A 72,089-nucleotide genomic window follows, 5' to 3' on the forward strand; every position below is an offset into this window, starting at 1 on the left:
ACAACGTGATGATCCATGTTTATTTTGGAAGAAGTGAAGAAGAAGAAGTTTCCCGCTGTCTTTAATGTACTTCACCTGACAACATTCACCCTTTGATTCTTTTGATCTGTGGACTCTTATGAACTAAAAGGATATGAATAATTGAGGAATAGATAGACAATAGGACTTCACGCCTGCTTGAAAGTTGGGAGTTATTATTTTATCAGTCAGCCTTTATTTATTAGAGGACTTTATTAGAGGACAACAGTTACCATGGCCAAATTACATGACTGTCCCCTTTTTTATTTCATATTTCGTGAAGAAGAAGTTTTCCTACAATGGATATTTTAATGACATATTGACTGCTGAACTGGTTAGTCCCTGGTTTTCATTTCAGATATCTGGTCACCTTATTGTGATCAGATCTCAATATGCAAATGAGTTAGGCTTGACTTGTCAACAACCACAGTGTGTGGTATGTCAGGGACAGCAGTGCCATGGACAGGCATCATTCATTTCTACATCACTTTAGCAAGGGAAGTCTTGCTAGCTGCAGCTGCTACATGTAGCTTCCACCAGGCAGCTTAAGCTAGCAGGAAGAATTTTCACCCCAAACCCTGAAGAGGTTTCAAAGAGCCCTTTGAATAAATGACCTCAATCCAGCCGAATATCAGCACAAACACTCCTGTCTAATTTTAGATGCCAAAAACACTGAATGTTTGTCATTGGGTATTAGTGCACGCTGCTAGCTGCTGAGCAAACAAATGATCTCGCTGGTTTGCCGACGGAAATGTCAAACGAAGGAAAGAGGTTGAGTGTTGCCAGGCCTGTTTTTATTCACAGATACAATACCTGCTGTGCTGTCACCTCTCGATCAAAAATGAGTTCATTTCCATTTACTGTATACTGGTTTTCCAGCCGTCTCAGACACAGTGAGCTTTATGTGTTTGTGTCCCAGTTCCCTCGGGGAAGCCCTGGAACGTTTTCTGTTTATGGCTTCACTGTGATAACATTTTCCCCTCTGAATCACAGGCGGCTCTGTGTAGTGGTGCTACCTTTCCCCTGCCCACTAACAGGACACTCTCTGTCAGTTGGCTACACCAGAAGCTCCCACACTAAAGGCCCTTTGAAATACCAGTTTGTTTATTCTAGTGGACTAAATGTGCAGTGTGCAGTTTAAGACACCTCAGATTCACTGGAGGGAGAGGCAGAGTCTGTGTTGATGCTCTGGCCTCTGTTTCTTCATTTGTGCTCACTGTGTTTTCATGTATTCTCACAGTGTCGGTACAGTGTCTCTAACACTGTGCTTTATCTGTCTACTTGTCTTTATGTATCGGAGGGAAACTCCACCCACTGCCCACCTTCATATTTACAGAACTAAGTTTACCTCCTTTTTTGTTTTTCAAAATAAACTCAGAGGACACATTGTTCTCCACTGCAGCACAGATTGATTTTGTTAAAATCCACACACACTAATCAACAAACTATCAGGCTCAACTCCAAGTGCTGTTATCATTTCTGTTCAAGGGACACTCTACAACTCAGTAGCCACATTAAGGGAAAAATAATCTGAAATTGCAAGAATAAAATCATAATATTTTAAGAATAAAGTCGTGATTTTACAATAATAAAGTCATAATATAATGAGGATAAAGACGTAATTTTAGGTTCCGTGTTGTTTTAGAGCGGAAATATCAGAAGCTTTAAAATGAGGAACGTGGAGCATCCTGTGAAGTTATACTGCAGCAGAGGTTCCACAACAAAAAAAACCTTCCCCTTTTGGCTCATTATCATCATCATCATCATCATCATCATCATCATCAGCATCATCATCATCAGCGTCATCATCATCAGCACCAGGACATTGAAAAGACTGTGAAGAAACTTAGTCAATTCTATTGTTAGAGATACAAACAGCAGCTGCCAGAAGCAGTTTAGACTGCTACCGACTGTCCTTTCAGCTGTTTGATTGGTTGATGAAATATCCATAAAAAATTTTGTTTTTTTTCTCTTGAAATTTAACATTTTTAATTCTTTCTCATAATATTATAATTTAATTCTCAAAATATTACAACTTTGTTCTTGTAATGTTACAACTTTATTCTCAAAAATATTATGACTTTATTCTTTAAATATTATGACTTTATTTTTGTAATATTATGACTTTTTTTGCGCAATATTATGACTTTATTCTCAAAATTTCAGATTGGCCCTAATACTCTGTCACAACATTCCAGTTGTAGTCTATGTAGCTGCGTGTCCATGGGCCTGGTGGAAAAAATGACTGTGTATTATGGCTGGATGATATGACTTCAGAACAGTATCACATTTATTTCAAACTTTTACCTGGATCATGATTAATGACTGATTACTTTGGCCATGCACTCTCATATTCAAATTTAATTTAATATTTAACACTCATATTCAGCAGTGGGACTGTGTTCCAAGTGGTTACACAATTGATGGTGTTACCTTTGGTTGCTATCCACATTGCATTCACCACTGTCAGGTAGTTGTGACCAAGCATCAAAAACTGCAGTCATTTGACGAACTGCAGAACTGCACTCCTGATGCCAGTGGTGCTTTGTGTGAGATATGATGAAAAGCAACTGTTTGCCAAAATATTCTCAATATAAAATGTATAATCTGATCATACACTCATTGTCACTTTATTAGGTACACCTAATACAGCTTTCTGCATGCTTGGTTTTCTTTTAAGCTGTTTCAGAGCACCGTTGATTCACCTGTATAATCAGTGTGCAGGATGTAATGTGTGGTGCTGTTGCACTGTATTGACATATACAACGTTTTTCTGTTTTTCAGTATACCCTCATTGATGTAAATCAACTGCAGGCTAACCCCTTTGAAACAGCTTCAACACAAACTGAACATCACAATCACCATGAAAGGATAGTTAGGTATGTGAACAATAGGTTTAGCTAGGTGTACCTAATAAACTGCCAACTGAGTGTATGTAACTGTTGAATTTACCACTTGCTGAACTGCCCCAAACTGACCAAAAACAATAATAAATGCAGGCTTAATGGTCTTTTTTGTGTGTTTGTCAGATAGTTGCCATTTTAAAAAACAACTAATGACTCTTTTAATAATTCATCACCATTGGTAACTAGTACAACTGGACTGTCACAGAGAATTTTCATGTCATTTGATCCAATTTAAATGTAAAAACAGTGAGTTTGTTTCTGTAGCTACAGTTAAAGTAAAGGCAGAGACAGTAACTTAAGAATGGCTTTGCTCTATACCTCCACCTCTCAGTAGAGGAGTGTCCATCAGCACCTGCAGCACACCTGCTCATGCCAGACACACAATGGCCAGGTTATTGCCAGTGTTGCCAGCACCATGGCCAGTTATTGCTGCTCTGTGCTCCCTGCTGTCATCACTCCTATTAGATGCTGTGGAGGAATGTGCAGGCTGAGCTTCCTCTGCCCCGCTGCCTGCAGCTGCCGGTCAGATCAGAACATGCAGCACGAGCCCACGCTTTCATTAACTTTTACTTGTCCTGGAACTTTAAGAGTTTGTGAAAAAATGAAAAGCTGTCCAAGCAAACCCTTTTAAAAGAACTGAGAATAGAGTTTTGCGACAAGTTCCTGTAAATGAGTATCTTTAATACACTGTACTCTTTTAAACTGCAGCGCCCTAAAATAGAATTAGCTGAAATTGATCAGCCACTTTAACTCATTAACTCATTTCCTCATGTCCTCATTTTATACCTCCATGCCGGCGACAGTCAGAGCAGGAGACATATTGTTTTCGGGTTTTCTGTCTGTCCCATTCTCGTGGACACAATATCTCAAAAACGCCTTGATCGAACTTCTTCAAATTTGGCACAAACATTCACTAGGACTCAAGGATCAACTAATTAGATTTTGGGGGTCAAGGGTCAAAGGTCACAGGTGTGGTGACCTCACAAAACACAGTTTTGGCCTTGTGAACGCAATATCTCAGTAACACCTTGAAGGAACTTCTAATTTGGTACAAACATTCACTTGGACTCAAGGATCAAGGTATTAAATTTAGTGGTCTAAGGTCAAAGGTCAAGGTTGGCGTGACCTCACAAAACACTTTTAAGCCATTACTAAAGACTTCACACAGAAATTATGACAAAATTTCACACAATTGGTTCATATTTTATATGACTGGATAAACAAGGCTGTAACCTGAACTAGCTAACTAACTGTCGAGTAGAGGAGGGATACAACCATGAGGAGATGTTTTCCCTGTTGAAGGTTGTGTGGAGAGATTTCCACATTCAAGTGGATCTAAGTTTAGACGGTGTCATACTCTGTACTGATTGTAAATCCCTTTATGGCAAACCTATGATTTGTGATATTGGGCTGTAGAAATAAAACTGAGTGGATTGGGCTATGATAAATCAATGGCCCTCTATTGCTAATTTATAATTATAATTATTTTTATTTGTATAGCACTTGCAAAAACAAAAGATTTACAAAGTGCTGAAGAAAAGGGAAAAACACTGACAGAGATTAAATGACTAGAGGTTTAGAATTAGGTTTGAAAATGTGACTCAGCTGAAACATTCAATCTGCTTCTTTGATAAAAAGTAGAGGTACAATTTTGTGTGCATACAATTTTCGGGGGTTAATGTAACTCCAACTCCAAAGGTGCAACTTGACAAGAAACATCCAATCTCTGAGCTTCAAATTCAGGTCAGTCACAGTCCTGTTTTATTTTTAATTTGTTGCTTATATATCAGAGGTCAGTAATATGTGGATTGCAGTCTGGACCTAGATGCTGTCCTATCTGCATCCGGAGCTGGACCTATGTGCTATAAATGATTGAGAATTATTCAATTTTGATGGAGCATTTCTATTTTTATTGGTGCAGCTTTTCTAGCCTTTACAGTACTGGTCATGTGATGCTACTCAGCCAGTCATTGCGACTAATTGATCTAACTTGATTAACCCTTTGCCCATATTTGGACAAAAATAAACAAGTTAAAATTCGACTAAACTGCTGTTTGTGTTGGTGCTGCAGGTTTCAGATTTTCTATTAGTCAAGGTGTGATGTTAAGATTCTGTTAGCAGAATATTTTTGAGTATTTTTTTTTGATTTTCATTCATGTTTATTTTTGACATGTTTTGAGTGAAATGAAAACCCTTATTTTCAAAAGCCTTTTGACTGCTTGGTCCCTGACACAAAGAAACGTTTGTAACATTGCCAGTTCAAATGATACTGTGATACCAAGCAGAAATTCTAAATTTCATGTTAAACTGTCATGAGTGTCAATATGTAGGAAAGACATCGATATTAAAAAATGACTAACGTGAAGAAAAGCTGTACTCCAAGCACCAGAGGGCTAAGGTGCAGATGTTCACTGCCAGTCATGCTCCGAATGCACCACAACTATGACATAATCTGCTCACACTCATCTACGAAATCTAATGTTCAGCTGGTGATCAGCTGCTCGGTATCAGTGTGTACAGTAAAGAAAATATGTGTATGGAGGGAAAATGGAGCCTGTTCAGGAGAACAATGGGATGAGTGATGACAGCTGTTACCAGGAGCTTCTTAAAGACACTAGTATGAGGAATGCAGCAGAGACATAACCTGTGGAGACGATGTCATGACTCACACTGTATACACACACACACACACACACACACACACACACACACACACACACACACACACACACACACACACACAGCTGACAGTAATTGCTTGTTGCCAATATATGTGCCACATGTGTTGAGGCCAGAAGAGGAACATCGATGATGTTGAAGCCTGTTGAGGCTGCAGTGTTCTTTACATCCAGCAGTACGACAATGCTGGACAGTGCAGACAACAGACTGATTATTTATAAACTGTACTGCCTCGTCACGTTGAGCCTGCTCTGTTATGTTCTCAGCAGATGTAACAGCAATCTGTCCATTAGACATTAAAATATTTACCTGCTACGAAAAAGTGTCAGAGGTGCAAAGTTTTGCATTGCTTTACTTTTTCATTTAATGCCAACCACTTTGAAAAGTCTGACACCCTCATTTCTAAAGACACTGTGTCATAAGTCACAGAGTTTTTAGTCTGTGACTGTGAGACTTAGTAAAGACTGGGGATCCTGCAGAATCATTATTTGCAAGATTAGATTCCTTTGTGATTTTTATTATCATTATTATTATTATTATTAGATAGATAGCTAGATAGATAGATAGATAGATAGATAGATAGATAGATAGACAGACAGACAGATAGATAGATAGATAGATAGATAGATAGATCAGCTCATTGTTGATAATAACAACAATAATAATAATAATAATAATAATAATAAAAACATTGTTGATAATAACAACAATAATAATAATATTAGTCCACTTCCTTTGGCTGATGTGTTGTATAGCCTGATGGCAGTGGGAACAAAGGATCTCCTGAACCTCTCTGTTCTGCAGCGCAGTGAGATGTGTCTGACATGCTGCTGCCCCAGCAGACTGCAGCACTAAAGAGTACACTGGCCACCACTGACTGATAAAGCATGTGCAGCATTTCACTGCAGACGTCAAAGGACCTGAGCTTCCTGAGGAAAAACAGCAGGCTCTGCCCCTTCAGGTAGATGGTATCTGTGTTCAGGGACCAGTCCAGTTTACTGTCCAGGTGCACACCTAGGTATTTATAAGTATGCACCACCTCAATGTCCTTTCATTGAATGTTGACTGGCTGAAGGGAGGGCCTAGACCTGCGAAAGTCCATGACCATCTCCTTGGTCTTGAGGTGTTCAGAAGGAGGCAGTTCTTGTTGCTCCATTCACTGAAGGCCATCGTCAGATCCCTGTACTCCTCTTCCTGCCTGTTCCTGATACGCACAACAATAGCTGTGTCATCCGAGTATTTCTGGATGTGGCAGGACTCAGAGTTGTATTTAAAGTCCGCCGTATACAGGGGGAACAGGAACGGAGCCAGAACAGGCTGCTCATCACTGTCCCCTCAGGGACAAAGGAGTTTCCCACACAACAGCAGGACACCTGCACACACTTCCTGTTTGTCCTGTGGGTTGCTATGATAGTTTGATGAGCTGTTCACTGAAGAGTGGAGATGGTTGCTGGTTTGTAAGGAGCATTTACATAGAGAAAAGTTTCCTTGTTAGAAGTTTTAAAGACTTTTATAAACACATGAATTGCGGACAACTCTTGACCTCCATGTATTTGGAAATGTTTGCCTGGCTGACAAACAATGGTTGGCACATGGCCAGGCAAGAGGCTGCCAACTGGCAACCCCCCCCCCCCCCCAAACCCCTCCCCCCCACCCTTCCATCAGTGTCTTACGCAGTGTGGCCAGTACACACATCCTGCCTTTGTGAGCCAGGAATGCTAAGAATCCAGACTCCTGCCCTCCTCCCTGCTGCTGCCCAACAAGGTGCTCTCACCCCACCTCCGCCTCATGCCCCATCTCACCCCAGTGACCCCCCACTCTGGCTTCCCAGTGGTTTTACAGCTAGGCCGGCTGGGTGTCTGGGTGGCTGCTTGCGTAAGTCAGTGCACTGTGTGTGGTGTGAGGTTGTGCTCTGTGTGCACACAGTAACATCACTGCGTCAGTCTGGAGCAACAACACCTGCTCTGAGGAAGTTAGACCAACGTTCTCTAGTTTGGTTTCAGCAACATGTTCAACTTAGATGAAGTTTTCAGGGTGGGCTTTTTGACCACTAGTGGTGCTATGGAGCCATGTTTTTGTGTTGTATGGATGCATGAAAGTCTACCCATTTAAATCTCTCTACAGCAGTGAAATAGTAAAATAGCATCATAAAAATATAAAAAATAACACAAATATGTACAAACAAATAAAGATAAAAGTACTGACAAAATTTAATTCCATATTACAAGATGTTAAAGCTCAAATTAGGTGTTTAATGTAACATGCCAGAGGCAACATGTTACAAAAGAACATACATGAAGCGCTACGTCCTGCCCTGCTGACGGCTTCATGCTAATCTGCTCATCAACAGTAGGTGGCAGTAATGTGCCAAGAAATGTATCAATCCAAAAACAGAGACAAAGAAGACGGCTGATTCACACTAAAAAATGCTGTGTTACTTCAATCGGGTAGGTTGACCTAACACTGAGTTAAATATAGTGAACTAGCTTTGAAGATGCACCCTGAAATCAGGCTCATCACTCTTCACAGTGCTTGCTTCCAAAAGAAAGAGTGGTATGAGGAACATGAATTTGAAATGAATATCATAAATTTTTATACAATTTTATACATTTTAAATGTATTGGCTAACTTGATATTTTTGGGTTGTAGCAGTAACAGAACAGGTGGGACATCTTGTGCTTGTATAGGAGGCCGATTAGGGTGAAACACAATGGAAATGTGCACATGCATCACATTAACCACATACACAATGAAAGTGTGTACATACACATTGAAAACTTCACATACACACCAAAAACATACATATACACACTGCATATTTACACATTATCTTAACACACCGTGATATAGGCTGATACTCAAATACTACTGCGTCTTCATCTTTTAAAAAACAACACCGTAGATGTACATTTCCTACGTTTCATGGCAGCGCGAGCCAAAGCTTAATGCGAGGACTTTCCTGCTCTCCAGCAAAACACTTTTTATGTGCCCCTGGGATGACAATGGGAATACAGAGGTTTTCCTACCAATCATGGGAACCTGAAGATAGGTCTGTGTTTCCTGGACTGCAGCCCATTAGGAAAGAGATGGAAGGAACACAGGATGTCCTGAGCACAGTCCCACAGCTCTGTGCGGTGGAAAGGACTGAGCCTGGTGGGTTGGACAAGCTGTTCACAGGGATTTTCTCCACATCACCACTCAACTAAGATGGAGTGGGATTCCCTACTCAGGTTTTCCATGACACCTGTCCTGCCTGTGCTTTCTCTTTTCTTCTGTGTAATACCTCTGGGTATGTGTGGCCTGAACTACAACATATTTTAATCACCTTTTGGTTGCCAGGATACACCAGTCACTATTAATTGTTAAAGATTTGCTTCCTGCATATATTTTGACACCTTGACGTTTCTCATCGAGGTCACATGACACAGTGATTGGTCAATGTTTGTCTGTTAGTATTTCACACCAGTGTATCTGCCACTTCATCCCTCTGGACCCCCTCCATCTGTCTGGAGAGGAGAGTCAGTGATGTCACTGCGGGGGCGGGGGCATTTGTGTATATAAGTACAGGGCCTGCACAGGGAGACCTCTCTGTGAGGCAGAGCTGAGCTGACACCAGGATACTGTAGATGAGCCAGCGACCTCTCAGACCTCTCTGGACTGTGGATACGCTTTCATCCTGCAGCTGATGATTGATGCTTCTTTCTTCTCAGGACTCTGGACAGTTCATCTGAGCGCCGTCTTCTTTATTCCTGTTTTTGTTGATCTGCTGCATCAGGATGTTTAACCCTGTCACTTTACAACAGCTCATCTCCACCCTGTTTGTGCTCTGCAGTGCTGCAGTTATGGTGAGTCTCTGACCTGCTGCTTTTAAAGCTTCTCTGTGTTCATGTGTGTTTGTGAAGGTTCATTGTTTTCAATCTTTATGGCTAATGTTGGATGAGCTGTCCTCCATCCTGAACTGACCTCTGACCCTGACCCAGTCTGCAGAGGGTGAGTGTCCATCTGAGTGCTCCTGTGCCCCCTCACCTCTGCTCTGCCCGCTGGGCGTCAGCTGGGTGACCGACCACTGCGGCTGCTGTAAAGTGTGTGCGAGGCAGTTCAACGACGACTGCAGCGCCACCGAGCCCTGTGATCACATCAAGGGGCTACGCTGCCATCTTGGGGCTGGAGGAGATCCCAAGAGAGGACTGTGTCGAGGTGAGGGTGACACTGAGCAGGAACACACGATTCAACTTAACTAAGATGATAGAACAAAACAGCTCTGGGTTTAAACCACAAAACATATCAGTAGTAAGGAAACTGTGCATCTTCTGAAAGTAAAACCTGCTTGTATGAAAAATAAAAAGTGAATAAAAGTGATAAGTATTAATATAATTATAATGATAATGAAATAGCAAAATATAATATATTCACATATTTACATGTACATGTATATACAACAGACAGTATAATATAATATAATATAAAGGTAGTTATTATAACATCAATTATTAGATATTAAAATCAAAATCCCTCAATAAATCTGAAAATCAAGAAAAAAAATCCCTCATTGAACAGTTCATAACTGAAGCCAAACTGTTTGTGACCACTTCTTATAAGGAGGAAAAATATGGCTACCAGTCTAAATAAATCACAAGACAAATGACCAGTGTAAACAAAGATTTATATATTAAAGGAGTACTGATTTTCTTCCTGCTGCTCAGCCTGTGGAGAAATTTGTATAAAGTCTGGAGGAGAAAATAACCTGGTGATGTCATCAGGGTTATTTTGCAGAATACAAATATTCGTCATAAACTGGAGTTTTAAAGATGTGGACAGGGAGGATCAAATAAAGAGTGCATTATGGGAACTGTAGGATACAGGGCTTTTGTAGGTTGACATATAATAGGGACTGAAAGACATGACAGCATGTTTCTGCCTCTGTTGCACAAGTTTGGACCATCCTTTCTTTATTCCTCAGTAACACATCCTTTTAATTTAAAAAGCATGAAATCATGAACTATTCCCTTTAGAAAATGTATTCCTTCCCCAGTTTGATCCTACAGGCTGTGAGGTGTTAGATGTGTTTTCTAAAGCGTCCTCAGCTCTGTTTCCTGTTTTGTGTGTTCGTGTTGACAGCTGAGGCCCAGGGTTTGCCCTGCGAGTTAAGTGGGCGGATGTACCAGCACGGCGAGGACTTTCAGCCCAACTGCGAGCACCAGTGCACCTGTATGGACGGGGTGGTGGGCTGCATGCCCCTCTGTCCCCACAAAGTGCCTCTACCCGACTGGCGCTGCTCGTGGCCCCGGCTGGCGCGGCCTGAGGGCGGCTGCTGCGAGGAGTGGTTGTGTGACGATGACAACCACATCAGTGAGGAGCCAGAGGAGCTGACACACACCTCCCTACCAGACGGCCAGCCCCTTCTCAACCACATCAGTGCCCTGGTGCCGGCCCCGCCTCAGCCCCCAGCTCTGACCAGAGGGGCCACGTTCAGAGGTAAACATTGCAGCATATCCCAGCAGAATACACTTTGTTGTGGTTTCAGAAAGGTTTTTAATTTCTGACTTCAAATAACAATAACTTGCATTGAAGGGGAATTCTGTAATATTTGTTCCACACTGGTGCTCTAATGTCATGAAGTGAAGTTTCATCAGAAACAGAGATCAGATTCAATTTCTGAGGTAGTTTCTACTTCTTAGCTTTCTCTTTTAAAAAAAAATATCAAAAAAAAATATTTAGCCTAAATATGTTTCTTGTTTTAAATAAAATTTAAAGATTTAACCCTGAGAGAGAAAAGGTGAGGGGCAGAGTTTTTTTGCCAGTTAGATATACAGTTTTTGTTATACAGTTTATTATGTTGTAGACTAAATTGTAAATGGATGAAATTGCCATTTTGCAAATGTATAAAAAATCTGAAACTTAAAGCTCCATCCAGTCCAACTTTGTGATATCACAACAAAGCAGTCACTAAGCCTCGCCCACCTGGACCCACCATTCAACTTGCAGGATTTGGTTTCTCTGAGTGTTTACCTGATATCTGCTATATTTTTATTGGATCACTCAGAAAAAAGTAAGCCAATCAGAAGAGAGGCTCAGAGCCTCCTCTCTTCTGATTGGTTCACTGACCTGTTGTTACTAGAGCTCCAGAGAGAAGCCTGAGAGGAGAAAACTACACTGAGGTTTTGTGGTTCTTAGAACCACAAATATATCTTCTTATAGATCAACACTTCAAATAAAACACAGAAGAAGAGGAAAACATGGAACTTTAAATTCCTCCTTAATTCAGTATTTTGTAGAAGCCCCTTTTGGCAGTAAAAAGACCTCTGAGTCTTCTAGGGTAAGTCTCTTCAAGCTTAGTACACCTGGATTGGGCAGTTCATCCTCAGAACCTTGCTCATGGAGGTTATGAGCTCATGCACTGGCTGAGAAGGAGCATATCCCGAATTAATGAGTTCAAGTAGATGGTGGAGACAAAGAATCTCTCTGAGAGGTGAAACGTCTCCAAGCATCTACAACCAAGTTCAGTTTCCCTCAGTTCAGCTCGTCTTGGATAAAATTGAAACGGCTTCTCCTCAGGGGATCATGAATGTGCTCAGTGCATAAAACTGCTACCTTCACATCAGAGTTTGCGATTTATTTTGATCTGGCATTAACAGCAGAATCTTTATGATTCATCCTGGGGACCATAAATGTCCACAGCTAATTGCATGAAATTGCATGTGTTGTGGCCTTGTAAACATATCATCAAAACAACTGACTGACATCTCTAATCCCAGCTTTTTCGAGGCCATGAATGTATGGATAGAATGAATGAATCTTTACAAATATCAATGTTTGATTGTCTTTCTTTGTCTCTGTCACAGAGATGGTGTCCTTCCCCATGTCTGAGTTATTGCTCAAATCCAGCTGTTTCCCACAAACCACTGCATGGACTGAGTGCTCCACCACATGTGGGATGGGCATTTCAAGTCGCGTGACCAATGACAACCAAGACTGTCGGCTGGTCCGAGAAACCAGACTGTGCCAGGTCCAACAATGTGAGCTGCGGCTTCCTGTAGCTAGCAAGGTATGCTAAGAATCAGGCCCATTAGGAAATGAAAGAATATTGGAGATAAACAGAGCAGTAGGATTTAAAGGGTATTATATTACAAAGCAGTCCAGTACTGGTAGTGAACTGGCTTTGAGATGATGTGTTTGTCAGTTAAAGTCCTATGTTGAAGTTAATATGATTTTCACTCATGTATAAAGAATAAATAAATTAGTAAACACTGACAAAAATCTGTTTGTCGTCCAGAAAGGGAAGAAGTGTCAGCGAACTGTCCGACCACAGCAACCAGTAAGTATCACCTTCGCTGGATGCTCAACAGCACCGCGGTACCGCCCTCGCACCTGTGGGACTTGCACTGATGACCGCTGTTGTACACCCTCCCTCTCCCGTACCGTGCGCCTTCATTTCCACTGTCCTGACGGGGAGAGTTTCTACAGGAACGTCATGTGGATACAGCGCTGCAGCTGCAGCTCGGGCTGTCGCACGCACAGCGAGGCCTCCAGCCCTTCAGTCAGCCTCCACAACGACATCCACACCTTCAGGCACTGAGGTGACTCATCGTGCCCTGCCCCTGCCCGGCACACTGGCCGCAGACTCTGCACCTATCCACAGCCTATCCCATGCTTCCCTGTCAGTTAGATGGGTGGGGACCTCTGAGTTCCTGCCACCACACTCCCTTCCCCACAACCAGGCAACACAATTTCTAGCACTTTAAGCATCCTGCCATGATAATGTCAGTTTGCCCACACTAGAGGGGTGTTACCTCTCTAGTACCAGGGCAGCACTGAGGACGACATACAGCATTTTGCTGTGTCAGACTGCTGGCGGAGACTTCTAACTTTTATTTATTTGTCACTTTGTGTAATCTTCATTATTTTGAATCAGGGTGGAAGAACGAGATGATATGAGACATTCATCAGTGAATATAGGGACTGTGTGTGTGTGTGTGTGTGTGTGTGTGTGTGTGTGTGTGTGTGTGTGTGTGTGTGTGTGTGTGTGTTTCGCTCATTATCCTACCACAGCATATAGTTAAAAACATTCAGTGTACAGTATATAGATATAGACTTCACTGTCAATGGTGGAGTGGTAAATTCTAGGATCACCTCATTTTTCGGGGTGTGATTTTATTTTAGTTGATTGGTGGGTTGGGGGGGGTCCTAGTGCCCCTCCCAGCATGTTGTTCAGGTGAGTCCTTCAGATTGTACATACGACGCTTTATTTCAAGGGCGCAAATGATGCTATGAGACATATACTGTAAACTCCTGTACATCTAATAAAAACATATCAACCTGTGATCCGTCTTATTTTTTGGCTAATGTTTGAATGAAATGAGGTTTTGTAGGTGCACCCTAAGAATTTTTTGATTCTCTATCTCCATTATGTTCCTACTACAGTGCAGCTGCTACAATGGTTAAAACATTTTTTTTCATGTCTGATCATATTCAAATTCAGTCTAGACATAGAATCTATAGTGAAAGTTCATGTTGCTGGCATGATGTCACTATGACATCATCAGGTCTTTTCTGTGTCTGTTTTTGCTGTGAGACTTGTCATATGTGAAAAATAGGTGAGACACAGAATCTCTAGATCATGTGATGCAGCTGTGAGGCATGAGATGCACGTGTCACGCAGGCAGTGTGCCACTGTATCCCATTAACATGTGCGCCGTAATGAAAACCAAGACGTTCTGTAGCTGCCACAAATCCAGTGTGTTCCTGGCCGTAGTTCTGCTAATATTTGTTTATAAAGTAAAGTATTGGACAAATTGAAATTTTGGCCCAATGGTCTTGCTGGAGTAAAGGTCAGAGGATCACAAAAGTTATTACAGGGAGACATCAACGTCTGAATGAAATTTCATGGCAATACATCCAATGGTTGTGGAAACATTTAACCAAAAATGTCAACTTCATGGCTGTACTATGGAAAAGTCATTTGCCTTCATCCTCTGGGGAACATGAATGTCTGTACAGAATTTCACTGTAATCCATCCAGTAGTTGTGGAGATATTTCAGTTTGGACCAAAGTTTTGGACAGACTGACACAGCAGCTAATGAGGCTGAAGTAAGTGACTTTCTCTCACTCATTCATTCACTCATTCACACACGATGCACTCGCTTGTTATGGGATTCATCGCAGTGAATTCGTCACATTACAGTATACAATTTTGCAACGGCACTTTTTCAAGGTATTTATCAAGTTTCCTTCCTGTCTCTAGGCCTCCTCACAGGACCCCTGGACATGACTGGATAATGGTAGTTGATGGTAGTTTTCTACCTGTTGAGTTACACTGGGAATCTACTAACAAAACAACAAAGGTTGGTTGCTGAATGCTGAATGTCTAAAAGAAAATAAAGTATTTTATTCCACATTGAAACTGTGGTTCTGTCAGCCATGATACATGCTTCATATACCACTGTCATTGCCTCACAACTTTTTGTGGATCATCAGTGACTCTCTTACCACTGAGCTCCTCACTCCACCTTTTCAGAGCTCTGGGTCCACGTTGCCTCGCAGCCTTACACAATGATCCGGCTGCCTCTGTAGCACAAACATTACGGTGGACTCCTAAATTCCTCACCCTGGCCTCTGCCTCCCTCTGAGAGGAGGAAGGAACACTCTGACCTCCTGTCTGCCCCATCAGACCCCAGTCAGTGGTGTGAGCTGCTGCTCTACTAATTCTTCAGTCTCCACTTTTAATTGGACATAGATATTTAGTGTTTGGGATCATAATTGAAGCAGTGTATTAACTGCTTGGTGGGTACTACATTATGTATCAGAGGGGGGTGCTGGAGGAACACTGTTGAACTGTTAAAAATTGAAAAGATTCATTCTTTGCGGAGTGTAAAGGTGTTCGGTGTTCAGGTGTTTCAAATTTTCACCTTATGGTGCCAGTAGAAGTGGCTCATCAGGGCACCATGACTATGTGTAGATAATGTCATGGTAATGTCGTAATCCTCTGGACCGAGGTCCGATGTCATTTGGCCACAACCTTAAGTGGTGTAAAAATATTTAAAGTCTGTCTTAGATACTCAAATAATAAAACATAAGGCAGGAATTGCCCCATGGTCCCACCAAATGCTCTGCCCCTCCAAATCGTTCCACTTCATCCCAAAATTCAAACAGTAACTGAAAAGTATTTTATTTTGTCCTTGTCAATTTGACTAATCATAAACATGCCACATTAAAATACTCAACATTTATTTATATCTGATTGGTTGGTGTGGCCATATAAAAACTGCATACAGTAGGGAGAACAGTTACTTCTCTATCATTTCACTTCATCTCTCTGGTCACCAGCCTACTGTCACACTCAGTGACTTGATGAGAATAGCCTGGTTTTAGTTTTAGTTAATCCATGAGATTTAGTCTCTAGCTCTGATTTGTGGTTTTTGGGATTATTCATCGTCAATCATTTCAATCACCTTCTCATACCATTACTGTAAGAATCCATCTGAAATTCACTGACCCCCCCCCCCTTTCTGCAACACACTACTCCAAAACTCCATGACAACCCAGTACCTGAGGACTCAGAAGGCAGAGAAAATAGAGCCTCAGGTTAAAGGATTGCTCCACATTATAATGACGGGGCTTCCTAAGTGACTGTCTTGGAAGCTTGTGGTGCTGTGATCCTCCACGGTAGTTTGCTTTGGCTGGGAAACCAGACTCGAAGTTACAGGTGTCGTCCAGCCTCACAGAGAGCTGTAACTTTCAGCATGGGCTTGACCTTTTTATATACAGTCCATGGGCATTACGGAGGATCAGGAAATATGTCAGAAATCAACAGGGCCTCACAGAGTAGTGTAAGTTTGCCCGGGCTTCCACACTGACCACAGCAGAGGAAACTCCACCCCCACCCCAGCCCCCCCTGCGCTCTGAAAAAGGATGTATCAAAGCTGTTCCTCTTCAACACAATGTGGGACAATAACACGTCTTCATTGGCTTGTTGTTCTGAAAATGAACGTGATGAACATGACTCACAGCTAACATGGTTTATGGAACTAAAGTCAGCATTTAAACAAAGGATCCTGTTTAAATTAAGGGTTCATAGTTGATTAATCACCATGACATCAACACTCATTCAAATGACTACAACTAAAATTACAGCTGAGGCTGATGGGAACGTCAATAGTTTTGCAGGTATTTGGTCAAATTTAATTTTTGAAGTCAGAAAAATTTTCATAGTTATGATATTTAAGTCAGGAGGAAAGTATCAGATAGACAGACTGACATTGGTATCATACAAAATTATTACTTGACATTACTTGACATTATTCACAGCACATGTGTGTGTGTGTGTGTGTGTGTGGGGGGGGGGTTGTGAATGAAAATATGGGACAAATTGCATTCAGACTTTTATACATTGCAGGTGAAATAAGATGCAGTGAGCACTCGATCAGTCAGAAATGTTCAGCACTGCAGACCACACCCCCAAATGTCCTGAACCATTGGAAAGTACTACCGCCCGACCAGGTACCTTTTTGGGTTTCGATCATTTATCTTGGAACTAAATTAAGACCCTGGTTCCTGCGGTTAAAATGAGTATAGTTCCTCAAAAAGGTTCCTGGTTCCTGGGGAAAATTCCTATGGTGGAAATGCGACTTAAATGAATATGTGCTTTTGCTTTTGATTAACCTTATTCAAACAAAACTGTTATAAATGTATTTTCATAATTCTGAAATAATGACTTTTCAGGTGCGTATCTATCTATATTTTACACATTGTATGTTTCTCTGTTGATATTTCAGCTACTACCACTACTGCACTATTGGCACTGCCAGCACTGCTGCTAATCAGAACTGCAACTACTATTTAATCTGTTATGTAATCAATTTAAAGGTCCCATGTGTAAGACTTGAAATGGATGAACTTTGGAGACTCCCTGTGGTGGTATCAAGAACTACACAGGGGCAGCGTCTCAGTGTCTCTGGATCAAATCTGTGGGACAATGACCCGGCAAAAGATCAGAAATTACAGACTACATCAGTTTTCATGGAGATAGATAGATAGATAGATAGATAGATAGATAGATAGATAGATAGATAGATACTTTATTTGTCCCCTAGGGGAAATTCATGTGTATTGTTGTTTTGTACACACATCACATTGAAAATTTAATTTTAAAAATGAAATGTTGCTATAGTCACGTATTTGTTTTATCTTGACAGAATGAGGATGTTTATGATGTTTTAAGTTTTCTGTCTCTAGACTCGTCTAACCTTTCAGTTCACACCTGTGTTAATGCAGACATGACAGCTGCTAACTGAGTTTCTGTCAAAAACTTCCAAAATAAAAAAGGTTATGAAATAATCACTATTGTTCTTTAGTAGTCACAGTTTGAAACCACAACTCCACAACCTTCAGTGGAAATGATACAGTAATTTATACCAATTCATATTATTTCTTAGAGTCAATGTAATAATAATTGTGGTAGAGTTAATGTCATAAACATGTGAGTGCTTCAGAAAACAACAAAAGAAGAAATAAAACAGACAAAAACTTCATCAAAGAGTTTACACATATTAATTTGTTGAAAAAAATATTACATTTTTAACATATTTCTGCAACACAAAATTTAAGAGGTTAATTTGAAGGTGCAACTCAGTTGTAAAACCTAATATAGGTCTATTAATCTATGTAAAAAATGAAAAATAAACCCAACCACTGAACATTTGAGGACAAGAATTTCAGCACTGTTCCTGCTGTTTTGTTTTTCACTAATTCTGTCTTCTCTAACCTCATGTACCAGAGTGTACAGTGGAAACCATATCTGCTCTTAATATTATAGGATGCTGTCCTCTACTGGAACTTAGCTGGATGTGCAGCAATGTGGCAGTTTAATGTAATGAGACCTACAACCTACAGAGACTGGTCTGTTGATGAAGTGACTGAATAATTCCTGAACCTTCAGTAGTGCTACTTTGACATTCCTTTGAGATTAAAAAAAAAAAGATCAAAAGTGTGCTTATCATATTCTGCACTCCATCTTTATCAATGTACAAGTATGATTGTTTGGCTTTATTGCTTTATTTGGCCAGATAATATCTGATATTTCAATGAGTGTCAAAAACAAACAAAACAAAACAAAAAAATGGATGGAAGGATGAGATATTGACTTGCAGAAAAACATTCACATGCTCGAACATACACCATTTCCTTAAGCCCATACACCCTATATAAAGAATGTATGAGGTGTTGGATATCAATAAAGTTCTGACTTTGATTTTTACCTTTAAATCACTGTTTCTGTGTAAAATAATTTTTGTCAACATGTGAAGAACCTTTTCACAACCTTTTAACAAAGCAAAGCATCTTTGTATTAACTTTTTGAAATTTGCCTTTTTAATAGTGACTGGTTATACATTTAAATCATACATTGAGTATACTGATAAGAAAAGGAACACAGATTTTGATAAATGTAAAAAAAAAAAAGAAAAAACAGAGAGTCCCATATTTGACAGTTTAAGAAAAAATCAAATTAAATCATTTTTGGAGCTTTGGACTTTGGCACCACAGTTCCCACTCTTTAATTTGTCCATGATTGACTATAATGTTTTTACTTTCTGTTTGATAAATGTGTAGCACTTTGAAAATAAATCCATTGAATCTCTGAATCTTATAATTATTTAAACACATGAGAATTTTGAGCAAGATATCTGAGTAAATTGTTCATTAATTTCATTTTAAATGTTCATATCTGATTAACAAAGTGATGTTGGGCATTTATCAAAATGTTTTTGAAACCCATTTTCTCCAAGTACATATATTTACAGTATCAAAGATTTCCATCCATGAAAACTATAAAACAAACACCGTGGCTTAAATGCTGTTTCCCATGTTAATACCGCGCGCACACTGGGTAACACCCTACGGGGAGCTTAAGGGAAGTGGATGTGCATATTAATAAGCCACTATAAACTCATAAATCATTTTGACTGTGGCCACGCCCCTTGTACTCCCATTGGCTGCCGCACGCTTCATGTGGGCTGAGTCCCCTCTCGGCAATTTAAATAACCCCTTGCGCAATTTGATGAATAGTGTCGCTGTCAAAAGCGATAGAAGCAAATCAAGGTATGTTGAAAGACGGACAGCGGTAACACAGAGGAGAGGGGGAGAAGCTGCGTCATGTCTCCAGCTCACGGTCAGGCCGACGTGTAGTTATTTATGAGCGGAGCTGGATGTCGGGGAGAGTTTGCTCAACTGTTACCGTCAACGAGCCGTCCCGGGCTTTACGTTGTGTTGCTTTGCCATTTTAACGGAGTGCCATGGAGACCAGTCAGTTCTAAGTGCTGTTTTACAACAACTCCAAGCGACGCGAGGTTCTTGTGAATATCCTTCCGCCTCATCAAACTTCAGCACAGGAGGAAAAACCTTTGGCTCGACGAGGTAACGTGTCTCTTCCTTTTCCTCTTTTTTTCCCTCCATTTCTGAATAAAGCTTTCCTTTAAGCTAGCTCAACCCGGAGCTAAACAGCGTGTCAGTGAAGCTAACATAATGGAGATAGTGTGTTAACACAGAAACAGTAAATGCAATATAAGAAAATACTTTTATAATGCGAGTATCACATCTAGTCTCAATGCTGGCACTCTTTCAAAAGTCCCACCCCCCCTTCCCTGTTTCATACACACACACACACACACACACACACACACACACACACAGACACACGCACGCACACATCAAAATACACTGGTGACATGTTTATGCCCACCCACCCAAAAAAAAAATCTACACTATATTCTTCTTCTGTCAAATTATTTTTTTATATTTTTGATATATATATATATATATATATATATGAATGATCCTTTCTTGTATTGATCAGCCTGCCAGTGTTAGGGTCAACCTGTTACAGGTCTTAAAGTAAGTTACAGTCTTTCTGAAGGAAAGAGCTGATGTGTGTGTGGCCGTAAATACAATAAACCCCTCTTTGTAGTTACATCTACACACACATCAGACGTGCTGTTTTACAAATATTGCAGATTCACAGAAACGATTCTTTTAAGAGTATTTAAGCAACACATGAGTGTCCTGTGGTAAAGTGAACAAAGCTGGATCCAGTCCTCACACCTGTTTCGTATGTCCAGGAGCCTCCAAGGAGCCACATCACAACATGGTGAACAGCCAAACGTCAGGCGTACCACCGGCCCCCAGGTCGTGCGCAGGATGCGGAGGGAAGATCGCTGACCGCTTCCTACTCTTTTCCATGGAGCGCTACTGGCACACTCGCTGCCTTAAGTGCTCTTGCTGCCAAGCCCAGCTGGGGGACATTGGCACCACCTGCTACAGCAAAGGGGGCATGATTCTGTGTCGGAGCGACTACATCAGGTGAGAGGAAGGAAGAGGTGGAGGAGGAGGAGGAGGAGAGGAAGCTCCTGGTTTTAGATTTTGGAGGCTGTACAGACTGAGCAATCTGTGTTTTTGTGTTTGCAGACTGTTCGGGCACAGTGGGGCGTGCAGCGCCTGCGGCCAGTCTATCCCAGCCAACGAAATGGTAATGAGGGCGCAGGGTAATGTTTACCACCTCAAGGTAAATCCCAAGCTCTCGCATTAATGCGTCTTTGTCTCATGCTTCTTGTTTGACAGAAAAATTGAGAGAGAGATTTGGTGAGAAGGGAGGATCAGTCCCCTCATTGTCAGGAGAGAAAGGAATTGTGCCCTCCATCTTTTTTTGTCTTGTGATGTAATTTTTAAAATTTGTTTGAGAGAGCTTTAAAAGTGTTTTTACAAAACATTGGACTGCAGTGTTTCATATTTTACTTAATATTTATTAAACCAGTTTCAGTTTCTCTGCACAATTTTTTTTGAATTTTTGAGGGAAAAAAAGAGGTTAATGTAAACTGATTTTATGCCCGTTGTACATAATTGTGCTGTAGTGACCTGAATTTGATCTGTTTTCACCTCTGCAGTGCTTCAGCTGCGCCACCTGTAGAAACAGACTGATGCCCGGCGATCGCTTCCATTACATCAATGGTACAATCTTCTGTGAGCACGACAGACCCGGCGCTGCCTTGCTCAACAGCCATCTGCCTCCACTTCAGAGCAACTCTGTGCTGACAGACCAGAAGGTAAATAAAAGGGTTGCTGACGTGATGCCACAGAGAGCCATCTGTATTTACAGCAGTGTGAATTGTTCTTACATGAATATCACTGTGCTCTAATGTGAATAATATAATCTGTTGATTCTCCTCTGGGACAATGGCTGCCACAGCAGGAGATTCTATTAATATAGAAAAAATGGTGCAGCAATGTGGGTAAAAATGTGCCATTTTTATAAAGGGAACAACAGTGCTTGCACTAAAAAAAATTGTAAGTCTGAAAAATAACAGCTGAAATTTTTTGCTGCTTTTTACTTTTTACTGTGCTACATTTATCTGAGAGCTGAGTCACTAATTTCTCTGTCTTTCATACAAACAACATCATTAGTTTATAAAACACATGGTTCAGATGAAACTCCACAGGATGTTTAAAGTAGCTCCACCTAGACAAGATGTCACATTAAAATACGGCATAAACAGTAAAGCATCATTAATAATAATTCAATATTATAATATATAATAACACAAACTGACAGGCTGCATAGTGAGCACATTCATTTTTCAATGTAGATTCTGCCTTAAATTCTTGCTTACTTTTACTTTAGTATCATTTAGTTTAACTTAATTTTTTCTTAAATAAAATCAGAGACTCTTGAAAAATGAAATGTGATCAAAAACTGAATTCTATTCGGTACCTGAACTGGAAAATATATCTGGAAAATTTTACTTTGATAAGCTGCTACTCTTGATGACTAGTGCATTATTATAATGTAAGACATTATTATTAATGTCATATTATATTCTGTTTTAGGTCAATTCGTCTTCAAATCTATATATTTAAGATATATATACATTCAAACATGGATTTCATTGTATTTTTTTAGGAGGTTGTTAAATGAACTTTAATTTGAAATGAAGGGAACACTTCAATAAGAAGGAAACAAACAGAAACAGCTGTGCAGATGGATGTTAAGTGTGTGTTGTGGCAGTGACCCTCGCCTTCTCCCTCTTTGCTCTGCAGGTTTGCTGAGTGGCAGCAGTGCATGTGTCGCCCTCGCCTTTTCTCCTGAACTTCACTTCTCCTCGTTGCACTCCTCCTCCTCCTCCTCCTCTTCTCCTGTTGCTATCGCCGTTGTTGTGGATTTTCATCATCACCTCGCCTCTCTTCCCACAGAGAGGACACAGTTTCTCACCAACACGTCCCGTCCGAAACTGTGTCAGAGACTCAATATGCCGCATACAAAAGTCACATTTATGTTGTGTTCGATATTAAAGTGGTCTGTGCATCAGGCAAAGACTCACAGTGTGTGTGGACTGCGATGGCAAAAGTCTCCTTCAGGACTAACTGAAAGCTCAAGGGAAAAAAAAACGGCGATGAAAGCCAAGCGCCAACTGGAAGAGGGAACAAAAGATGTTTAAATGAATGTTTGATGGACTGCTGTAAAATGACTGTGAAAGCTTTGCTTATGCCATGTGGCATTATTTCCCCTGAGCGTCAGTGTTTTTAATGAACTCTTGATCTCTCTCTTCTATATGTTAATCTGAGATCTTACACACTGAGGATTGAATGTAAAATTGTGGGGTGTCAGACAAAATCCAGAGTATCTGAAAATGTCCAGACATAGGAATGAATTCAACCAGAGACTTTTTTTAAGCACTCAAGGAAAACACAAATCTAATATTTTGCTGTTACCTGTGATTATACTTCAGACGCCCTGAACAACTGAAACAATCCAGTGAAGGTTTTTGCTTTTTTTCTGTGGACTTTTATTTCTTTATCAGATGCCTGTTCAGTGTGTGGAGTTAACAAAAAAATCCTATTAAAATGATTTTCCTGTAACACGTTGCAAAGTGAGCTGAGGTCATTTTGAAGCCCCTTAGCAGCATTAGAGTGACATTGTATTGCGTGGTACCTAGCATGGTGGATGTGGCTGACTCTCCCACTCTCTTTAACCCTGTATGGAGAAAACATGCCTGATTACCCTGAGGAATGGAATTAGGAGGCTTGAGCTCTGACCATTTACAGAAGCAATTAAACATGAGCCCTGTATCTTTGCCTCTGGAGCTCCTGTGGGGCTGAACTTGTGGCATATCCCGTGGCTGACTGGCTCGGTGGCTGCCTGCCTGCCTGTCTCTAATAAAGCCTAATCTTAAAGCGGGCTAATTAAAGGGGAGTGGCCCCCTCTACATCCAAGGCACTTGAAACAATCTGATGTATTTACTCTTTACCATGTTCCAATTAAAGCTCCTACACAGCCTGGTTTGTTTCCCATCACAGCTCTTTGTTCTCTGCCACTCTGCATGGCTTCTGAAAATTATTTTCTTGAGCTGCATCTAATTTGCTCAAACTCAGTGTGCCTTTTTAAAGCTATGTAAAAAGTCTCCATACCATCAGCGCTCAGGAGTTAATCTTAGTGTGATAGCAGTGGTGGAGTGTGTAGCGTGCAAGAAGCAGAAGATAGCATCTGCTCTACTTTCACACCTTGCTTGGGAGCATGGCAGCCATCAAACTTGCACCTTAATGCGCTTAGCTATTTCAAAAAGTCCCACTTGTCATGGTAGGTGCTGATACTGCATCAATTATTTATTCCACGTCTGATCAAGAAGCGTCACGCAAATTCATTAACGTATGCAAATGATCACAATTACAATTATCTTTGTATCGTGATGGTGAAGAAATAAAACCTCGGCACATTCTTGAGTCCCACCGCACCACAAGTTACACTTTGCATTCAAACTAATCAAGCCTCATCTGCCTTTTCCTAATTAGCCGGAACGTTTTCAGATGCCAATTAGCAGGTCTCATGAAAAGGCTCTTTGCCATGAGGTGATGTCTTTTATCAGAGCTTCTGCAGGTGTGTGGCTCACCATGTAGCCTGTGTCATAGGAAAGTGTTTATTCCTGCTAATTAATCATATTAACACATGCAGATGAGTGTAATTGCCTGAGCTCCTCCACCTCACACTGCGTGAAGACACAAGATGATGCCAGGATATTTTTACATGCTCATCATGGAGGGGAAAGAGGACTGGTGAAGCCTCCTTCTTGCCCAGACACTCCTGTGATATAGATCCAAGATGGCTGCCTTCCTTTAGCCCAATTCCATTCTGATGCTAATCCACTGCTCTGTCGGCCAGAAGCTCTTTCTGACCACGTGGCCTCTCTGTGTGTGGAGAGGCCAGACCAAGTGGTTGGACCTGAACAAAGTGCTGGCATTAGCTTAACCACCTTCAGTGCACTTGTGTTGCCAGATGTGAACTCATCTGAACAGCAGGAGGACCCAGAGGCTCAGTTCCCACTTTAGTTAATAACCACTGTAAGGGATGCTTTGTAATTCCAAACTGAATCACTTAAATGTCTTTATTTTGACTTCAATTTTAGTTCCATCTTTAAAGGAGCTGTTTGTAAGTTTAGCTATTGCTACATGGCTAATGTTATCGTTATCAGCGGTTTACTTGCTAGCCTAGAAGAAAAGTTGCAGGTTCAAACTAGATTCCTTTACTAGCATAGAGCTGTTTCCAATGCCAATGTTAACTCTTGTTTGGATTGTATTTCTATCACTTCTTCTACTGAAGTTAGCATGCTAACCAGCTAGCTGATAGCTTTCCGAAAGCGAACTACTGTGGCATCCTGAGGTAACACTTGTATATGCAACGATGGCTGAAGCGGCAAGACTGGTAAGTAAAGAGTTAATGTAGGGTGACCATGTTTTCAAACCCCGAAACTGTGATCCTGCACATGCACATGTATGCGCTTATGCACTATAGGCATTTTCATCAGGATGGGGGGACAGTTATTTTAGTAGTACACCTAATGAGTGCACCTCTCAACACCATGGACGCCATGAACGCAGCCTTTTTGTAGCTTACGAAGGAAGGAGTGAGAAGAAATTAGCCTGCTTAAAATAAAACGGACTGTCTCTTTGACATGACTGCTAACCAGACAGAGAGAGCAACCAGCATCATAGCCTAGGACTCATAGACTAGCAATAGCCTTGACAACAACACACCGAATGATTGACGCTTAGAAAGACTAATCAGTGACTTTGTACCCATGGTGCATTGTTTATGTTTTGATATTGGGTTAGGTAATAATGAGTGAAAATGAGTGGGCCAGACCATGAGAAATGTCTGTGTAAGCACTGAAACAGTTGTTATTTTAATTGTGGTGAAAACCAGGACAATCCAGGACAAACTGGGACATCTGGTCACTAGGTTTGGGCGATATCCAAAATACACTCCAGCCCAAATATTGCAATATACAATACACACACACACATACACACACACACACACACACACACGGCTAATCTTAAATGGTGGAGAGACGCATGCAATGTATGATGGAGGCCATCTTGGACAATACCAACCATCCTCTCCACAACATTCTGGCAGGACAGAGAAGCAGCTACATCATCTCACTGCGCTGCAGAACAGAGAGGTTCAGGAGATCCTAATCTATAAATAAAGTATCTATCCATCCATCCATCCATCCATCCATCTATTTATTCACTGTACTAGAGTGGTTATTCTCCTGTTCTATATATTGTGGGATTCACTAAACCATTTGTAGCTCACATATTTAATGTGTGAACTGTAAACTATTCACCACAAACACCACAGAATCACCAAACGTTTGACCTCATTGCAGTCGTGAGAAATGTCACTGCCTCTGGCACATGTTTAATTTTTCATCATTATATTTTGGTGGCACATGATGAGTAAATTAGAGCACATAAGGAAGTATTTTGAGGGGCTTTGATGAGGGCAAGCGCAATACGGTATGTGATGCCCTCTCAGTTTGTGGTGGTAGTTTACAATCTGGAGAGTTGAAACCTTCAAAATCTAAAAATCATAAACAGACATACAGAACCATGAACAAGTTCTGTGTGCATTAAATGCTCTGTTTAACTGAATTACAAAAAATTTGTTTTTTTTGGTAGAAAATTGTCACAATGGAAATTGTTAACAGCGTCTTTGGAATATCCACTAACTGTGACATTAATTCTCATTGCTTTTGAATTTTTTAATGTAATTTTTACCAGCTGTGACCGTGTTGGTACTGTTTTATATGTGTGTGTGTGTGTGTGTGTGTGTATGTGTGTGTTTGTGTGTGTGTGTGTGTGTGTCATCATGCAAAGTGTGGTCCTGGCTTTGGCAGGTGTTTTTGTAATTTTATCAGTGTGTCACAAAAGTCACAAAACTTAACAGGTGTGAAGTTGAGATCAAAATGAAGATGAGTGTGGTCCGACCCATGAGTTTTGAGTGATCATGTAATAATGTAGTAATGACTACTGAGGACTCGTGGGTGTGAACGTTAGCATGTTGACAGGTGTCGCAGCTGCTATGATCCCGTTGCAAGATGGTCTCTAGTTTAAATGTGCAAGCAACAAAATTTCATCCAACAAACGAGACACAGACTCAAAACCAACCAATTCAAACCATTAGTATCTTCATACCACACACCACAACCAGTAAGTGAGAAAATCTTTTCTTTGACATTCAGGTGAACTCATCCTTTAAGTGACTTTTAACACTGTATTTTTTGTGCTCACCTCTTCAGTTCGGACCAGAACAATCATCTTTATGAACTGAATTTGAACCCTGTATTATGTTGATGAAGATTGACTTTCTGTCTCTTATTGCTCATGCTCTATATATTCTAAACAAACTAGAAATTTAAAGTCTATTTCTTACTGTCTGAGGTTTTTTCTGAAGCTCCGTCCTGTATATTGTTACACCCATCATCATATAACAAACATAAAATCAGCTGTTTGCTCATATCAAAGTGTCATGGAGCAATTACTTGTACCTTGTATTTTACCTTGAATCCAATCCAACATTAGGTTCTATAGTATTAATTATATATATTAACATTACTGAGAGAATAGATGAGTTGAGAGTGAAGGATGCCAGAGAGGAACAGTATGTGTCATCTATAAATGAATGCCGATAGACAGGTCTTGTCGACCCTTAGGCACTGAGCTCAACGTAAGTATGTATGCTGTAAAACCACCATCTGGTTGTCACCAATTTCAAAATGCGAGCATGTAAATGCAGTGGTTCTGTGTGTAAAGATGTCTGTGGCATTAAACTGTGCTGACAATCCTCCTGAAAGCTGCTCGGGCTGTAAGCTATTTATGGTAGCCTCCAATCCCTGAGCACCAGATGATTGTCGAGAAGTAGCTACTACAACTACCAACATACACCTAATTTGTCATAACCATATTGTGTTAAATGCTGCGATGATTCCTGAGTCCTCTTTGAACTCGCTGAGGTCTCTGATGCTGCGCTGCGTACCCTGCATTGTATGCGATTGAAATATGAGACACTGCTGGAACATGTAGGAAGTGAGGCATGTTGCAGCCATAACTCACTGCCTTCAGCATGGGAGTGGAGAAGCATAATGACAAAGAGAACGACTTTACAACTCCAAGCCTCATACAGGAATGTCAGGGAGGGGAGATGGAGAAAAGTTCTCCTGGCCAATCGGAACGCTTTGAATAATTAAAGTGATCGGCTTAATTAGCTCAATTACGTTAATTTGACCACGGAACACGGCCATATGGTGAAAGGAAACAAAAGAGGGGGGAACTAATTAAAAGTAAAATAATGAGGATTTTAATTAACTGGCTCCCCAGACAGCGGAGCGCAGGGATCAGGAGCCTGCTACCATAATTAAAGTGCTGTAACGCTGGCAACATCTCTCCTCTCTTTCTTATATCTGTGAGGGCTCTATCCATCTAATTAAATCTGTAAATAAATTAGCAACATTGAGGGTTCCTGCTTGACTTAACACCGCCTGCAAACCACCCCCACCCTCCCAATAACACGCTCACCTTACTTTCAGCACACTGCGCCACCCATATGTAGGCAAAGGTTGAGCTGAGTTCTGTCATTAACAGAGGGATATGAGTATAGGAACCGTGTGTGTGTGTGTGCACGTTGTGTGTGTGTTTGTGTGTGTGTGTGTGTGTGTGTGTGTGTGTATGTGTATGTGTGTGTGTCACCCATGTTTGTGATGGTTTCTCCCTTTCATAACCAGATTCTGTCAGATTCTGTTTTCAGGCTCTGTCTGCTGGGAACATGGCTGACAGATCACAGGAGGTCAACGTGGAGGTGACGGAGGCATCACCTTCATGTGTTGCACATGTTCAGGCTGCAACCAGCCGCCATGCATGTTCAATACGTGCCATCTGGGCTTCCCTTCTCTGTCCCCAGTACATTGTACCTCAGTGTCTTTCTGCTGTTCTTCAGCCACACCTCCACCATGCTCTTTTCCCCCGGCCTTGTTTCCTCTTTCTCCCTTTCACACACAGCCAACGTCAACCTGCAGAAACCCCCGCCCCCTGGAAGTGGGAGCTTTTTCATTAAAATGCACTCAGATTGACAAGAGACTTATTTGCATATTAAATTAACAAGCACTTAAGAGTTCTGAGTGAACTGTTACACTGCCAGCTCTGAGTAAATGAGGAGTGAGTGAGCGTTCGACTGTCATTACCCATGGCTGTCACTGTTGGACACGGTTGAGGAATGGTGTGTTCAGAGATACAGAGACACACACAGACAGATAAATGTGACAGAGTCAACAAATGCAACAAATCGCCTCTCCCACCTCTGCTGTCACACCTATAGTTAGAGTGATGCATGGGTTTGATGGTAATAAATGGCTTTTCATTACAATCAGTCAGTTTAGTCCATGTGATGGAGTTATTATAGAAGTGATCAGTTATACACTGGTAGTCTTTATGAAAGACCCTAACCTGATAATAATGAGCCATTTAGATCAAACTCCACACGTGTATGGACAAATGCTTTCTGTTAGGAGCAGTGGGAGTGATGGTACCACAGTCATCAGTAGAAAATAGAACATGGCAATTTGCGGGTTCTAACCCTTTTTGCACTTATGACCGGAATTGAAAAAATAAGATCATTACTGTCACGCATTACCAGTCAACACTGGTCTCCATATTGTTCATCGTGACAAGATTAACCTCTTGATTGTGTGTGCAACTCATCAGGAATTATTACTATGGAGGGCAAGTCACAATATAGCAATTTTGAAATATTCCAGAGAAAATTTTACACTGTTCCAACATCCATCCAATAATATTGTTTCCATTGTAAGTTACTGTGTATCCATTTATTAGTCTACCAATGCTAACAACACACTGAAGGATTTATTTTACTGCAAAATGCATGAAGATACTTTTAAAAAGTCCAGTTTCAAAATAAAAGCCCCATAAAAATATTCTACTGTAAGACCATATGGAATGATTAACAATACCCCCTTTTAAGATAATTTTAAGATAATTTTACAAACATAGTTCAACATAAATATCTACCAGTTTTTGTGATGATTGGACAAACTGATGGTTTTATAGAACAATTTGCACAAGGCTCCTGCACGTTTGGAGCTGGTGTCAGCCCCTAAGGAGTTTTACAGTTTTACACACGTGGTTCAACATTGTTATTAAACATATCCTGTTTTGTACACACTGGACAAACATTTTCTCATTTATAGTGTATAGGGTACGTTTTGGGTACTTAAGTGGACACATCCTGCAAGTTTTGAGATGTCTGGCCCAACTGTTGTTGATGTTTGTGTATGATGTGTTTAGTCACGCCCTCTTTAGGTTCATTGATCATTATCTAGAAAACCAAATAACATATCAACAAGCATTATGAAACTTTTGGTAATTTTGTCCAATAATGATCCACAGACGATTTGGTAGCAATCGGACCTATGAGCGTGATGTCAGAAGAATATGCTGCCGCGTGAATATGGTCTATTGTTTCACTCCTCAGTAGAATTCCAAAGTATAACGTCTTGTAAGTGATGAATTCTTCCAAGGACAAACATTTTCTGCTGAGGATAAACAGAGCTGAGTGGTTGGATGTGGTTCCTCAGTCGGCCATTTTTGTTGAAAAAAGTCTGAATTTACCCATAATCATTGTACCAAAGTCCAGCTTAATATAGTCAAGAACTAAACTGCTTAGTGCAACAGATGAATTTAAACTCAGTCTATCTGAAGTCTGAAATTACTGTTGCATCCAAATCACAGTCAAAGTGTGTCTTTGTGAAACCGGCCCCTGGATTAGAGTGTTTTAGCTCATTTACTTCAAAACACTCATACCTCACATCATTTTATAAACCTGTATTTTAGACATATGAGTCCAGCAGATTTCCATCCATGACAATCAATGAGCAGACTCTCACCATTAAACATCAGATCAGTTATGTTGCAGTAATATTTGTCAGTATTAATTAATCATTGTATGATAATGGAGTGAAGACCTTTCAGATCAATCTATGATTAAACTGCATTATCCCATCATAATGATATATCATTGACAAAGGTTCTTTTTCTTCTGATGTCACGCTGAGGATGGGAAGACAATAATCTCTGAATAAATCCTGTGTGAGTCATTGTTGTTGTTGTTCACCTTCTGGACAAGCTGGTCAAAAAGGCTGGGTCTGTGCTTGGCAGGAGTCTGGACTCAGTCAGGACTGTTGTAGAGAGATGCATGCAATGTAAGGTGGAGGCCATCTTGGACAATACCAACCACCCTCTCCACAACATTGTGGCAGGACAGAGAAGCAGCTACAGCTGCAGCAAACGTCTCATCTCAGGAGATCCTTTGTTCCCACTGCCATCAGGCTTATACAACACCTCAGTCAAAGTAAGTGGACTAATGTAATTATTATTGTTTATTTATTATCAACTGTTATCATATTATTATTTTTATTATTATTATTATTATTATTATTATCAACAATGAGCTAATGGACACATAAATTTTCCCCTAAATAAAGTATCTATCTATCTATCTATCTATCTATCTATCTATCTATCTATCTATCTATCTATCTATCTATCTATCTATTTTCATTTTCCTTTGACCAAACTGACAAACAGGCAGATGAATTTTCCAGATATTGAAGGTAAGACCTGCCTACACTGGAAACACTGTAAGCTAATGCTAGGTTAGCAAACGTGAAGTTTTCAATTAACATAAATGTCAATGTTAGCACTACTAAAGTTGTCAGACGACAGATGAGTCCACTGGCTTGTGCAAACATTAAACATTTACCAATGTTATATGGTTTCATAATCAACCTGCATTAATGATTCAATGATATGACAGCGGAGCAAGTGTATCACTGCTAACTTATATAGCAGGGCAGCTAATGCTACATTGTTAGCTTGATTACATCCAGTGTGTTTTACTTCCAGGCTGAACTAAACATGTTTGAGATCTGTGTTGATATTTCAGAATCAATTTATTTCATTTATTGTATCGCTAATGTTAGCTTACATGAGGTTGAATGCTTACGTTAGCTGTTGTCTAATGGTAGCTAATGGGTTATCATCAAATATCTTGTTTTACCTTGAAATATGGGTCAACGTCCCTTCAGATTACAACATTGTACAACAGTACAACGTTGTCCTTTCAGTGACAGAATTTGAGCTTCCCACCCTCAGAGTGACATCAGAGTAAAATGGCTGCCGTATTAATGTGGTCAATGGAAACATGACTTATAAGTCAAAAGACAGAATCGTCTTCAGATGCTGAAATAATCAAAAACTACTTTTTGGAGCCTTTCAGAGAGCTGATCAATGAGGGTTGTTTCTCTCCCAGGAAATGACACTAATGACCAATCTCAACAATTACCAACTAATGAATATGGCTCCACTCTTCAGTTATCAGTAGAATCAAAATCATTATCAGTCTCCTCAAAGCCAGGTCTGTCAGTCTTTCCTCTCGCTAGATTAAAAAATGTTGCACCTCCACTCTGTGTGATAGTGATGACAATGTTCCCAACAGGTCTGTGTGTCGGGTGAGCTCACAGGAGTGTTGTATCAATACCAGCCTTAGCAGGCTTTGGGAGAAGCTCGAGGGAGGGCTTCTCACTGTAGAGGCTCACCGACAGCTGCAGAGAAACAGCAGAAGGCTGTTTGCAAAGTGATTGAAGCACCAGTTCACACCCTTTTCCCTGAAGTGTTCTGCTGATAGAAAAAACACATCACCTCAAAATCACGATGATCTACTTTGTCCTGTCCTGAGATATTGCAGCACTGATACTGAACCATTCAGACAGGAGTTTAATTTATCCTGAGAAAAATGTTGATGCTTTTCATCATAATGTCATCTGTTTTAAGAAACTTGGCTTATGATGCAAATGAGAGCTTAATAGAGCGATCCCTCCTCAGTGAGGCACTGGCTCTGCCAAAACTCGTCAGTCACTTCCTGTGAATCACTCCCGAAACTTTCACAAACTTCTCGAACTTTGTTTTTGATTTATACTGATTGCTATGATCTTTCTGATTGTCATTTTATTATGTGTTCAATTTATTACTGCTCTTTATCACTAACAGTTTTATCACTTTTTCATTTTGGTTTATTGATTTTACTTGTGTCTCTAAAAAGCCTTATAAATAAAGATATTTTCAAATATGATGCGGTGGAAAACAAGTGGAATTAGCTAAATCCGCAGTTTCCATTGACATGCACACTTCATTGCTGTATAGTGATGTTTGAATTTTACTTGTCGCCTTGATTAAAGGTTAAGGAGGTGTTGATCTATAAGAAGATATATTTGTGGGTTTAAGAACCAAAAACCATCTCAGTGTAGTTTTACATCTCCTCTCTCAGGCTTCTGTCTGGAGCTCTAGTAACAACAGGTTGGTGAGCCAATCAGAAGAGGGGAGGCTCTGAGCCTCTCTTCTGATTGGCTGACCCAATAAAACACAATAAAAATAAAGCAGATTTCAGGTAAAACACTCAGAGAAACCAAATCCTGCAGGGTTGGATGGAGGGTACCGACTGTAAACTGGACTGAGATTTAGTTTCTGCAGAATACATATGGTAAACATGCTTCTGCTACGTTTCCTCCTCCCATCCACACGACTGGAGACTGGAGAAAACAGAGACTTTTGGAAGCTATGCTGGACCTGTTTTATTTTGAAAACTCTGGGGTTGTGTGGATGGACAGAAATTGAGACCTTTGGAAATGGTCTCTCCTGATTGGCTCTCATCAGCCTGGACTACCAGTGGTGAATACAACATGATAATGAATTACAGTGTTACTGACCTTGTTGTCTTTGCTAGCAGCTGTTGAGGAGTTAAATTCTGTATTTTAACACTTCAACTGTGTTTGCTGTTCCTTGCTCACAGTGTTTTTTACAACTAATCAACTGCAGAGTAGACAATCTGCTTCCTGTTTACAGCGGCTCAAACATGCTCAGTGTACAAGATTGCTCAGGTAGGCTATGTATGTGTTTTCAGGGGTGTTTGTCTGGACGGGGATTGTTTTCTTTTGAAAACGTCATTTTCAAATGAAAACGTGGTCGTGTGGACATATTAAGTGTCCCAGTTGCTCCCAGATATTTCACAGAAGTCATTGTCGACAGCATGAGAACAACAAACCTTATTGTTTTGTAGTGGAGGCAGAAATTTCAGAGACAATTGAAATCCCAAAACAAATGAAACAAACACCATTGACATCGCTGGAAACCACAAGAGGGAGGAGAGACAATGTGATTTCTTTTCTAATTTGTATGAAAAATCAGAAGCTTCAACCATCAGACTCCAATAAGATGTAGCATGGCTTATTATTGCTGCCAGTCACTTGAAATGATCTTTAGCAGATGTCTGCTGAGCCTCAGTTTTACTGAGGACCATGAACTCATCTGAGCACATTGTAAACGGCACCATACACCAGTATCAGTGCTCCATAGCTCATGTACCAGTAGAGGCCTGATAGAAAGTGTTATTCCCCCTGACTCTTCTGAGGTTCTCCTCCATAATGGGAATCACATTTGTTTCCACGAAGAGTCACAGCAGTGCGGCCGTTGAGCATCACCTTCATCATTAGAGGAGGAACCGCCAAACTGTTGTCAGATGAGCGTCTGGGGATTGAGCTCCCCTGCTTGTCTTGAGACAGTTTTTACGATAGGAGAGCTGGGAAAGGCCAGGCCCTCATCAACCCCCCACTCCACCAAACCAGGTGGAACACACGTGCGTTCATTAGCGCCCTTTAATGAGGAGCAGATGCAACAATGCCGCCTCTTGCTCTCCTGCTCTCACATACAAAGAGCTGCGCGCTAACACACACACACACACACATACACAACAACACTGAAAACACAGATACTCCTGCTTATGCGATGGAAGGTCATGGAAGAAATGTGTATTTGTATTCATGCATAAACTGTCAGGGGTTTATACAGACAGGCTTTTTCACATTAAAATAAATAGATCCCAACACATGAAAATGTGTGCAAATGCGTGTGCTCCCACACACACACACCCACATCCTCCCACACACTGGCCCATTCATTCAGTCCTATAGGGGCGGTCTTTCACAGCTCAGACGTTTGGGCCTCATTTGTCCAATTTAGATGAATGACTGAGATCATATATCATTCCCCTTATGTCAGACTATTTTTATCTTGAAGGAAGTCCGTGTGAGTGAGACATAGAGGCCAGAAAAACGTCCCATCTGTGGAGTCGGGTTGAGTGTTCACTGGTGAGAGAGGCTGAACTTGTAATCATGGACAACAAAAGCAGAACGGGGGGGTTCAGTGTCTTGCTGAAGGGATCATGCACAAACAGCTGATGGGCATGTTGGATGTTCCTGTTATCACTTAATGTCAGAACAGCCTGTTTGAGCTTGAATTCACTTAATCCCATTCTGAAAAATCCAGTAAATATAATATGTTTGAGATGAAAAAGCAAAGTAACATACATTTTTATAATCTCATCACTTATTGTATGGTTCACCAAAACTAAGATTAGGAGAAAGAAACTGTTTAACAGTAATCTCATGTGTGATGTTGGAGTCAGGATGTGGTTAGCCTAGCTTTTGCCTAGCTTAGCTTTAAGACTGGAAGCGGAGGAAACAAGAGGCTGTAAATAGACAACAGTGATGCTTTTTGTGCTAAATTCCAGCAACACCAGCATGCTAACATGCTGCTAATGGAGATGCTAACATGTTGATATTGTTATAAGAAGTCAATTTAGGGCCCAAAATGCAGAAGACACACAAGAGACAATTGGCAAGGGAATAGCTAACTGAATATGTTTGAAGATGAGCAGATGGATCTAGCAGGGTCAGGCGGTGAAACGATCCAAACGAGACACAGGGAACGAGGCAGCTAACTGTAGCGACGTGTGTTCACAGGTGAACACACGTTAAGATCAAACAGATGAGCAGAAAGATCAAAACGAGCAGAGGCGGGCCGGTGTTGCTACGACATCAGTGACTGAATGATCTGCAGGGATGAGCCCAGGTTCAAATACAGCAGCAGCTTATAGAGGTGATGAGCTGTTGAGATGCAGGTGTTCAGGTGAATTGGAGAGAGAAGGAACCTGATAGCCACGCCCAGTCAGACCCACACACACACGAACACACACACACACGCACACACACACACGCACTCAGAGAGGAAAACAAAAACAATCACACAAGGGAGGAGAACAGAGGGAATAAGGGAGAGACAGAGTCTCGTCACAACTAATATTTAACCATATTTAACATGCTACCTGTCTCAGTTTAGTGCGTTAGCATGCTAACACTTGAACAGAACCACCACACAGCTGAGGCTGATGGGATTAAGACAAAGGAAGGAAATATTAAAATGTTACCTGATGATAAACAGAGGCTGAACAAAGTTCATCCTGTGTTCAAAACAATCCAGCGGAGATGTTTCAGTCTGGCTGACAGACAGAACCACATCACCTGCGAGAGGCTGAAATATACCTACAGACAACATTCATGATAATAATTATAATATAATAATAACCATGCTGTGTCTGATTTCTTAAATCAGTGCACCAAAAAATATAGAAAAAAAAAAACAATGTGTGGTTTTAGAGGGAGTTACTGTATGTCATGCAACCACCCTTCACTGTAGCCGGAGACACTGCACAGTGCACAGATAGATAAACGATAGACAGATGTTCCTTATAGTCCACAGAGTCCTCAGGTCAGTAAACAATAGACGAGACACAATAAACCCACACAGAAATATAATATGTGACATCCATGTCCCTATATCAAGAGGGATGTTGCCATATATGTCACCTATAAGGGGATATATTATCTCATATATAGGTCTACATCCTCTGCATATATGAAGATATAGGTTTATAACATATATGAAATACCTATAACAAATGTTTACATATATTAACATATATGATGAGTTTTTATATTACATAAATGTTGTGATTATTGTGCCACTTTATTAACAATACATATATACATATATATATGTTATGTATATTTTTCTTATTAACTTCAAACATTCTGTATTTTGTATTCATATAGTATTTATATGTATATATATATATATATATATATATATACTGTAATATCAGCATATGTTGACAGGCTTTGGGATACATACATAACACATACGTGTACATACAGTGTATGTTTTTACTTCATATGTACATATACTGCAACTGTCATTACACCTGTCTCAGTCAAAAATCAATCCAGGACCTACAGTTAGTTCAGAATGCTGCAGCCCGGCTACTAACCCGGTCCAAAAAATGTGCCCACATCACTCCGGTCCGTGCATCCCTTCACTGGCTGCCTGTTTATTTTAGGAAAATTCTTTTAATTACTTTTAAGGCCAGACTTGGGCTGGCCCCTCCTTATATTTCTGAACTTTTATCCCCTTATGAGCCAGGACGCAGTCTGAGATCTTCTGATTGTTCACTGCTGGCCATTCCAAGGTCTAGGTTGAAAACCAAAGGAGACAGGGCCTTTGCCGTCAGGGCCCCTAAACTTTGCAATGAGCTACCAGAGGAGATCAGACTTGCAGAGTCAGTTCCCCCTTTTATCTCGCTTCTTAAGACACACTTTTATGAAAATGCGAATTAGCTTTGGTTTGTTTTGATGTTTGTATTTGGTTCATTTGAAGCACTTTGTTATTTGTATTGAAAAGTGCTATACAAATAAACTATTAATGTTATTATTATATATATACTTCATATATGGAAATGACATATATGTACATATATTTCATATTAATTAAAATAAACAGCACATTACAAAACGTGGTTCTAAAAGATTGTTTATTCCCATTTTAACTTTATTTGTTTTAAACTAATGAAATGCAAGTTAGATGCATGCATTTCACTCTTGGAAAGAAAATTGTATGTTAAATTTATTTCTCTAAAGGTCAGACAGAATCTGTCTTTTATCCACCACAGTGATGAAACCTCATCAGTTACATTCAGTTACTGTCTCTATCCAGTGAAAACCTTCCATCTCCTAAAGCTAACGTTTAATTCAACAGACCATGTCAGACAGTTATCTCAGCCTCTGGACCAGATGCATCTAGAACATGGAGATCATTACTAATACACAGCAAACACAGTGACCACACAGTTACAGGCAGAAAGCTTCTCTAAACACATCTGTTTTCTAAAGGAGTCGGTTGTTTTGTCTCGAGTTCCCACCACGTGAGTTCTCCAACCCTGACTGCTTTCTACTAGAGGGCCAGGCTTTAAAGTCACTATCCCCTTATTGCCCATTAAAGTTAACTCACAACATCCCAGCCTTCTTCCCTAATTGAGGCCTCTGAACCGGGGGAGCAGGTGGGGTTTTGTGCTGCCACGTTGAATTTGGACTCAGCATGGGGCTGCAGACACCCCCAAAGCTACACTGGCTGAACAATCAGAAAACTGTAGCAGGACAAAAAAACATGAGATGTAGGTATTAGATATGGATCAATGATGAGTGTCTTGATTACGTATCACAGATGTCCTTGTCAGTCTAAAACCATAACCCTGACCCTGAGATGACCTCTTTGTTGTGTTTACACGGTAACTCTGTCTGGCCACAAGTTCTCATGTTAATGAAGGAATAACAGGTTTCAAGTTTACAGTGAATTTCATAGCTTAACGCCATTTTTGTCAACTGGGGACCAGTTAGTAAGCTGACACCCACTGGTGTTTAATGATTGCCAGGCAGGAAATCACATTTAGAAACGTGTTTCATTATATAACAAATGTGTGTGATAGTGTATAGGCTGAAAATAGACGGGTGATGAGGGGACTCAGCAGACAGCGTGGAGCAGTGGTGATCGCCTTTGACTGTTACAGTTACCAAGTATAAGTCAGCACATCCGTTTGGAAGCTTGAGGTCAACTGAAAATATGAGCACTCATGCAACGAGCTTCCTCAGCAGCGAATTCATCGTTTTAGTGGAACTGAAATATCAACAACAGCAACATGAGTCACTCTGAAGGAATTCTTCTTTGCTTTATTAATTTATGACAGTAGCTTGTAGCAGCTCAGGTTACTGATCTTTGAAAGGAGCTTCAGTTCAGTCAGAAACACGTCCATAAGTTTAACAGCAGGTGGTTGAACAGTTTGATTTAATGGAAAAGGCTCAAAGATTCTGAGCAGCAATAAGGAAAGTGGTGGGAGAACTGAGACCAGTGTTGTGCATGTGAGCAGCGCTCATTGAACACGTTCATATTTTTTGTGAACTGAACGAATCAGTTTACAAATGATGAAAGTGAGCGGCATTCACTCTCGCTCATGTTTTACGACAGTTTTATGGCATGCCGCATGACGTCTCCATAGACACGGCCCAGCATGGCTGCTGCTGGTACAGACGCTACAGACGCATCTACTGCTACTGAAGCCAGCTTGTTTGAGCATTTGAAGCAGTTTTATGAACAAGTGAAGAACCAGACAGATTATATTTATATACAGATTTTAAATGTAACTCATGTCTGTGATTCTTCAGTGGTTTTCAATAATTCATTTAGTTTGTGAGTGGCAATGATTTGGGGCTGGTGAAGGATGGTACAAGGAGGTTCTGTTGAAAGAGAATATTAAAAAAAAAACGGAACAAATGAACGTGAACTAGTTCATTTACATCTGTATGTTCATTTCACTCTATCTAATATTAACACACCTCATATGAGACTGAAGAACCACGTATTCACAAACACTGATAAAGGCTCAAGTGCCACAGGCATTTTAATATGTCCTCGTTGTTTTAACTTAACTCTACCTACAACCTCAAACCACTCAGCAGTCTGTACAGATGTGAAGATCCAGCTGTGAGCAGAGCAGTATGGTGATCAGAGGAAGTGCAGCTGAAATGTCAGTGTGTGCTGTGTGTGTGTGTGTGTGTGTGTGTGTGGTTTGGCATTTCAGAGAGAGATATCATTGCAGAGCAGGGTGAGAGGTGTACAACACTGATTCAGACAGGGTGGGGGGTGGGGAGGGGGACAGTGGTGGACTGTGGTTTCCCAGAGTCACGCAGGGCTCTGCTGCCAGACAACAATGGGTGAGATGCTGGGATGCAGGCTAGGAGTTCCAGTCCCTGTGGCTCTGCTGGGTGCCTGGTGCTCAGTCCCTGGCTCGATAAGCGCCGTCGCTCCTGCCCCTTCTCGGTAGAAACCCCCCCTCCCTGATTGGAAATGCCAGCGCAGGGCCGAGGGCACAGCTCGCCCAACATGGCCTCACCTCTGTGAACCACAGGGCACCTACACTTCTTATCAGCACCCACACACCTGCACAGTCACTACAATAGGAGGCCATGGGTGTGTGTATCTGTGGTGGTGGGGCAAATGGACGGACAGACAGAGGAAAGCCTGGTAGATGTGGTGGTCTCTTACTGGTTTGTCTGGTGTGGAGGAGAAACCTGACAGTTGGACGTTGGAGCAGTGGTGTGTCTCTGACTGTATCTGCTGTTGAACTGAACTTTTCTATTGGCAGTGGAGGTTAGCAAAGGTGCTGCTAGATAGGAGATCAGGCCAACAGCCCTGCACCAATCTCTGGCCCCATCTTTTGTTCTGTTTGCTTATTCTGCTGGTCGTGACCTCAGAAATAAGGCAGCTGAAACAGAGCGCCGTCTCTGGGATGGTAGGTGAAAGCTATGATGGATTTTTGTAATAAAACAGGCATGGAGCTGCTGCTGTCTGTCGGGCCTGTAAGACTCGTGCTGTAATGGTCTGTGCAGCCACTCCACTGCCTCGAGGAGGTTAAGTTGATCTATTTTGGATTTAAGTGGGCTGCTAAATGCCTCTTTGCATCTGTGTGTATGTATGCACACAAGCGTGGCTTCGAGTGTATATGCTGCTGCACACTTTTGTGTGTGTTTTCTGTAATTTCGTAAGCCAATGAGGAACTGATAAGCCTGGTGGAGCCAGACAGCAGACACTTAAAGATGTCTGCATTGATAATAAAGGCAGAGTTTAGTATAGCAACCTTTCCTCCAAACACACACACACACAGGAACCACTCTCTGTCATTTTGAACCTGCGCTCATGCTCTGAACTGTATACACAGTCACATGTGTCTGAATAAACATTCCTTCAAGGAAGCAGGTAAACAGATTAATCTCATCACTGCTGGCATGGCAGGTAAAGCTCAGTGAGAGTCCTGGTCTGTGTGTGATATTATCAGGACGCCATTTGTTGTCATAACCACCCGAGCGCTGGTGCTGCTCTCTGCTGCTCTGGCGACCGCAGACTGAAGACGAAATTTATCTCTTCCTTCCAGTTTAATGTAAATCTCCATGTTGGGAGAGGAAATCTAAACACGTGAATGTCTGCGGAGTCTCTGCTCTGGTTGTGGGAGATCAAAGCACAGGACAGGCGGTGCTGCAGCGGGCTTATCTAACCGATATGGCGAGGGGTCAGCGAGCTTAAAAGAGCTATGATCCTGGTGCTCAGTGAAAAGAATCCTCTCTGCGACCGTGGCCTTGAAAGAAACCGGCTTCAGAAAGGAGGTTAAAAGCTAATTGATTTCATGTTGTCAGAGTGCATGAATCGTGTCTCGGCTTGTGCTGTGTTGAACGTGTGTTTGAGCACAAGGATGTGCCTTACCAGAGCCTGTGAGTATGTGTGTGCGACAGTGTCTCTTGCCTCCATCCCTCCTGTCTGTGTTTTTGAACTTGGAGATGAAGCCATCTGCACTGCTCTCTGGAGACACTGGGCTCCCTCGTCTCCTCATCTCTCCTCCATTTTCTGCTCCCGCTGTAATGGGAAAATTGCTCTGTCTTTCCGCTCTAGTTGGGATTGGCAGCCTTGATAAGCATTGCAGGGACAATTAGAGGTAGGAGTTTTCATTGAGAGGCTTTCAAACGATGCTGAGCTGTCACTGGTGGCTGATCCCCCTTGGGATGTAGCATTGTGCTGAACATGACTCCCTCCTCAGTGAAAGAACACCCTGCCTAGAGGTAAAGTCCAGCATCTAGGTGCAGCCACAGTCATTACACAGTTGTAGCTGCATTGATCTGAACAGTATTCACCTTAGTCTGAAGTCAGACAATCGACGTGTCTTTGTTCCTTTTCATTTAACATCTTGTGATGCCATTTGCAAACAATGTAGAGAAAAAAAAGGCTTTCTCCACCAAGTCTCAGCTTTGTTTGGATGTGTATGATGTTGTTATCTTAGTAGGCTCCAACCAACACAGCTTTACTTTTCCTTCCCCTTCTCCCAGAGATGGGGATGAATTAGGGAAATATCTGGCTGTGCTGCAGTTCCTCAACTAATTACTGTTAAAAGGTCTGATATGACTTGGAAGCAACGAGAGGCTGGAGCTCACAGGCAGGCAGAAATATGAAGGTGTGGAAGGGGCTGGGGGCATTGTTTATGAGCTAAGTGAAGTGGACCATCACAGAGGGAGTCAAGCAAAGGCCAAGTAAGTGATGGAGGGAACGATTAGAGGAGAGTGAGGGTGGGATGAAGGGGGGCGGGCAAGAGCAACATTCCTGCGTAGGACTCAATCCCGCCTCTCAGTAACAGGACACTCTTGTCTCTGCAGCGAGGGCGTCACATGAGAGGAGCCCAGAGCCAGGGAGAAGCTACTCTGCTACCACTGCTTTGTGTGTTTCCTGTACAGTGGTGAAGCTGGAGGTGCCAAGACTCCACATCTGCTACTGGTGTATGTCGTTTTCAAGCCCTCTCCACAATCTGAGCCGTGATTCAGTCACACAGATGATTCTCAGTCGTTCATCACACTCTGCCACTGCTCCACTTCTTAGGACCAGGTCTCCAGTTTCCCCAAACGCAGCAGCACCAGGTTTCTCTTGAGCTCAGACAAAAGCTGTAACAACAACAATGCTAGGTGAGTCAGTGCTGCTCCATTCACAGCACACTGCTAATTGGCCATAAATGAGCCCATCTGGTTTGATTTGCTGTTCGGTGAGGCAGCAGGATCGCAGCTCCCTCCCAGCTAAGCTCCCCGAGCTGCCTGCTCAGCCCACGGCCCCACTATCACCCAAGACCACCTAAGCTGAACTCATAACATGAAACCTAAACTACACCTCTCTACACCGGCATGTACAAAAAGAAAAAAACGAAGTGCAGCTGACTTCCAAGCCATCCCTAATGGCTGCATTATAAATAAACCCTCAGCTAAGGCCTTCATTTGAGAAGTTGCATGCAACATTCATGCCTCAGATTAGGAAAATTAAATACTGGAGTGAAACTTCAGACAGAGTCTTAAGAAATACAAAGTGTAGTCACGAAGGTTTAACTTTCCCATAATACAACATGATGGAGAGGGGATGACAGCACAGTCTTGCTCACCTTCACAGTGACTGACCTGACCTCAACACCCATCACCACATAACTTCACATTGTTAAATTTTAATTGTTATGTAAATAATATATTATATTAATTAATGTTTAGAATCATTATATTATATAAATAATACATACTCTTCTGTCATAACACCACCACATAATTATCATATAATTCTACACTACTTTATAATATAATGTATTACATTTTAGGATATTATATTAGCATAATTTTTATCAAAAGATTTATTTATTTATTTCATTATTTTATGTTTATTACATTCTCTCTACAAGTGTATTGATATTACATCATAAATGTCCACTTCACTTTCCTTTTCACCCTCTCACAAAAGACAGATACATATGACTACATCACATTGAAACCTCAAAAAATATATTAATAAAGTTACATTCCCAAAGTCAGAAACTCCATTAACCTTTGCTTAGTTTCAACTCAAATAATGGTAAATTTGACTGGTTCCACTCTGTGGGGTCCAGGCCTATTGGCACCACTTCCCCACCTTTACCCTCAGATCAATCCCAGCACATCCTGCCGGCTCTGTTTGCACAGCTTGCTGGCCAACACTCATACTAATACAGTACATTACCTCAAACCAGAACAAACTATCGCAACCTTTCATAATGTGAAGTGAGCGCAGCTGGATCATCACACAGGTGAACCTGCCAGCTCTGTGGTGCTCGGAACAGGATGTGAAGCAGGTTTAAAGTCTGGACCATGGCGTAAGCAGGTAATCTGACTGGATGGCCACTGCAGGACACCTACGGTACAGCACTGTTTCTGATACCATTATATCACGCCAAAGATTTATTTGGTGTCTATTGATATTGGCCTGGTGGACCTGGAGGTAGAAATGACTAACCCATTAACCTCCTGTTCCTCCCAGTCTCTGTTCAATGTTTCTACATCATAATACTATCTGACTCATGTGATTCATTTTCTGAAGACAAACCCATTTAGGAATATGCTAAACTGAGTTAATGAAGGTCCTGAAAGTAGCCCCTGAAATGCAGAGACTCTCTTTAAAGATCCTGTAAAGCAGAACAACTTATGTGTTCTGAGTTTGTTACACCACAGAAAAAGTTAAACCCCCCCAGCCAAATTTGAATGAATAAAAAAATGGCCAAATACAGTATTATAAAATTAGGTTTCAAACTTGTGAAAAAACAACCACTGCTGTGTCCTCTGAAGGCGGTGAAACCACACCCAGCCTTGGGAAAGGTTCCTCATCCCTCAACTGTCTCATACCACTGTTATGCTGAAAGGAAACATGACGGCTTTGTCCAACTAGTATATTAGTAGGATACAGTCGATCATATGTTTGAGCCACCAGAGCCAGAATCGTATTATGAGCCAGAGGATAGAGAACAACCTTGTTCTTCTCAGTGTTCAACAGAAAGGTGAGTTTGTTCCTCTCACTTATCTTATTTAGCTTTATGTGTTATAGTGCAGCGGATGCGCTTGTATATGAGGGTTATTGTGTTATTGGGTTATTTTATGACTAAAGAATGAAACTGTTTCTTTAAACCATGAAATATATTTTCAGACATGAAGACATTTCAGATATGAAACTAGCATGCTAGCTTCAGATTAGAATGTTAGCTTATGTGCTAGCTAGTCATGTAATTCCATAGAACATACAACAGAAGCTGTCAATGCTTTTACCAAGCTACAGCTACCTTAACACGTGGAAATGGTGGGTCTGCAGTCCCCTGGCAAAACTGGTGCTCGAAGCAAAATGATGTTACACAGCCACAGTAGCAAATAAACTTCTTTATTAGAACAAAGATGCACATGATTATCATGGAGAAATTGGACAAAAACTGGAAAAATGCAATGCTAAGGTCAATGACCTCTCAAGGTCACCACAGGTCAAATACAAATTGCCTCCATGTCTGAAATAAAACCTTGGAGTATGTAGTTTATATGATGAAACTTTCATGCTTTAGTCATAACTTGTTCAATTGGTTTGTCTATCTACCCCACTATTACTGACCAGCATAACCTAGCCAAATACAACTAGGCTATCAATAAATGACACTGAAAATGTATTTTCATTTTACCTATATATATATTTCAGAAGTCCAAATTGTTCCAAAATCCATCCATTGCAATCATATTCCCTGAGGATTATCAATTCATTTTATCGATCCTGGCATGTTTGTCAGGGCCTTTACGCTCAATACAGAAGGACCCCCCCCCCCAGAACTATCATTCTGGTCACAAAAAGACTTCATGAGAGTGAATTACAATGATCATCTAGTCTCTCATTCAAATTTAGTTACAACTCTGGACTAATGCAAGTTGGGTTGACATTTACTATTGATGAAATACTGAATTTAAAATGTTGATTAGCTGAGTATGCTGGCCAATATAGATGCACATCTCTTAGTAAATAATAACCATTGTGTATTCAGCCAAGCCACAGTATAATTAGTATTTTATATTTGGACATTTCTAAAAGGAAATCTGTTTGAATGGGCCTGATGTAGCTGCAGTCAACAGGCTTATGTTTACATCGTATAGCCAGAACTGAGTCACTAAATTATCATCGACACACTGTCACAGTGTCTGGAGCTCTCAGGTGCCCTATACCCTTAGATTCTGGGGCGTGAAAAAAGTTGTGCGTTATAGATATGTGATGAGCAATTGTGTGAGTAACATATAATGACTGTGAGTCAATAATTACATTACATTTACTAATATAGCAATAACATTGGTGTGAGATGTGTCATCTTGCTGCAGGGCTGGAAATCCAGTTTCTGCCAAAAGCCTGCTAAGCTTGTCTTATTTACATGTTAGCCAGCTAGCTAACCGTCTGTCATCAGTAATCAGCTTCGTTTAGTTCAGGTGTGTGAATTCTGCCGCTTTGCTATGAAGACAGGACTTCATCAGTCACCAGTGCTAAGCTGGCTGTGTGGGTGTGGAGTCTTGCATCTTGTTGGTAGAAACCTTTGATGAAGCTGAGAACTAATTACTTCTGCAGTGAATTTATGATCAGCTTTTTCAATGAGCTGTGAGTTAATGTTTTAAAGCTCTATATTTTACTCTTCTCCTGTGTTTTATCTGAAGTGTTGATCCATAACAGGATATATTTGTGGCTTTAAGAACCAAAAACCATCTCAATGTAGTTTTACATCTCCTATCTCAGGCTTCTGTCTGGAGCACTAGTAACAACAGGTCGGTGAGCCAATCAGAAGAGAGACTCAGAGCCTCCTCTCTTCTGATTCTGACTGTTTTCTGAGTGATCCAATAAATATATAGCATATTTCAGGTAAACACTCAAAGAAACCAAATCCTGCAAGTTTGGATGGTGGGTCCAGGTGGGCGGGGCTTGGTGACTGCTTTGTTGTGACATCACAAAGTTCCAGAAGTCCTGATGGCTGGTTTTAAGGCTCAGTTTCTGAATACAGGCTGTGTGCATTTCTCTGTGGACTGAGCGCTTTGATACTTTACAGTATTAATATAGAACCTAGACCTGCTTTATAATCAAACAACACATGGACAGAGACCTTTAGACTCTAAGGAGCTTTAAACTGGTGTTTTTGTCAATTGGAGGAGCGGTTGTTGAGAAAATGCAGTTGTATTTTTGGTGTCTATGTGGCTGGACTCTTTTATATATGTGCATAACATAATATAAATATCATGACCAACTAAATAATACAGTATTGTGTTCTTAACAACAAAATACTTTGATACTGCTCTGCTGACTGTTCAGTAAACACAGATTTTGGATCAGTATCAATCTATTAAATATTTGGATGCATGTGTGTGAGGATCAGATGAGTGTCAACCACGGTGGAGTGTGCTTCCCTCCCACTCCACCCGCTTTATGTCTAAATATGTACTTATATGAATAATGCAATATTGTAGTGTTACTAAATTATGTAATCTTAACCATGAGTGACACGCCACTACCCATATAGTCGCTGAGGTCGAGGCTCATGCTGGAATAATGTAAAAACAAATAAGGGCAGGTAAGTGAGATAAGCCTCTGCTAACAGCTGTGTGAATGTGACAGGCGTTTAAGTGGGAAAATGGGAAAAGCAATTTCATTCCCATTCATTTTGGTAATAGCTGTAGTGTTGCCGAATGTTTCCACTAATGCATCACTTGCAGGTAACTGACTGACAAAAATAGATTTTTAATCTCATTATCTCCAAAACAGCTATGCAAGAGGAGAGAAAGAGGACTCTGTGTGTGTGTGTGTGTGTGTGTGTGTGTGTGTGTGTGTGTGTGTTGCGTGTGTGTGTGTGTGTGTGTGAGAAACAGGATGTGTGTGTTTCTGTGCCTCTGTGTGTGTGTGTGTGTGTGTGTGTGTGTGTGTGTGTGTGTGTGTGTGTGTGTGTGTGTGTGTGTGTGTGTGTGTGTGTGTTGCGTGTGTGTGACTGTTCATAAATGAGCGTTTCAGAGGAAGAGAAGAGAGAGGAGGGAGGGAGAGAAGGCAGGAGGGGGTATGGGTGCACAGATATGAACCCTCGCTTCCTCCCACCCCCGGGTGCTCTAATTGAGAGGAGGCTTTTGTTATATAAACAAGAGGTACACCTCAAGTTGAAAATTAAATATTTGGAGAGCAGGTTTTGAAAGTGATACATATTCCAGTGGGTGAACGCTGGTGTCAAAGGGGTGCCGATGAAGAGGTGGTTATTGGCATGGAGAGCCTGCTCTCTGCACCGGAGAGTCAATTCTCACCTCGCCTCTCCTTCACAACAATGAACACAACAGCCTCTAAAGCTCTATTTCTGTATGCTCCAATTGGATCACGCTGCTGCCGATTGTTCTACATCTCAATAGGCTGTTAAAGTGGTAATCTACAAGTTCCTTGTTATTTTCCTCTTCCACTTTGTCTCTATGTTTGGTGCTAAGCGCTCATTATTGCAGTTTTTGCTCTGCACGTCCCAGAGATCAGTCAGTGTGTCTAGTGCTTTTTCCTTGAATTTTCCAAGTTTCACTCTCTGTAAGTGGTAAAGCTTTTGTGTTTTCAGCTGTGTGGCTATTGCTGCTCATGCTAATTTCTGTTTCAGAGAGTTGAAAGTCTGACTTCCTGCGAGGAAAAGTGTAAAAGAGTCAGAACTCCTCAATGCAGATAAATTCCAACCAGGAAAATATCAATAACAGACTGATTGCGGTAAGATGCTGAAAAGTGTCTTTATTCATTAAGAAATGATTTAATCTTGCACAAAAATTTCACCCACCACACTTGACACTTGAGCAGAAGATAGAATGGCAACTAGATCGTCTTAATCTTCTTCTTCTTCTTCTGGCCTGTTAGCGGTCACAAGAGAAGATCCTTTTCAATTTCATCCTGTCCTTAGCATTTGCCTCTGTCACACCGGCCACCTGTATGTCCTCTCTTACCACATCCATTATCCTCCTCTTTGGCCTTCCTCTTTCTCTGACCTGGTAGCTCCATCTTCAGCATCCTTCTCCCAATATAACTTACTACGTATATCCCTACTGTTCACAGATGACATCACTACCAATGTTTTAATGACTCAAGTGCCCGCGCTTGTTATTCATGGGAGCTGTAGTTTTTTTATGTGCCCAAAAATTTGTTAAAAACTGAAAGCTTTTAACAAAGAGGAAGTCGACTGAAGTTTTTCTCAAGAAAGCTTCAAGCAGCACATTTCTTCACGTCACTTGGTGTTGAGAAAGAACACAGATGAACGCCATGTGATGTCATCAGTGACGTCACAAAATGAACAGAGATAAAATAGGTGCATTCGGCTTCATAAGGCATTACTTGAAACAATGTTGGCTGGTTAAATATTTTGTCCGGCTTTCAGCAGTACTGCAGAATGTCACCATGTCACATGACATTAATACCTCATGGGAACAAGGCAGCTGCAGTTTTCTGACTCAGGCGCAGCTGTTGCTCTCATCTGGCTGCAGCGACTCTGTGATGACAGAACATTAATTAATTAATTAATTGGCTTAGATCTCTAGAGTTGCTCTAGCAGTTATTCCATATCTGATACCCCCCCCACACACACCTAAACCCACCAGCCTCCATGTTTTCATAAAACATACTTAGACTTAGATTTAATTTCATGTGTCAACAGACTGATGTAAACTTGTGTCTGGCCTGAACATATTTTAGAACATAATATTTTTGGGTGAGTAAACAGTGTATAGAGGTTTTACAGAACAGACATATTGAGGGTAACCGCTCAAGTTTTTAAATAAAAAATCACTCACTGTGCACGACACAAGATCAACCATGAGCTCACTGACACTACAGGAAGAAGACTGTTTGGATTGAATTGACAGCAGTCTTTTTATTCATTATAGATGTGCTCCCATTTCCAACCTTAAACACCTGGATGCTGCCTATCATTCAGCTCTGATTTATCACCATCAATCCATACGGCACCATCATTCAGAAATCACCACCTTATTTATCATCACTCCTGTGCCCAAGACGTTCCACCTTTAACATACATTCTCAAGACTGGCTGACCTTGTACAGTATGTTACTGCAGTAAATACCAACCTTGGCAGGACAGCCTTCAGACATCATGCCCCATCTGTGTGGAAAAACTTACAGAACAGACTAATCTGCGACCAGTTTATATAAACAAATGTCTACATGTTTGTATGAATACATATCTGAATGTATATTTAAATCACTGAATTTATACTCCTATTAACATTTCTTTTTTTTGTTATTGATTTTATTTTTCTGTACTCAGGTGATCTGAATGTAAATGTAAATAGAGAATAATTTTTTTTTTTAATTCTCCACCCCTGCAGTCACCATCAAGTCAGTTGAAGTCAGTCGAAATTGAAAAAAATGCAACTCTTGCCTTAAATAATATCAGATAAATACTTTGTGAGTTTGTAAATAGATTTCTACGGTGGCTGACAAAGAAACGAAGGCCAAATGCACTGCAACCACCCAAAACACTTCTATTTGGATAAATGAACTGCTATTTTATAAACAATATAGATTAAACATACAAAAATACAAACAAATCCAACAACAGAAACAAGCTGCAAATGAAAAAACACGCTGCTGCAGCGCAATAGCCCTTGTTGGCCACCGTAGATTTCCCTCCATCAGGCGACTGACAGGCACATTTTGAACAAGCACTGCACCAGTAGAGCAGAGGCTAGCCGGGACATTCAAGCTGTACAGAATCTCACTTTCTCCAAGAATCTTGGAGTCATGTGGATTACGCAGCACAAAGGCATCAATTTCCCCATTAATGTGAAAACAACATTAAGGTCATTTTTGAACCATAGTGGAAACATACGTATGTAAACCCAACAGCTGCATATTCATAAAGACTCAGCAGAGGTGTCTGTGATAACATCATCATGGTAAATACACTGCACTTTATTCACTGAAGCTCCACCAGTAAGTCCACCAACATGAACTTGCTGTAGCTCCACTGAGCCAGACTGAAGGACCTACAGCATGACCTGTCTTCAAATCAATGTGTTTTAATTATTTCAAACATAAATTCTTAAATGCAAATGCACAGTTAAAACCGTTAACATTCACTGCTAAACTGCTAGCTAAATTGTCCCAGAAAATATTAGTGTCCAAAGCTTTAACACCAAAAACCTGCAGCAATGTGAACTTTGGTTCTGGAAAAACAAGCTCACGGAAAGTGCACAACCATACACAAATGTAATATATCTGCAGTATATATATTGAATGTTCATATATGAAATATATGTGTGTGTAAAATAAAAACATATATGTAAAAATTATACATGAAACATATTAGAAACTTTCACATAGTCTATGTTGACATAGTCTAGCCCATGCAAAATATATGTTTATGTGCTTATATTGTAGACATATGTAAATATAAATCCATCCCAAAGCCTGTCAGTATATGTTGATATATGTTGCCTATAATAAATGTAACAATAAAAGATTGACATGTATGTTTAAAATGAACTAACTACTACTATGTATGTTGTGTTAACATATAAATTACATATATGTGGTTAACATATATATGATGTTAAAATGTAAATAACATAAAAATTATTTTTAATATACGTATATACAGTCAAGCCCGAAATTATTCATACCCCTGGCAAATTTTGACTTAAAGTTACTTTTATTCAATCAGCAAGGTTTCTTTTGACCAGAAATGACACAGGCTTCTCCCAGAAGATAATAAGACGATGTACAAGAGGAATCATTTGGAAAAAATATTTCTCAGCTTTTATTTACATTTGAACAAAAAGTGGCATGTCCAAAATTATTCATACCCTTTGCAAACTGTCACAGTCTATGGGAAAATCCAAAGTTCTATACCATTCCAAATAGTCCAAGCTGTTCTAAAGCATCCTAATTACCCTGACTCATTGGGAACAGCTGTTTTAATCAACTTAACAGGTGAAAAACAGCAGCTCTCTGCAGTTGGTTTGTGGACAGTCATGGCTGAGACAAAGGAGCTCACTGAAGACCTGCGGCTGTGAATTGTGGCTGCTCACAAGTCAGGAAAGGGCTATAAGGCCATATCTAAACGTTTTCAAGTTCCAGTGGCTACAGTGCAAAGTATTATTAAAAAATACAAGACGTTCCACACTGTGGAAAATCTTAGAGGACGTGGTCGGAAGCCAAAAGTGACACCTGTGCTGGCCAGGAGGATAGTGAGAGAGGTGAAGAAGAATCCAAGGTTCACCAACAAGGCCATCCTGGTGAATCTGGGCTCTGCTGGTGGCAAAGTCTCAAGGCAGACAGTCCAACGGACACTGCACACTGCTGGGTTCCATGGACGCAGACCAAGGAGGACGCCACTTCTCCAGATAAGGAACACAAAAGCCCGCTTGGCCTTTGCAAATGATCATCTGGACAAAGAAGAAGACTTCTGGTCTTCTGTTTTATGGTCAGATGAAACAAAAATTGAATTGTTTGGCCACAATGATGTATCCTTCATTTGGCGTAGAAAAGGAGAAGCCTTCAACCCTAAGAACACCATCCCCACTGTCAAACATGGTGGTGGGAACCTAATGCTTTGGGGGTGTTTTCAGGCAATGCACCAGGGAACCTAATCACAGTAAACAGCACCATGAAAAAAGAGCAACACATCAAGATTCTCACCAACATCATCAGGCAGTCTGCAGAGAAACTTGGCCTTGGGCACCAGTGGACATTTCAGCACGACAACGACCCAAAACACACAGCAAGAGTGGTGAAGAAGTGGTTAGCGGACAAAAACATTAACGTTTTGCAGTGGCCCAGCCAGAGTCCTGACTTGAATCCAATTGAGAATCTGTGGAGGGAGCTAAAGATTAGGGTGATGGCAAGGACACCCTCCAACCTGAAAGAGTTGGAGCTCATCGCTAAAGATGAATGGGCAAAAATACCAGTGTAGACATGCAAAAGCTGGTCAGCAATTATAGGAAGTGTTTGATTGCTGTAATAGCCAATAAAGGCTTTTCTATTGATTATTGAGAAGGGTATGAATAATTTTGGACATGCCACTTTTTGTTCAAATGTAAATAAAAGCTGAGAAATATTTTTTTACACAATGATGCCTCTTGTACATCGTCTTATCTTTTGGGAGAAGCCTGTGTCATTTCCGGTCCAAAAAAAACTTGCTGGTTGAATAAAAGTAACTTTAAGTCAAAATTTGCCAGGGGTATGAATAATTTCAGCTTGACTGTACATATACAAATTTTACTACGTATTTCATATAAGTTACAAACTCATGTCTTCATATATCTAGAGGTTGTATACAGTATATGTGGTAACATGTCATATATACAGTACATTCCTGTATAGTTCTAGAGCCAGGCTGTGGTTGTTAGCCTTGATACACTGTGTGATTTAGAGCTGGAGAAATATGGTTAAATCTTTGGTGATTACTCCAGAACAATTGAACTCCATGTCTACCTGTCCTTACGCTTGTTCTGCATTTTCAAAACATAATGCACAACAATGGGAAACATGAAGGACATGAGCCTCTTCTTGTGTATTTACTTCACAATGCTACAGTCTGACAGAATTCATATGGTACAGTCTGACACAGATGAGGACCAGGATTTTAGTAGAGCCGTCTTGTAAACTATGACATCCAGTGAATCTGCTGCTATCACACAACATATAGGAAAGAGACATTTATCAGTGACACGTGAGCCCAGCTGATTTATATTATCATCAATGTGAACACAAAAACATTTTTTTTTATCAATTTTATCTTAGTGTCTTTGGTTCCCCTGAAATTAATATTTTTTAGACACCTAAACAATTTCGTATTGTGCTTCATGTCTGATCTACTGTCCTTATACACAAAGTCAAGCTAGTAAATTAGTAGAATAAAATCTACATTTTACATTTTCTATCTGGATTTTTACCTGCATTCAGCAAAAATAAAGGAAGTCAAAGGTAAAGGTTTCTGTGTCTTTAAAATATTCTTGTAAGTGCCTGAAGTGTTACAGAGAAAGATGGAGGCTGTTTCTTTCTTCTTGTAACAGATGCTGCAATTAATGAGAAACATTTGAAAGTTGAGCAGCTTTAGTTTGAGATACAGAAACAGCACATTTCCCTCTGTCTGCATTGATCAGCCACACATGAGAAAAAAACCTATGCTTATGCATTGGTAGAACAGAATAATACCACTTAACAATAGCCGCCTTTGCAGATACAGCTTCTATCTAAAAAGCTTGTACAGCATAGTGGAGGATAAATGGGAGCTCGAGAGTCTGGTTCGAATCAATAAAAGCCATCAAACACCTGAGGGGTCCCCCAATTTTCCCACAAACCACTCCACCCCCTGGGCAGGGGGGAAACAATGGTGGGGCATCAATACCTGCAATTGGGAGAAGGTGGGACAAGAGGCAGTGAGCGAACCACACAGGTGGGTCACCTCTCCTCCAGACAGCAAATGGGCGTGCAATCGTTTGCATCAATTCAGTGCAGTGGGAGATGGAAGACAGGATGGGGAAGGGGTGCCATTAGGAGTGTATTGGTATAGAAGGTGGGCGCCAGGGAAGAAGAAGGGGTGTGGAGGTTTTTAAAGCAGGTAGCGATGGATACACAGGGGGATATAGGTGTTTTCAATTACCCACAAATTCAGAGCAATTTCCTCCTCTTTCTGACCACACCCCCCACTGTGAGGCTGATGGGAGTCCTGAACAAAGAGGCGTGGAGATTGCGATTGTTTGACTGCAGATTGGTGGGGAGGAGCAGGAGGAGGTCGGTTTTCATCTGTCTGCCTTGTTCAACCTTTCTCTGTCACCTTGCAGCTTTTATTGAAGCCTCCTTTTTTTTGCAATGGGTAGGAACTTCAAAGTGCATTTCAACTTGTGTGTAGATGTTGATAAGCCACTTCCTGATAGTGAGAGATACTCTTATGCTGCTTAAAGATAACAGCCAAACAAACACACTCTCACACACACACACTGCTTTGTTTCATTCAGCAGAACAAGACTGAGCTGTTTCTGCTGTATAAAGTAGTTAAATTTGCTCTGTAGCGTCACTTCATCTCACTGATCACTGTCACCTTCAGTTAAAACTCCTCCGTCTGCAGAGAAGGAAGGTCTGTGACGCTTTGGATTAAATTATTGCAGATAGTTTGTGTGTGACGTGTGTGGTTTCCTGGAGCAGATATGTACTGACAAAAACACCTCAGCAGGGAAGCAAAAAGACAGAAATTGAACTATTGTGTTCATTAGAGGGTGGGGGTGGGGTGGGGGGCCGAACCATGGTAACAGTATCAATCCATTCAGGCCTTTTGGGCCCTTATCAACTCTTTTTGTTCGGAGAAACTCTGATCCACTGATCCAGGGTTAAAGCTACGCTGCTGATCATACTTTAATTCATTCACTTTTTCCTCTGGTAAATTTAGCCATGACCAACAGGGTCTGGGACCCTGAAACTCTAGGGACCTCAAAAACCCCAGGTTCACTAAGGTGAATTTTTGATTAATGATTTAAGTATTATTGCAGCATAATTTTCCAGCAACAGTGATGATATTCATTACTGATTTGTCTTATCAACTGATTCATCATTTAGTGTATAAAATGTCAGATATAAAGAATAGTGACCATCAAAATTCCTCAAAGCCCAAAGTGTCATATTCAAACAGCTTGTTTTCTTGCATTAGCGGTTCAAAAGTTTACCAGAAATAAAAAAAAAAATTCACAATTGAGAATCTTGAAACTGAGAATGTTTTTAATTTTATCTTAAAAAGGACTTTAGGATTAATTTTCAGAATTGTTGCTTTTTCATTCATAATCAGGTCAAAATGTCAGTCTATCCAACTAATCTATCCAAGAGCGGCAGCCATATTGTTTTCAGGTTATCCATCTGTCCTTCTTCAAACTTGGTACTTGGTACTAGGACTCAAGGATGAACTGATTAGATTTTGGTGATCAAAGGTCAAAGGCCAGTGTGACCTCAGAAAACACTTTTTAGCCATCAGTCAAAACTTGACAGCACTTATGACAAAATTTTACACAAATGGTTTATATTTTATATAACTGATAAACAGGGATGTAACCTGAAACTAGTCTGAGTAGTGGAGGCAGACAACCATGTGGAGGTGATCTAGTTTGGTTTATGAACCTGCAAAACCAATGACATTCCCATCAGCCTCATCTGTAATGTGTGTTTAATGCTCATTAGCAAATGTTAGCTTGCTGAAAAACCTGATTTCTGGACCCACATGTGCACGTCCAAAAATGTGGCTATTGGTTCGTGTTAGGGTTTGGGGTTGGGTTAGCATTGAACATAGACTATAAATAAAGATGGATGTAGCCTCTTTGAGGTCACCCACAGGTTTCTGAAGAGCGGTTTTGAAGCTAAGAGTGAGCTGCTCCACCGTCACCATCTTGGCAGTGCCTGACACTGCCCCTAATGCCCAGCTAATCCAAAAATGGTCAAAGAGGAGAAGCATGTGTGGAGCTAATTTTGTCCATGCCAGTTTGTGTTAAGGAAGTCAACCCACCTGTCACTCAAAGAAACCATGCCCTCAATTCTCCATAAATTTAAGTCTTCATAAAATGTAAACAGGTGAGTTATATACACAGTTGTCATGAGGGAGGAAATCAGCTCTAGAGACCAAAACTGTTTTTGTACCAGGCTGTAAGCATGTTTATTTCTGCTGTAAAGTTGGATATTTTAACATGAGAGTATATGGGGATTCACGCAATGTTGGAGCCAGATTCTAGTGGTCGTTAGAGGAACATCAGGTTTTGGTTCTTCAGTGTTGATGCTTCATGTTTCAGCCTCAGAGGATGATGCTTGGCGTTGACTTGCTCACACATACGTGATACAGATTGTGCACCAACGCAAATCGGGTTAATACACTGGTGAACATCGCAAACATGAGGCTATACCTTCTAAATATCTGCATGTTAGCATTGTTATTATTAGCATTTAGCCACAGCCTGAATACGCTGCACAGTGCTGGTCCTGACCAATTTGGTGCCCTAGAAAAAAACCCCACAAAATAAAAATCGTACTAGAAACAAGTGACATGAAATAAATTATGAATACAATATAAATAAGGCATTGCACAAAATAAGATATTAAAGAAACCAGTGAAGACATTAAAAATTATTGCACAAACAAAAAATATTAACTGCAAATGCAATATGCATAATGTAGCTGCATGATGTGTTCTAGAGCACACATGGGCAAAATATGACTCTCTTTTACATACAAAATAACTAACACAAGAAACACAGAAAACAAGAAAACAAGCGACATAAAATGAATTAAAAATACAATATAAATAAGGTTCTGCACAAAATAATTTATTAAAGAAACCAGGGGATACATAACATGAATCTAATGCTGACATAGATTTACTAAACTCAGTGAAACAGCTGTATTCACAGTGTGTCTATATGTATTTTATATATCAGATATGTTTGAATTTTACTGAATTGAATTGAACTGAATTGTTTATTAGAGTGTCCTGCACGTTATCTGGTGCCCAGACACTTAACCATAAACTTGATGGCAACATAAGAAATCAACACATACACTTCCAAAATTAATATGAGGTTCAATCCATAAATTATGTGGGATACAATGTCCTCTGTCTTAACAGCCAGGCTTCTCCTATGAATCTTGTCAAAACAAAATTCTCTACATTAAAAAGCCACCACAACTCAGCATAACAGCCATGGACAGCCAAAACAGATCAGGATTCTTTGACTGAATCTTGTTAAACAAATATTTCCTTAAATCAGAGTACAGAGGACAATGGAATACAAAATGGAATTCATCCTCAACAACCCCAAGATCACATAAAACACAAAAACGTTGCTCTATATCTGCCTGCCTTGATTGCCAGTGGTAAAGTACTGGCTCTAAACTGAGCACACAAAGACATTTGCATTCTCAGCACATTTAGTTTTACATATGGTTCTTTAGTAATCATCTTTAATTTGGATGTAATTTCTAAGATTTGGCTTCCTACTAATTTCTTGATTCCATTCTTCTTCGTAAACCCATTTTTTGTTTAGCTGTTTTTATGCTACATTGCAAGTTATTCCTAAATATGAAATTCAGATCGGGAATGGAGAAAACAGTTGCAACCTCTCGCGTCCGGGGATGACTGTGTTTTCCGTCCCAGTTAAAAATCTTTTTTGTTAGTCTAGTGTTATGTGTGTGTTTAGAACTTTTTATTCAGGGTTGGGGTGGAAAATTTGGAGATTTCACCTAGAAATGCCTCCACTAAAATCTCTCTAATTTTGCTCTGCTCCATTTTTTAAAATAAAAGTGTTTAGTAACATCTAGGCTGATGCTTACACCTCTTGATGAATCTCACAAGTGTTACCTTTCTTTTGACAGATTAAGAAGATTGAAGATTATACATGTAGACATCAGATGTTACTGGCTAGGAGTAAATGAAGATGGCACACAGCATAAATTAACAATTTCATTTCAGTTTACTCTGTGTGACTATTACAAGCAGGGTAAACGTTGGCTAACCAGATGTCAATAAAATGTATGACACAGCCAGCAGGTGAAAACAACACCTGAATGGAAAGAGAGCTTTGGTCATTTTGACATGATGAAAGATACAGTGTCTTTTCTGTGGTCACGTCAGATAAAGGCAGGTAAAGTGTAACGAGCCGGGGATGAGGGCCAGGGGGCGGCAGAAACCCAGAAAAAAAGGCATGGTGTGTAGTTATGTTGTTGTGTGGGCTTATGTAATATTTGGAAATAATAGTTGTAATAGTATAAGTAAATAGTAAAAGTTAAACATTTTGATTTTTTTCATCTTCCCCCGTTTGCAGCGCCCCCTATGGATGATGGCGCCCCTAGCATTCGCCTATACTGCCTATGCCACAGGCTGATGCCGCAACATCTTCCATGGAGTCAAGTAGCAACAGTGAGTTACAGCATGTTTCCTGTTCGTCTTGCACCTCCCTCACTAATGCAACTGTACACACATGAAAATCCTCTGTACAGGAGACAGGAAGCTTCTCCTGCTTCAGATGTTGCCACATGAACATATGAGCGGCCTGATAGCAGCCTCTATCAACCATGTCACTTCCTCTGTTCCGTGGCTCAGCAATGAGGAACAACTAGGTAGCCATATTACACACAGATAGTACATCTGAAATAGTGTGTGTGTGTGTGTGTGTGTGTGTGTGTGTGTGTGTGTGTGTGTGTGTGTGTGTGTGTGTGTGTGAGAAGGAGGTAGGTTAGGGTTCTTTCTGGATGGTTAGCCATATCTTCCCTCCCATGCACATTCACAATGTACACTGTGCCAGATGGCTAGAGAACACAGAGCCACTAATGGTAGCACTTGATCATGTCTTTGTGCTGCTATAAATCAGTTTATTAACAACGAACATAAATGCAATACACAGAGCGTTTGATTGATCCCCATGTGACACATAAGGTAAGAGGTAACTCTTAAAGGAGAGCGTGGATTCAGCCTGAGTGTTGGTCCATGGGAGAGCTCTAATAGGTATTATCCATAATTTAAATACATTTGCTTGAATATAATTAGAAAAGGCTCTTCATGCTGCATTTACATATATTTTTAGTTTAAAGAGAGATTAGATTACTGATGAACATGTGGGGAGAGTTAATTGGCCTGCATATATGACTAAATGCCTGCCACAGCTCCAGCTCCCCTCCCCAAAGCACACACAAACACTCACACTCACACACACACACACACACACAGACACACACACACACACAAAATGGTAAATGAGAGCTTGTGTGTATCTAGTTATACATTACTGCACCCATGTGGTGAAATACAAGTCTGACTGCACTCATGTTGGTATTTCTCCATCAGGCAGAGTTCTGGTTTTATTTTGAAAATTCTGCCTTTAGATTTCTGCCATTGCACTAAAACAATGGAGGTGAATGGAGTTTTGTTTGTGCCACACAAAAATGATATATAAAAATTCATTGTCAACATGTCTGTTGAGACTCACAGTCGTGTTGTTCCGATTAATCCATAGAACACACATGGTCAACAGATTTAATTGGAAATCATTTTTTTCTTTACCAATTATATCAGATACTCACTAGGAAAATTATTAAATTGTTAAAAAATTATTGTTAAATGAAAATTCTAATTCAAATTTGTGTCATTAAAACATCAAATGCATGATTGTGCTCAAAAAGTCTAAATGATCTCCTCTCTAACTTCTCCTCGACGGAAAACGTCATGAGGTCATGGAATGATGTGAAGGAGAGTTCATAAGGACTCAGGAAAAGAATCTGATTGCATTTATACTAGGCTTTTATATAAGCCAACCTTATCCATAACACAAGGACGCATAGTCTGCCTACTCATTTCTTTACAGAAAACCCAAAACCATCAGGATTGAAATGTCGAAATAAGATAAAATGAAAGAAATGTACAGTTAAATGTTTTGCTGTTAAAAAACAGTAAACAACTGGAAGCAGGGTTGCCCTTATTTTACTGTAAAATTAACGGTACCATGCTGTTGCTGATATTTAGTTTGCTACTGTTTTTGTAAATACAGCAAAAAGCTGTTATTTCCTGCTATTCCAGTAAAATACTGTTTATTTACACTTTTTTCACAGGAACTATATTTGCAGATTTTTACTGTAAACTGTAGTGCATATATAAAACATGCTGCTGTATAAACTATTGATAAATTAACTGCTAACAAAAAGAACCACAGTGATTAATTTTTTTCCCTGAACTTTATGAGTTGATAAATTATTCCTTGGCAGTCTTGCTATAAAAGTCTATGTTTTAATACATTGAATAAATGTGGTCTTTAAAATTGCAACTTAAAATTTTAAGAGAAATAATACTGCTTCAAAGTGTCTTTTCAAACCACGTCTCTCTTTATCACGCTTGTGAAAACACAACACGCAAATAAACCAAAATTTCAGTCATTTAAAAAAGATCTCTAACAAGTGTTGTATTCTGCATGAACATTTAACACTGAACCCAAATAAACACAAGAAATATTATCAAAAATAATCAAGTGGTTGTCTAACATAAGCTGTCGTACTGTATGGGAATATTTATAAGGATTGTATGAGGGAATAGCTTAAGGAGTGAATGAGAGGCCAAGTGAACTGAAAAAAGAGTATGGCTAAGACATTAACAGTGTGTGAGTGAGTGTGTGAACTGACTTATGTAGAGTCTCACTCAAAGTCCTTCATTTCTTTAGTAGACTGGAGACACAAGGCTTGACTGATGCCATCTTTTTCTGGGTGACCTTCCCCATTTTCCAAGACTTTGACCTGCCCAGCCTTGGTGCCTCTGTCAGGATTTACCCCCATGAATGTCCTGAAAAACAAGAGTGTGTATTCAGGGTTGGTGGGGAAATAGGACAGTGTACTTTCATGGTGCAGATTAAGTAATAGTTGTTTTGCCTTGATTAGTGTCAGAAAAGCTTCCTTCACATACTCCAGTAATCAGATGTTTTAGGCAGCTTGTATGTAACCTGTGAGACGAAACTCAACAGACATGATCAAAGCTGCTGTGAGCAGTACCAGTTGAAAGATGTAAGTATCTAACCTTTGAATTAATTCCAGTGTGCATGCAGCATCATCTTGGGACTGGAGATTGAAGCTGTAGTGAGTAGAAAAGACTGAAGCGAGCGTGGTCTGCTGGCTGTGTGACCTCATAAATGACGTGCCCCTTAATGCTGATCATGAAGTGGTGAATACAGCTTCCTGAGAAAACAGCACTGACATTGTCACACTGCAAATGGCACGTGCCAGGGAAACTGAAATCCTTCTACCCGTTCACAGATGAGTTCTGTTTTTTTTGCTATATACATTATAAGGTGTTGGGATATAGAGCTGAACCATGTGGAACAGCCACATTATGTCTGTTCATTGTAATAATAGTGGAAATAACATATGATGACAGTTTAGCTAGCTGGCTAACATTAGTAAACAAGCTCTCGGTCAATTCAGTCCCGACAGTAAAGTAACGTTATCTAAATAAAATCAGCAGCGTCCTTTGGAGACGTGCGTTTAGCAGATGCTAACACAAAGTGAAGTTAAGATGAAACTCACCTTGTAGTGGAGGATCAGGATCAGAGTCCAGCTCCTCTCTCTGCCACACGGTGAAATGGGTGATAGAAAGTAACCATTCCAGTGTTACCGATGTTTTCAGATCAAAACAGAAGCTTTTTTTTCCCGCTTAGCAACTGCACAGCTATACCTCGGAGTAGCTAACGTTAGCTGACAAAGTACACACTGTTTGCTTGTGTTTGTGTGTCAGCTCAGACTCTGACCTCAAATGACTTTAAACTTAATTCAAGTCCAATGCTTTTTACATTCACTCTGAATACAGTTCATTTTAGCGAAATAACCCTAAACATAAAGATAAGTCAGGAGGAGATCTCTGGCTTAAAGACTAACATTACAAGTAAAATCACTCGTCTTGTTTGATGGCATTCTACTAGATAATCAATACAACTTGATTGGAAATGTGATGTATTTTGCCTATGTTAACAAGCAAGGCAAAAAGGCACTCAATTATTCATTTGAAGGATGAAGATTAAAAAAAATCTAAACTGCATTGTCCAGTCAAACATGTCTCACTCTCTGTTTTCCCAAAATGCATTGCAAAAAATGCTGTAAATTACTGTTTTATTTCCTCCAAGCAATAAAACTGTAAAAATAGCGTCATAAACAATTTCACTGAGAAAAATTTGCAGTAATATACTGCATTTAAATATAACAGGATTATACTGTTGAAATTTTCCCATAAATTTACAGCAATTTAGTAGAAGTGTTGAACCATTAAACTAATAATATAATAAAAACAAGCAGCTGAGTAAGACTAGAATTAATTATATTCAGACGTAAGTAGATTTTATTTATATTTTATTAATTTTGACTTTTTTATATGTTAAGTGGAGAAAATGATTTTTTTCGTGCAGTGAGCGGGGGTTTTCAAACAGCATTGGGATTGTTATGAAGATGATAAAGATCTGCTAGTTCTTCATAATGAAGAAGAAACCTATAGTCAATCTTCAGTGGATTGGACAAGAATTTCCATCAGTTCTGGATCATGTCACAAACATAAAACAGCGGCTCTGTTGTTTCTACATTTGCGTAGGTCTGCCAAGGTGAAAGTACAATTTTGCGTCGTTTCAAATGTTGGTACAGCAAGGAATTGTGTGACGGCACTTCTCCTTTCCTTTCCTAAAAGAAGGTCCAGTGTTTCCTATGCAGAAGGAGATAAGATAGGAAGCACTGAAGCTCCTTTCCTTATCATGTAGAGAAGTGTAGCAGCTCTGATCATGGCTGCTGCTCAGATACTTCAGCTGATTTCACTCAGTTTGAACCTTCCTGAGAAAAAGATTTTTTTTACCTCAGCACATGACGTTGGTCCAGCCTGAATTTTGAATATTTTGTACAACCTGACTGAGGGAAATTCAAGAGTGTAAGTGGAAAAGAAACACAAGTGATAACATTAACAATGACTCTGTTAGTGTCCCAGTAAACCAGTGCGACAGTGGGTCAGTCTGTATAAACCAGAAGCCTTAAACTGAAGCAGCTGAATGGATTTAATGTCAGTGTCTTCTGTGAAAAAGGCTTTTAGCCAAAACAAGTGTTATGTGGTTGATATCACAAACTGGGAAGATGAAGATAAGTAAATCATGTTTTGTTAAAACTTCATTCTGTAATTTTCTATTATGTTTTATTTCTGGTTGGGCTCCCAAAGCTCACATAGAAGTGATAGTTACAGGTGAGATGTGAGTTACAGATGATGGTCACTTTGACTACAACTATTTAATGAACAAATCAGATGGTGTTAGACCACATCATGAGTTATCTCTGAATTAACCTCACTGTCCACAGACTGCATAGAGATCATATATGTACATATATTGAATTTCCATACATGAAATATACATTTTTATTTTATATGTACACATGTAAAAAGAATATATGTGAAACCTATTTGAAATTTGAACAATTTCATACACTGACATATACTGTTTATGTAACCTATATATATACATTTATGTATATTGTAGACAGATATTACATTGACATATATCCATCCCACAGCCTGACAGTATATGTTGATATTATATAAAAGTCTGAGACGCTTTCCCAGAATGTCAACTTAGACATGTTTAAATTAATTTTTTAAATTTTGATTTTTTAAACATGTATGTTTTATAAACTTAAAAAATTAAATATGTAATGTTAGAACATGTTAACATGTAATTTTTACATAGAGCACATATGTGTATATATAACACACATTACATTTCTGTATGGGGACTTCTTATTGGTTAGAAAGTTGTTCCAACAAAAACACGACAATGTTTGTGAAGGATCCAGAGTGAGGACAAACTGCTGTTGAATTTTTTACATGTCATTTTTCAGTGCTTTGGACTCTAATAATTGAATCCCATCCAGAAATTTCAGAAGCAAATATCACAAAACCTGAACAGACACAACCCAAACTATCAGATTGACTGGATACTTGAGGATTTCAAATGATTCATTATCATGAGCTTATTGGCAGGAAGTACACTCATCTTTTACAACAATAAAAGAAAAACGACCTAATTTTATTTAAAAGTACTGCATTTCAAATCTAACTCAAGTTAAAGTCCAGAGGAATCATCAACAACCTGCAGGAAAATGACTGAGTGACTGATTACAGTGTTAGAGTACATTTCTATACATGACATCATGAGATTGTTGTAGAAGGTGGAGGTAGAGTCCATTTACATTTGTTTTATTTTATAAGCCAATCGATTTTTTAATGTAAAATTCTAATGTGCAAAGTAACTACAGTTGTCAAATAAACGTGGAGTGAAAAAACAATATTTCCCTCCCTCCCTCTTTCCCTCAGATGCAATTAATTCAATTCAACTTTATTTGTATGGTGCCAAATCATAACAAACATTATCTCAAGGCTCTTTAAAGTGTGAGATCAAGACCTCAGAATATTATAGAGAGAAACAGTTCCCATGAGCAGCACCTGGGGACAGGGGGGGAAACTCCCTTTAACAGGAAGAAACCTCCAACAGAAGTGGACTCAGGGTGGGGGCTGTTAATATGTTGATATACTAGTAATAGTAATACCCATAGGTAATGGTGTTATCAATAATTATAATAACAACAATAATAGTAGTTATAAAGTAGAACAGCATGGAAATAATGAAGTACAAGTTCAGAACCTCAAAATTGTTCTTAAACAGTGAATGTACTAAGGTACTTTCCACCACTGGTCATTGGACATTATAACAAAATCATCATTTTATATAAATGTAAAGATGAGAGAGTGAAATACAACAACACGCAGTCACCATTACGGTCTCATATTGTCCTGTAAGACGTGATTATCTGTAGGTTGTTGAACCTCACTGTGTCTTTGAAAGCAGCTCTGACTGTTCTCCTCACTCAACAAACACACACTCCTCCACAGTGGACAGTGAGCCGGCCTCCCCTCAGTCTGCAGCTCCTCTGCTCTTTATTTAGCTGCGCTGCTCGTGTTGGAATGAGATGTGTGTCAGGAACAGCTACGATTGTGCACATGAGGTTGGAGATCAGTGTCAGTTTCTCTATATTTAGCTGTTGAGGGGACTGGGTGACCCAGTGTGACTTCAACACACACAGATACACTCCTCTGGACCCGGCACTCTTTCACCTGCTGGCTCTCCCCTCAGCTCTGCTGTGTGTTTATCTCTCTGAAGAGGACGTGAGTTGTAAATACTTTATTTCCTTATCAGACACGACTCTGCAGGATGTGTCTTAATGTCATTTTTAAACAGTGTCCCTGCACCACCATGACAGCCTGATGGGACTCAGAGAATGGCTGTGCTGCTTGGACACAGAGCTGTGAGCTGCGGTCTAATGAGAATACAGCTTAGTGATTAGTGAAGTGGCAGTTGGAGGCGACCATGTGTCAGTTGGAGGAGCCAGAGGCCAGACTGGGCCTGAACAGTCCTGACCCACTGGTGAGAGAGGCTTTTCTCATGGCACATGACTACATAAACTATGTAACCACAGGGGGGGCAGATGGGACCATGGGTCCCGCCCCTACAGCCTGCACCGCAGCCCTGCGCCACGCCGGAGATGAGCTCCTCACCCGTTTCCCCATCTTCTTCAGGCGCTGGCCTCGTGTCTTCCAGGATGTGACGGAGAACACAGCCTGCCCCATGCTCATGAGCATCCTGGACGAGCACTTCTTTCCTCCCGTCCCCGGGGGGCGCCGCAGGGACCTGGCCTGGAGCGCGGTGCTGTCGGTGTACGTGCTGGCTGGCCAGATGGCTCTGCATTGCCACGAGAGGGGCATGATGGTGGTCCTGCCCCAGCTGAAGGAGTGTGTGGGTGCCTACGTGGAGAAGGTCATCTGCCCTGAGATACGGGACAAGGGAGGATGGGTAAGTGACGCTGATTCTCATCAATATGACTTACACCTAATGAAACATGTGCAACCACATCACCATGTACATTATTGATTTTAAATAACCCAGACCCACACTGTCCTGCTCCATCACGTCAAACAGCAGTGAAAACAAACCTCAGGGCGGGGCAGATAAAATGGTTTAATGTGAAGCAGCACAGGCTCAAATATATTGACACCCAGTCCTGTAGGTGGGTGAATCTCCAAAAACACTGGATCCTACACTATCCATGATGCCACTTGATAGCATCTTTCATCAGAGCCTGATAAAGACCCACTACTTTCAGACTCCATGGCCCTTGTTTTAACACAGACATCTGTTATGCCATAGCTAAAATTTAGCCATAGGACCCTATTGACTTCCTTCCTGTCACTTGTTCCTTGCTCTGTGTGTTTGCACCCTCTTGCTTTGGGTATCCATCATGTGCAATGCACACTTCAGAAACATCATTCTTCCAACACTGACTCACCTGAGCAAAAGCCTCTAACACAATCAAAACCTTGTTCACATGCAAAGTCAGTCAGTTCAACAGTGTCACCAGTGAATGGAACTTTTTCTCCAGAGCTTCAGACTGAGACGCCAAATGTTTTGATACTTTGATAAGAACCTGACTGACTGTAGAAAAAGAGAACTGCAGAACATATAGAGTAAAAATGTTCAGACACAAACTGAACTACAGTTACAACAGTGACATGATGGGAAAATAACTTTATTCTGTTTCAACACTGCATTGGTGTTTATTGTACTGTGAACATTTCAACCTCTCAACAAATCACTGTCCTGTCACTTTAGAACACTGTATGGGGATGTATATATTAATAATTGATTCTTAGATGTGTTTATGATATTTCCAATGCAGTGTTTCATTTTGCAGCAGATATGTGGCATTTTGGTGGCAGTTTTTGGATTTGTGTGTAGTTTTGAAAAAATGTGTGAAAGCAAAAACTATATCTATAATCTGAATATAACAGCTGTAGCTGAAGAAAATGAAATGATGAACATGGAACTATATGTATCTAAAAATAGACATAAAAATATGCAATCAAATTTAGAGCATATTATCTATATGTGTGTTTGTGTGTGTGTGAATGGCCTTCCTCTTTCATACATGTTTGAAGAAGGTTATGTGTTATTAAGTATTAAGTGATTTTACTAAAAACACTAAAGCAGTGCAAGGCAGTATCAAAGGTCTGTGATTCTATCTGATAACAGGTGCAAACTGTTTTCATGAGTCAGATGAGAAATAAATTAACACAATGAGAAAATGTGTGGATAGTATACAATGGCAGTTTGTACAAACGGAGAAATACTGATGTCTGTGGATGAACTGTTGAGAGCTGCATTAACTGAATTATTAAGAGTTGTGAGAATGATGTTTTTGAAGTGAGAATTGCATCAAAGCGATTGAGAAAAAAACATTGCACTCATTATACTGGCCAAGATTTTAGTTATAGCATCTTATCCCTGGTTTACTGTGTCAGTGAGTTTGTGGTAAAAAAAAAAACATATATTTGTTTAGGTATATGTATTATTTAAGCATAATAGTAATAGTGAAGTTTATGAAAATACCCAGTAAAAACAATTCACATTGTGCTTTAGAGATGTATTTTTGTTGTGTTTTCAAACGAATCTTCAGTTACACAAACTCGTTTCCACAGTTAAATCGTGGCCTTGGAGACCCACATCAACATCCTTTTTCAGACAAACTGATGTTCAAATGTTCTTTTTTATATTTATATTTAAAACCTAATCAAAACAGATCTGTACAAGATACTAAACACAAAACAATAAAATAATAATAAAAATATGTATACTTACTTGATTTAACACGCTAAATTAGAAATTCATTATTATTGCAGAGAGGCTCCTGAACACTGTTTAACTGTGATCTTCATGGTGAACCTGTTGTATTGAACATCCTGTTTTCACTGTAAATTGAATGTGTAATTTCATTTGAATCCTTCATCTACTCACTTGTCTCTGACAGAGAGGTTTTGTGTCACGCTTTGGACAGAAGCAGGACTTGGAAAGCCAGGTGAAGAAGGTGTGCTGCTGGACACTGCTGGCTCTGGCTGTCAGCATCCTCACCTACTTGATGTGGAAGAGAATGGCCTAGCCTGCACTGCCACCTAGCAGCCACAGGCAGAAACTGTCCCACAATCAGACATCAAAATGTCTGCAGTAGCCTTTCATGGACTTTCCATTCTATGAGAACTTGTCACTTTATAACCTCTACAAACATCACAGTAATTTTCATTTACATATTTGATGTTCAGGTCAAAACAGACGTACAAACTTGTTGGGGCATGTTTATGGAGGATTTCAGCCATTCCAGTCACAGTAAAAAACTGAGCTAACAGTATTTCTCTAACAGTATGTGGACTTCAATCTGGTTATTAATTTATTTGCATTGCACCAAGGCTACAGATTACAGCAACTAAAATGACTGGATTTAATTATGCTGTACAGAGCCTTGAAATATATTACCTACATTTGTATTATCTGGAAGTTTGTTATAACTGCTGAGTTGATAAACATACAGCACCAAGTTAGCTGCTGAGGTAAATTCAAACTTCATGTCACAATTACAAACTAATGTAGTGCATCATTCAGCTTTGACATGTGCGCAGTAGTAATTATTCAAAGAGCAGTTATAACCGAGTTTATGTAGTTTAGTGCTTGTGCTCAAATAAAAACCCTGATTTACCACTGCCTTCACCTGTACATGATTGTATAGTCAGTTAATTTAAGTATCAGTGTCATTGAATGATGAGGCAGAAATCAAATATGCAGAAGAACTTTTATTAACATGAACAGCAGACAGAACACTGAAGACTGGAAAAGACTTGGAACGTTACATTTCACTGCAAAGATACAACAGCAGAGCTTTGAAAAAAAAAGAAAAAAAAAAAAGAAAAGAAAAAAGGTACATTTAGGCCAGCTCTTCCTCACCCTCCTCCTCAAACTCTCCCTCCTCCTCAGCAGTGGCATCCTGGTACTGCTGGTACTCAGAGACCAGGTCGTTCATGTTGCTCTCTGCCTCGGTGAACTCCATCTCATCCATACCCTCACCGGTGTACCAGTGGAGGAAAGCTTTGCGCCTGAACATGGCTGTGAACTGCTCAGAGATGCGTTTGAACAGCTCCTGGATGGCTGTGCTGTTGCCGATGAAGGTGGCAGCCATCTTGAGGCCACGGGGAGGAATGTCGCACACGGCGGTCTTGACATTGTTGGGGATCCATTCAACAAAGTAGCTGCTGTTCTTGTTCTGCACATTCAGCATCTGCTCATCCACTTCCTTCATGGACATGCGGCCACGGAAGATGGCAGCCACTGTCAGGTAGCGGCCATGACGAGGGTCGCAGGCAGCCATCATGTTCTTAGCGTCGAACATCTGCTGGGTGAGCTCTGGCACAGTGAGTGATCTGTACTGCTGACTGCCTCTGCTTGTGAGGGGGGCAAAGCCGGGCATGAAGAAGTGCAGACGGGGGAATGGCACCATGTTTACAGCCAACTTGCGCAGGTCAGCATTGAGCTGTCCAGGGAACCTGAGGCAGGTGGTGACGCCGCTCATGGTGGCAGAGACCAAGTGGTTGAGGTCACCGTATGAGGGTGTTGTGAGTTTGAGGGTGCGGAAACAGATGTCGTATAGAGCCTCATTGTCGATGCAGTAGGTCTCATCTGTGTTTTCTACAAGCTGGTGGACTGATAGTGTGGCGTTATAGGGCTCAACAACTGTGTCTGATACTTTGGGGGAAGGCACCACGCTGAAGGTGTTCATGATACGGTCGGGGTATTCTTCACGGATCTTGCTGATGAGCAGCGTTCCCATACCAGAGCCTGTACCACCACCCAGGGAGTGTGTGAGCTGGAAGCCCTGAAGGCAGTCGCAGCTCTCTGCCTCCTTCCTCACCACATCCAGGACAGAGTCCACCAGCTCTGCACCCTCAGTGTAGTGACCCTTAGCCCAGTTGTTACCAGCACCACTCTGGCCTGTAATGTAGTAATGAAGTTTAAGCATCACAGAACTTGAAGTATCACAAGTATCAGAAGGCAGAATTTCTTGACTATGCACACAACCCCCCCCCCCCCCAAAAAACAACACTTACCAAAAACAAAGTTGTCTGGCCTGAAGACCTGACCAAAAGGTCCAGACCTCACAGAGTCCATGGTTCCAGGCTCCAGATCAACCAGCACAGCACGGGGCACATATTTGCCACCTACGGAAAATACCCAGAAGACATGAAAGGTCAGAGAAAATGCAAAGTCTGAGTACACTGCAATTAAAATGAAGGGTGCCTTTGACTTACCTGAGGCTTCATTGTAGTAGACATTGATCCTGTCCAGCTGCAGGTCACTGTCACCATGGTATGTGCCAGTTGGGTCAATACCATGCTCATCACTGATGACCTCCCAAAACTGTAGAACAGTATGTAAAGCTTTGTTAGCTCTGAGGAAAAACCCAAGTATGACTAGGCAACAAGCATCCATTAATCATAGTTGTTTTATTAACTATTAAGCAGCTTATTTAAATATTCTAATATTATAAAAAAGGTAATAACTGAACAATTGAAATGTCGTTTCCCGCCACGCTTCCTTCAGCGCGCGCGCCCTGGCCCCCCATTGGCTGCGGCTCATGGGTTATGAATTTGAAAATTCCTTACTACGTCACTAACCGCCAACGCCGCCTACTCCAGGCAAAAGCCGGGCGCAGCTGAAAACGTACTGCCAAGTAGGCCTCAATGAGCCCGGAGCTGCTCTCATACAAAGAAAACGTACATTTATCTTAAAAATAAATAAATAAATAAATCAAAAATGGTGCAAGTCTGCTGCATCAACATACCTATCACAACATTCATGTAACGTTACATGTTTAAGGCGCTTCATGTTTTTTTTAATCGACAATCCTCACTTCCTTTTTTCCGCATTGCATTAACGGCTGCTGGAGAACAATGGTTCCGTTAAAATAACAGCTCGTTGATTTAAATCTCATAACGTATAAACTGATTCCTACCGTTTCTAAAAATGTTTAATTTAAAACGGACAAGACTAAATGACTCCGACATAAATCTTACAACATGCAAAAATTTGTTGTAATCATTTTAATTCGTCCCCACTTCGACAGATTACGATCCTAAAGACGTTCCAAAATGTTATTAAGATGAGACTTGACGTTAAAGGGAATTTAAGTTAAGTAGGACACATTGATATTCCAGGGTGTGGTTTCTGGGACGCGTATGGGCACAAAGCATCGACTCCTACAGCGAAAATATCGGCGTACATACCTAAAATAACTCAATTTAGTGCTCAAAAGACAAATACAGCTTTACAAACCTTGGCACCAATCTGGTTTCCGCACTGGCCGGCTTGAAGATGCACGATTTCCCTCATTTTTTCTGGAAGTAGACTAGACCTTCACACAAAAGACTGTGACTTTCTTTATGTGCGTGCACAACGGCTCGACTGTTCAATTTATACTAAATTTGAACCCGCCTTTTCCTCCTCAGCTCGAACATCTATTGGCTGATATACGCAAGCATCCTTTACAGACACAAACATCGACCAATCAAATGTCGAAGTTCTTATCTGCCATTGGTCGAATCCGTCTGTCAGTCACATTCATCTCGAACGTGTGACTAACGTCTAATCTGTAGACGTTGGCCTACTTCCCTCATGGTGGCGGAATAGATATGTGATTTGACATTAGGTTTTATTCTGCATTTCACTGCCACATTACAACTTTCTTTAGAGACAGTGAAACGTTTCTTCGGTGATTAACAGAAAACATTATTGATTCAGTTATGACGCAGCAATACTAGATGACTGCTAGTTAGCTACAGTCTACGTGGCTGACTAGCAGAAAACAACGGTCCATTACAGCCGACGTTTCACTAGCGGAAACTGCAGCAGCAGGACTGGCCATGACTCTGCTTTAGCTACAACAGTGATTATCAGTCATGTGCCTTTGGGCTCAGGAGCATACAGTTCTTCATCCCAGCTCAGCACAAC

At 40.5% G+C, this 72,089-nt stretch overlaps 4 protein-coding genes across 4 annotated transcripts; 3 read left to right on the forward strand and 1 right to left on the reverse strand.

Annotated features, from left to right (window-relative positions):
- The first annotated feature begins 9,209 nt into the window (after positions 1–9,209).
- On the forward strand, positions 9,210–13,889 carry LOC111229671 (protein CYR61-like). The gene is made up of 5 exons (XM_022756095.1): positions 9,210–9,448; positions 9,584–9,800; positions 10,722–11,078; positions 12,446–12,648; positions 12,877–13,889. The coding sequence occupies exons 1-5, from the start codon at positions 9,380–9,382 to the stop codon at positions 13,177–13,179; spliced, it is 1,149 nt and encodes a 382-aa protein (XP_022611816.1). The 5' UTR covers positions 9,210–9,379; the 3' UTR covers positions 13,180–13,889.
- Positions 13,890–19,642: 5,753 nt separating this feature from the next.
- Positions 19,643–23,909, forward strand: LOC111228510 (LIM domain transcription factor LMO4-B-like). The gene is made up of 5 exons (XM_022754437.1): positions 19,643–20,013; positions 20,715–20,955; positions 21,061–21,157; positions 21,537–21,695; positions 22,687–23,909. The coding sequence occupies exons 2-5, from the start codon at positions 20,741–20,743 to the stop codon at positions 22,693–22,695; spliced, it is 480 nt and encodes a 159-aa protein (XP_022610158.1). The 5' UTR covers positions 19,643–20,013; positions 20,715–20,740; the 3' UTR covers positions 22,696–23,909.
- A 41,377-nt stretch (positions 23,910–65,286) lies between these two features.
- Positions 65,287–68,979, forward strand: LOC111228826 (bcl-2-related ovarian killer protein homolog A-like). The gene is made up of 2 exons (XM_022754911.1): positions 65,287–66,056; positions 68,068–68,979. Exons 1-2 carry the CDS (start codon positions 65,574–65,576, stop codon positions 68,194–68,196), a joined length of 612 nt encoding a protein of 203 aa, XP_022610632.1. The 5' UTR covers positions 65,287–65,573; the 3' UTR covers positions 68,197–68,979.
- LOC111228817 (tubulin beta-1 chain) lies at positions 68,867–71,530 on the reverse strand. Its single transcript, XM_022754896.1, has 4 exons — positions 71,415–71,530; positions 70,391–70,499; positions 70,190–70,300; positions 68,867–70,073 (listed from the first exon to the last, which is right to left on the reverse strand). The coding sequence occupies exons 1-4, from the start codon at positions 71,469–71,471 to the stop codon at positions 69,013–69,015; spliced, it is 1,338 nt and encodes a 445-aa protein (XP_022610617.1). The 5' UTR covers positions 71,472–71,530; the 3' UTR covers positions 68,867–69,012.
- Positions 71,531–72,089: the final 559 nt, after the last annotated feature.

Source organism: Seriola dumerili, unplaced genomic scaffold (genome assembly GCF_002260705.1).
Source record: "Seriola dumerili isolate Sdu_G_001 unplaced genomic scaffold, Sdu_1.0 BDQW01000017.1, whole genome shotgun sequence".
Lineage (NCBI taxonomy): Eukaryota > Metazoa > Chordata > Actinopteri > Carangiformes > Carangidae > Seriola > Seriola dumerili.

What these genes read in the sequence shown, in the direction of transcription:
- LOC111229671 (XM_022756095.1), top strand. Translation starts at nt 9,380, where the DNA reads ATGTTTAACCCTGTCACTTTACAACAGCTCATCTCCACCCTGTTTGTG. An exon ending in TCTGCAGTGCTGCAGTTATG is followed by an intron (nt 9,449 to 9,583) that starts GTGAGTCTCTGA and finishes ACCCTGACCCAG; the next exon opens with TCTGCAGAGGGTGAGTGTCC. An exon ending in CAGAGGGGCCACGTTCAGAG is followed by an intron (nt 11,079 to 12,445) that starts GTAAACATTGCA and finishes TCTCTGTCACAG; the next exon opens with AGATGGTGTCCTTCCCCATG.
- LOC111228510 (XM_022754437.1), top strand. Translation starts at nt 20,741, where the DNA reads ATGGTGAACAGCCAAACGTCAGGCGTACCACCGGCCCCCAGGTCGTGC. An exon ending in TGTCGGAGCGACTACATCAG is followed by an intron (nt 20,956 to 21,060) that starts GTGAGAGGAAGG and finishes TTGTGTTTGCAG; the next exon opens with ACTGTTCGGGCACAGTGGGG. An exon ending in GTAATGTTTACCACCTCAAG is followed by an intron (nt 21,158 to 21,536) that starts GTAAATCCCAAG and finishes TCACCTCTGCAG; the next exon opens with TGCTTCAGCTGCGCCACCTG.
- LOC111228826 (XM_022754911.1), top strand. Translation starts at nt 65,574, where the DNA reads ATGTGTCAGTTGGAGGAGCCAGAGGCCAGACTGGGCCTGAACAGTCCT. An exon ending in TACGGGACAAGGGAGGATGG is followed by an intron (nt 66,057 to 68,067) that starts GTAAGTGACGCT and finishes TGTCTCTGACAG; the next exon opens with AGAGGTTTTGTGTCACGCTT.
- LOC111228817 (XM_022754896.1), bottom strand. Translation starts at nt 71,471, where the DNA reads ATGAGGGAAATCGTGCATCTTCAAGCCGGCCAGTGCGGAAACCAGATT. An exon ending in CTACTACAATGAAGCCTCAG is followed by an intron (nt 70,301 to 70,390) that starts GTAAGTCAAAGG and finishes TATTTTCCGTAG; the next exon opens with GTGGCAAATATGTGCCCCGT. An exon ending in GCCAGACAACTTTGTTTTTG is followed by an intron (nt 70,074 to 70,189) that starts GTAAGTGTTGTT and finishes ACTACATTACAG; the next exon opens with GCCAGAGTGGTGCTGGTAAC.